Genomic DNA, 72,089 nt, shown 5'->3' on the forward strand with positions numbered 1-72,089 from the left:
AAATAAATTAATAATTTAACAAAGTTTGACTAAGTACTCTTTAAATTTAGTTATGAAAATAAGCAATGTCACATTTGAATTAATTTCTTTGATTTTATTTGTTAAGAATAAACTTTTGTTTTTATAAAATTTCCATTGCCGCCCGCTGTTTAGTACTGCCGAGCATGTTATTAGGTTCAAAATCGTGGCAAAACGCAAACTTGCTCTAAATCAGAAAACTTTTTTCAAAGCTTCCTTACACATAGCTTTATATATTTTTTTTTTGTATCAAATACTGTACAAGTGTAATAAGTTTTCAAATTAATTTTTGTTTTAGGTGTCAGTAATTATCATTAAGGCTAAAGATAGAATGTTTAACACAAAGAAACTACATAAAAAAGAGATATTTATTAATGTATTTGTTTAAACCAAAAAAAAAAAAAAACAGAACAATAGTTAATTGGTTTTAGAGTTTAAGAGCATTAGTTATAAAAAAACCATTGACCAAGAAGTGTTCTGATAATGTAAGATTTCTACTACTTTATAAATAAAACAACATATAATCTAATATCACAAGCAGTTTAAAACACTTTAAAAATAACATTAACTTACTTTATACGCTTTTGATTTTTATAAGTGTTTCTACTAAGTATATCAACTTTTTTAAAAAACAACTAATATTTGTGTCCTTTTAAATTAAAAATGAATTATAATTTTGTTGTTTGCCTAATATAATTTTTTTGTTTTAAATTGAATTATTTCACGCTGTATGAAAGGTTTTTTTAAAAACAATCCTATTTTAAGTGACACACTAGTAGTAATTTGAAAAACTCGTGAAAGCAAATATAGTTGTTTAAACAAGATCGTACAATATAGTTGAAAGGAACAGTTTGTAAATGTTGCAAATCAAACTAGTTATTGTACATAATTATTAAGCTAATATGTTTTATAACAGTCTAAGTATATATATCTTAAATGAACTTAAGTTAAGCCAAGAAATCGTTTTAAATTTGTTATGCAGAGTGTATTAAGCAAAACTTATTGTTTTAATTTGAATATGTCTTGTTTTAATTATGGCGTTTATTTTAAACAAATTTTCTAACTAGTATTTTTTAACTAGTACACTATTTTATTTGCTTAAAGAGCTCGCAATTTTTTGTCACCCTAACCTGGTTGTAAATAAAATATTTAATTTCCACATCTTTATTTAACTAGTATTGCAAAAATATAAAATAAAAATTAAGTTATACTGGCAATATATTTCAGTTTTTTACCTAATTTGCATCAAAAAACTAGACTAGAAATGTTTATTAATCCCCTTTTAAGATTCTTTGGTTTTTATTGGTAAAATAGTATGTAAAATATTTTTAATAGCTCTTAAAAACTGAGTTTATCTGATTAAAATGCTTATTGTTTTGTAATTAACACAACTAAGGTTAATTGAAAACAAAAATACTGGTTTGCAGATAATTTAAAACAAATAACTTGTTTTAGTTGAAAAATATCTGCACTTGTTAACCAAAACCGATAGTTATAAACTACTTTATATTTTGAATAATTGTAGTTAGTAACTGTTTTTTATTAATTGAAGAACATATTTTTTTATAAATAGGTATTTATCGCTTCAAATTTTTACAACTAATAAAATGTATTCAAGATATTAGTGTTAGGAAAAAACTAAAATTATAAACATTAACATACCGAGTGTACTACTAAATATACAATAATTTTGATTTTTTTGTTTACTTAAATATATTTTTTTTTAATAGTAAAACAATACATATTTCCTGATACAACAAACCCTCAATTTTCAGTAATATTTTTATTCCATCAAACTTAAAACTTTTACAATAAAAACACCTTAGTCTTGAAATCAAGTTTTACTTATTTTTGCTTACTTGAGTATAAAAGTAATTTTGAGTTCAGAAAGTAGAGTGCAAAAACTCTTAAAGTTCGTATTTAGTTAAAAAAGAATTAAGTGTATCGTAAAAACAAAAAGTTTAGTGATAGATTATCTAAAAGTTTGACGTAATAAGCGGTGAAAAAAAAAACACTGCATTATACTGCACATTAAACAAATACAAAAAAGTAAAAGCAAGATTTACAAGTTATTTTTGGTAAGAACGCGCGAAATAAATATAAAGCTACAAATACGTTATAAACTTGTGCAGTGGTAGATTTTCGGAATCATCATTACAAGCTCAATTAGTTTCAACTAAAAATGATGAAGGCACCCACCCTGAGTTTTGGCCGGTCTGAAAATTTTTATAATGCGTTTTCAATTGATTTTAACAAACTATATACATTAAAAGCAAATAAAGTTAAAACTTTAAAATTAGTTATATCTATATTTCCTGACAGAAAACAATCATATTATATTATTTAGAAATATATATTTCAAATAAAAAGTATTTAAAAAAAATTAGCAAAACTTAAGGTAGGTATAAACAAAAGTTGTATAAAGATTTCTGTTATGAAAACTATCTTGCTACAATACTTTAACATTAAGCAACAAATATTTCCAAGCCAAACAGTCTTAAATTTTACTTTAAACTTCGGAACATGTTAATTTTTTTTAAATTTAAAATTACCTTGACTTTGCAGAAACCGTCAGATCTTTCTGAACGAACAATTGAAACGACTTGTCCTTGTACAAGATGGATCTCCTTATCAGGATCGTTGTAAGGACTGTCTTCTCGGGGATTGTAATCATACAAAACTGTTGCTTTCTTCTTTTTTATCTTTTCCTAACAAAAAAAAAAGAAAAATAAAGTTTTTTGGTAATTAGTAAATACGAAATTAAAAGCGTCACTGCTGTGTTAGCTTTTAAAATGTCCTAACTAACAACTAAAAAATTATAAATTTAGCTTATACTTTTAATGTGAACAATAAAATTCATCTTACATTTTTGTCCGAAACGTTTCGATTGTCTTTGTTAGCTTTTCTTTTTACTTCAGCCGGTTTCGAAGTGCTTCCATTGGCACCGATACTGCAAACGTCAATCACCATGTCTTTGCTCAAGTCCACGTTTTGAACGATGGCCTTTGAAGTATTTTATAAAATTAACTCGTGTTTGTGTAAATATGACGTTAAAAAGTTTTTATATAATTTAATGTGTCTACAAAACAAAAAAATACAAACAAATATTAAATACAATAAAACACCTGTCCGACGTTGGCCCCGGAAACCTGAGAAAACCTGACGCCGTTCAGTCGAACCTCGTAACCGATTATCGACTGGCCGTTACTCCGAGACATCTGTTGTGAAATTATATAAAGTGAACGACTATTTAATTGAATTGATTATACTGTTTAGCATTATAAAATTAGTTTTCAGTACTTTTTCAGTAATTAGTTTTTGTATTTAAAAAATTGATTAAACTATTCAAGTTTAAATAATAGTTCTTGTGTTTTTTTTCGATATAATTTTTTTTGGACTTTTTAATCAAAGCAAGTGTTTTGATTTTACCGCAGTTTATTCAAAGCTTTATAAAACTGACCAAGTCCATGCGGGGAGGGAGCCACCTCAACTTCAGCGTTCCTCGCCCCATCGACCTTTCGATTACTAAGCAAGTTGGCGGTTCGGGTTTTCCCCTATTTTGAGAATCACTTCTCCTACTTTTCTTTTTCACTTCCACACTCGACGAGCGAGGCTTGGTTTTCGAGCCACGATTTTTTTTTCGATCACGTGACATGTCGGGAGAATTGCCGGGAAGGGGAGTGCTGGTGTGCATGTCACGTGACAGGCCGTTTCTCGTTACAGAAGACGAAGAGCTCCTCCTGGCGGTAAAAATATTAGAGCTTCCGCTGATGATGGTCGTTCTTCCCGCGCTGCGTGACCTCTTGGGCCTCTTTTCCGTAGTGACCAAGTTTTCCGTGATTGATCTGAAAATTATTAGTTTTTTAATGATTTATTTTAATAATCATTATTTTCTAAACTACTTGTTAAGTCCTTCATTTAGTTTTGATCGAACTTCTTCCAAAGATTTGTACAAGTCGACCACCTTCTCTTCCCCCGATTTCTTCTGAAAAAAAAGAAAGTTTGTTTTGTTCTTTGGCTTATTAAAATACAATTTTTGTTTCACCTGCTTGTCGGTTTTTTCCGGTTTTTCTCTGAGAAACTCCTTCATTCCATTGACGTGCTCCCCTGCTATTATGTGGGATGCAGGCACAAGTCCTATCTCGCCTCTAACTTCTGCCAGCTGGTACATCTTTAAATTAAATTTCAATAAATTTATTGAGTTCTGTAGTTGTTCTTTGGTTGTAATATGTAAAAGTTCATAGAAATGTAAATTACTTAAATGAAACAGTGTTGTATTATGTAATACATAACAGTAATTTGATCACAAGTATTTTGTTTTACTGTTTCTTTTTCAAAGATAAGCTTTAGTTTATCTAGTAATTTTATATGTTTGTGATCAATTCATATTGTCGTGACGTTCGTGACATTTAAAAAAAAAAGCTTTAAAAATTAAAAAAAGAACAGCTAACTTTTCCGTCTTCTTTTTTCTCCGGATTTCCGATTCCGACCAGAGTTTCCCCAGCTTTCAAAGGCAGATACGGGAGAAACTCGTAATCACTTCCGGTAGTGACGTCATGTTTCCGGTTTTGACGCGCAGGAGAAAAGTCTTGCTTAGCAACGAACATTTTGTGCTTGGTCGGGTGTTTATCGTTGATATGCAAAGCCGACTTGTTAAGAGCTTTCATCAAAGTCGGGCTCGGTCGTTTTGGCGAATAAAATCCTGTTGAGTTTTTATTTGACAGTATCATTCTAGTTTTATGCGTAAACTGCATTTGGTTAAATTAGTTTTGATAAGTGAATAAATATTAAGAAATAAATATTAGTTGAAATAATAGTTTTAATTAATTAAAAAAATATTTAAACTTTTTTAATATACCTCTCTATAATTTAACATGTTCTAGAATTTAATACAGAATTACGAGAAGATTATATTCAATTACGTATAATGTGACTTTAAGGTTTTGCATTTACAATTTACTTCAATATAAAGGTTTTTGGATATTTTAAGATAACATCGTTCTAATTTGTATCAAATTTTGAAACGCTAAACGCTCGATTAACTAATTTAAAACGCTGGATTAACTTATAATGAAGTTTTTACTAAAGCGTTTTTTATAGATTGAACTGTATTAAAATTCAAACTTTTTTATTTTTTGATTGAATTGTTTCAAGTATTTTTTAGTTTAATTACTACTTTTTAGTTTCCTTAAATGTGTTAATTAAAAGAACCACTTTTTAGGAATTAGTCCTAATATGAATAAAAACGTCACTGACCATTAGTAATGGCATCTGGAATACTAGAATCGCTGTCCTTTTCTTCTTTCATTATTTTTTCTCCTTTCTTCATTAGATATTCAGTTTTATTAGATGATGTCACACTGCCTTTTGATGACGTAAGTTTTTCTTTCTTCTTCAGTTTCAGCATCATTTTGGACAGCAGAACGTCTCTTTCGGCGCATTTTCTTTTCAGTTGCGAAACTTTTGCCTTGATGAATGAAATTAAAGAATATCAAAACATAAAAAAAAGTAATTTGTTAAGCAACAGTTGAGTTTTAAGAAGTTTACAACCTATTCAACAAAGAAATTATCTTCTGTAATTTATTTCTCTTTCGTTAGAAAAAAAGTACTTTAAGGTAGGTAATATTTCAATTATACCTGTTGGGGTGCAAGTTTACTTTCAGCCTGGTGTTTCTTCAGAACCAAGTTGGCAAACTGAAACAAAACAAACGTGTTGATACAGATACAAAGTAGTTCACTTTATATTAACTCACGTTGTTTGCTATATACTCAAAACTGTCGCTGATATCGCCAATTGCGTTGCTACCAGACGTAGTGTTCAAACTTTTATTGTTTTTACCATTGTTTGACGACTTCTTCTTTTTCATTTTAGCTGCCTATTAATTGTTAAAAAATCAAAACTCGTAAAAAAACTTGTTTTTTGTTGTACTCATAAAAATCTTAGTTAAAACAAACAAGATGGTTGAATTTAATTTAAAAATAGCTTTAATTACTTTTTTAGCTAGTTTATTGTCTCTTTTCTTAATGTCGTCCAAATGAGCTTTCAGCAGAGCGTTCCGGTCTTTTTCTTCTTCAAACTTTCTGCTGGTCGCTTCTGAGATGTCAGTTAAATTGTCGATGTCGTAGCTTTGTAGGCTGTTTTGTCGCTCCATGCGCTTGCTCTCCCGACTGCAAACAAATAAAAATAAAGCTTTTGTATGGTAGCTTGAAACAGATAAAACAAGTATGTACTAGTTTTTATTGATTCAGGTTTAAAACTCAGGTTTTTATGGCTTTATATGACGTTAAAAAAAAAATTAAAATCATAAACTACGTTTTTAGAACATATAAGTTTTAGTAAACTAAGTACACATAGTTGTACAAGCAACAAAACTTTTACCTCTTTCTCTTGTTGTCCCTCTTCAGTTCTTCCACCTCGTGTTCGAGGTCCAGCATCCTCCTCCCCATCTCCCTCTTGTCCCTGTCCGACTTGGTCACCTCGTCGAACCACTTCTTCGCTTCCGCCCTCGCCTTCGTCACCTCGCTTATCAGTGACGGTCGGTCGTCGGGAAGGAGCGACTGGTTCAGGAGGTCCTTCAGGTCCTCCAGAGACAAGTTCATTTTGTTTTCCTGGTTTTGCGGCTGCGCGATCACCGGTTTGATTACTTCGTTGCTGATCTCGTTCTTGTTTTCTACTTCACTTGATTTAGATGAGTCTGACGAGGATGAATGTTTCTTCGCTTTGTTTTTATTCTTCTTGTTATGATTTCTCAGTGGATTTTCAGTGTTATCTAATGTGTTGTTATTCAAAGGCTTTGCAGATCTTTTATTTGTTCTTTTGTCTTTGTTTACTGTGTCAGAATCATTTTTTTGTTCAAATGATGACGAAGACAATAACGGTCGAGTTTTGTTAATCGAAGAGTCAGAATTGTTTTGCGGTTCTTTTGTTCTTCTTTTTTTGCTGTTTTTTACAGGACCATTTTCTTTTTTTGGGTAAGATTTAGATTTTGCTGAGTTAGAACTAGAACGTGTTTGTTGGTCTGAATTTGAAGTGTTGGAATTTTTTCGAATGTTTTTGTGCTTTTTCGATTCTTTCACGTCTTCTTTTTCATCACTTGAGTCGCTTTCTGAGTTTTCAGAAGAACTTGAGGAGTGATTTTTCGAATTATCGTGAAGTTTTTTGTTTGTTGCACGATTTTTCTTAGGTTTAATTTTTGATGGCTTCTTTTCTTTTGAAAAGTCTTTTATTTTATTTTTATTATTCTCTGGATTCGTACTTTCGTCTTCTGAAAAACTCTTTGAAGAACTTTTATTCATACTAGATTCTTTTGATAATGCTTTTAATATTTTTTTTTGCTTTTTGTTAGTCGGTTTTGTTTTTATACTTTCGTCTAAACTACTGTTTAATGTGTCTTTCATTTTTGCTGGATCGTTTTTGCTTTTATTTGATTCTGCTGATAGCTTTTTGCCGAGCTGCCTCAAATGGCTCTTTAGCTTTTCAGCTGGATGATTGTCAACCTTTTGAAAGGTTGGACTTTTTTCAGTTTCACTTTGAGAAGTGTTCAGAGGTGTAGATGTTGGTTTTTCTCCGCTAAGTGATGCGCTTGAGTCGGAATAAAACTGAGTTGGAATGTCAACAACTTTGCTGGGTTTGACCGCATCTGATTTCGTGCTTTCATCGGAACTACTACTCTCACCGTAACTTTGACTTTTACATGCTTGTTTTGCTTCGCTGCTACTGTCTTCAGCGTCATTCTTATCAGAAGGTTCTTCTACTTCGCTTGAATTAGTAGATGATGGGAAAGACCTTTTCTGTATTTTACTTTTATTACTCTTGTTATTATTTCTTGGTACGTGTTTATTTTTTTGTTCTGTGTTGTTTTCATAAGGTTTCACAGGTAACTTATTTATTGTTTGGTCTTTATTTTCTGTGTTAGAGTCGGAGCTACTAGTTTCACTTTCACTGTAATTTTCAAACTCTTGTTTCGGTTCTACTTTTGGCAAACTTAATTCCTCCAATATTTTGTTAGGTATTTTTGAATGTGATGACTTACGGTCACTTTCTTCAAACGAGTTCTTTTGTCTTCTTACTTTTTGAATTTTAGGTGAAATATTTTTCTTTTCTTCATCAGCACTTGAACTAGTAGAAGTACTGGGGCTGTTCTTATTTATATCTTTCGTGTTAGACATTATTTGTTTTTTATCTTTTTTTGATTTTCGAGAGTTTGAAGCATTTTTTGGAGTTTTTAAGATTTTCTCTTCAATTTCCGGCATTAATTCCTTTTCTAAATTTAAGTCCGGTTCTAAATGTATTTTTTCTTCTAAACTAACTTCCTTTGATGTATAGCTGATATCTGAATCAACATCTTTAATGTCTTTCTTAATTTTAGGATTTTTAAGATTAAATACTGGACTTTCTGTAACAGATGTTTTTGAAGAACTACTGCTTTTACTACTTTTATTTTTTGCTATATTCAGTTCAAAGTTCGAATCACCAGAGTCGGAAGTAGAACTCGAGCTGTCGGATAAGGTAGCGTTTTGCATTTGAATATTTGGAATGTTTGAACTGTATACCGTTTCACCATCGAAAAACTTTTTAGAATTTTTAGCCGACCTTGGAGCCGGTTTTGGCCGCTCTAGTTTTTCGTCTTCACTAGAGTCGCTGGATGAAGTTTTGTTGTCAACACTCATCACGACCAAATTGCTTCCTCGCGAAACATTTTCGTCAATATTCAATTTATCGTCAGATTGATCAAGTTCGAATGGGTCTACTTTGTTTGGTATATGAGTCAAGTTGCTCGGTGAAACTTCAAGTTTCAGGTTTTTACTTGAACATTTAGAATCAGATGAGGAACTCGTGCATGATCTTTGTTTTCGAACACTGCTTTTACCTTTGTCATTGTTTGTTAATTTAGGTTTTACTTTTACAGCTACTTCATTATTTTTGATTGATTCTTTGACATCGCTGCAGCTTGGTGAACTTTCATCTGTCACTGGTTTACTTGTTTCTTTTACTCCAAATTTTTTCATGATCTTTTTGTCTTGCAACCGTTTTTCTTTGCCTTGCTTTAAAACATTAGCTTTTCTTTTTTCTGGACTTTCAAGGTTCTCGTCAAATGAGCTTGAAGACTTCTTTGAGGACTTGCTGCCTTGTGACCGTTGATCGTTTTTAAATTGATTCGAACCATCAGCTTCTGTTTTTTCAAGACTCTCATCAGAAGAGCTTGTAGAAGAACTCGAAGTGCTTCCGTCTCTGCTCCTCATGCCAAATTTTTCCGGAAAATTTAAAAGTTCAGCCTGGCTCCCGTACAAATCGCTCATCGTTTTGCTGGTCTGCCGCCTCGGCGACAAATCGAACCTCTTCCTTTTGTTCGCATTGAGTTTGTCACCGGCGCTTCTTTCCTTGTTCTTTGTTGACTTGCTGGCTCGCTCAGGAGAAAACTCGGAAGGCTTCGGCGCTTGATCGACGTTGTAAGCTTTCTTCGCTTGCTTCGGGCTCCTTTTGGATTTTCTCCCGCGAGCCTTCGATTTGTTATTTTCACCGGAACTTTCGGAACTCGAGGAGGAACTCGACTCGGAAGCTTTTTCTTTCTCGACCCAGTTCATTCTCCTGATCATGTCCTTTTCCTTCTGCGTCCTCCACTTGGACTGTGGCCTCTTCCCGGTTTCGGGGCTTTTTTCTTTTGGATGAGCAAACCTTTCTTCGGCTCGTCTTGTCAGAAGCGGGGATTTTTTTCTTGGCGGCGACGACGATGGGGTCAATAAATTCCCCATCTCGTCAACCGCCAATCTCGCCTCCTGAATGTTCCCGCGTAATTTACCCACTGTGACGTCATCGGTGGGCAGAGAGTCGTACTTGAAGCTGGATGTTCGCGATCGCCCCCTCGCGGAGGAACTTCTGACGGGAGAAAAGTGCGCCGCGTCGCTGAACGAAGCGACCAGACTCTCTGTCGCAGGTTTTGTGACAGGAGAAACGGGCGATGAATGTTTGTCACGTGACGCTGAAGACTGGGATGACGATGATGAGGATGAAGTTGAGGAGGATCGGGAGAAGCTTGGGAGAAAAGAAGTTGTTATAACAGGCTCAATGTTAGCCGAGTTGGCCAGAGCTTCTTTCAACTTTTCAATCCTCGACTTTAAATTTGCGTTTTCTCTCTAAAATAATAAGAAGTTTTTTGTATATAAGTAAATATAGATTGTTTAATTGTTTACTCTAAATCATATTTTTAGTTTAAAAACAAACTTTCAAGGATGCGATTTCGTCCTTTAAATTTCGTATGTCTCTGTCTTTCCGTTCAACTGCTTTCTTTATTTTTTCAATTTCGTTTTCGTGCTTATCAACCATGTTGTCTTTTTCCCTCAACAAGTTTTTGTTGATCTAAAAATTTAAAACTCTACTAAAGTTGTATAGAGCTCGTTTCTTTTTTATTTTTTAGGTTTATTCGTGAATATTTAATAGTAAAATAAAATTTAGAAAAAAATCGATAGAAAACCACTTTGTTTTACAAATGTAATAGTATCACCTTCACTTTTTCTCTATATTTGTTTACTGATTCTTCCATTTGTTCCTTTTCAGCTTCCAAATTTCTCAACTTCAAACTGTTGTTTCTTGCAACAACTTTTGTTTCTCTTGCATGTTGTTGTGTCAGGTCTTCGAGTTGTGCTTGCAGCTCGTTTATTTTCAAGTCACGATCTTAAAACATAAATTTAGAATAACATTTTTGTTTTATATATTAATTGCAAAATCGCAAATAGTTGAAACTGTTTTGAAATGTAATTTTACATTTGCATAGTTGTCTAAAATTTGAAACTAAAATTGTACTTTTTACAACTGTTATTTTTTTCAAATAACGTTTTTATTATTACAAACTTTTCATAGCAACTTCTTTCTGTTCCAGCTTCTTGCTCAGCAGTTCAGCTTCCTCTTCGAGCTCCAAAAGTCTCTGGTACTTTTGAGTCTTGGACTCTTTTTCATCTTCACTGCTGCTTTCCTCTTCCACGACTTTCGATCTCGTCTCCTTTATCTGCGTCTTCGCTTCGTCGAGAGCATCCTCCGTTTGCTTAAGTTTATCTGTCAGCTCTTGTATCTGTGCATCAAAATGCTTGACTAATAATTTTTTAGATAACTAGTTGAACATGAGACTAACTAAACATTAAATTTTTTAACAAATTTTCAATTAAGAAAATATTTGTTCAACAATTAGTTCAGAAAATAAATTTGTTCTAAAAGTTGCGTTTACAAAGAATTAGATATCATTGGTTTATTAATAAGGTTATGATCAAGATCAAATAGTTTTAGACATGCTTGCTACAATTTAAGCCATAATAAGTTGAAAATTTTATTAAGTTGTATTTCTTTAAAAACTACTAGTTATAAAGCACAAAGTTTTAGAAAGTTTATTTACACTGTCAATATCATATATGTAATAAAGCTTGTTGAAAACACATTTTAAAACTAATGTAATAATTGTATATACGTAATAATGCTTTTGTTTAAAAAAATTTAAAGTAAGTACTAAAAACATAAGTTTCAAATTCATAAGATTTTTTTTATATATGACAAACTAACAACTAATTTATACTATACAAAAACACTAACTAAAAAAATTTAATACTTGATTTTTTTTACATTGAAAAACCATAAAATATATAAATTAACTGTTGTTGGTTATATTAGCAAGAATGTGTTCAAACAATTGAATTTTTTTAGTACCGTCCTAATAACATTTATCTCATAATAATCACAAAAAATAATTATAATTTACATTTATAATTATATTTTATAGCAAAACAAGTTCTAGGTCTAAACTCTAAATAAGGAATAAAGCTAGTTTATAAAAAAACTCAATTAAATAATAGTGAAAAAATAAAAACAATAGTAAAATTCAATAGTAAAACTTTTATTAGTATAACCAAATGTTATAAACTAAGAAAAATTTTAAAGTTTAAATAAAAAATACTAAAAAGGTTTCAACAAAAATATATTTTTAACTCTCCGAGATTCTAACAAACTTGTTAAAAAGTCTTAAAGATATTGTATATAATAAATTTATTTATAAAATAAAATTAAAAAACACAATAATTGTTTTTTATTAAAAAATACTGCCGAATTAAATACTTTTTTAAATAAAAATATATCATTGTTCATCTTTTACAGTGTTTTGGTTCTATAATAAAATTTATACAAAACATTTTTTCTATTTCTTACTTTAAAATAATAATTCTAAGACATATTTATAAACGTTTATGAGTGCAATAACACATAAAAAACTTTAATAAGGATGAGATCGTAAATTAACTATAATCAAACAGTTAAGTTTTTGCTTCATGAAATTTATTACTACAAAAGCTATTAAAAAAAAACCAATTTTTACTTTAACCTTGCATCAAAAAAATAAACTCACTTGGTTTTCAAGATCAAAAATTTTAAACTTTAAAGTGTCAACTTCTTCAGAGTCTAAATTTTCTTTCAATGCTTTCAACTGTGCCTGGTAGTTCTTGATCTTTTTGTTTGCAAGCTCGATATCCTTATAAATTCAAATAAACTAGTCTAACATGTTTTATACGTTTAGTATATAAAACATACCAATAACTTTTTAGGTCTACAAAAAAATAGTTTTCAAACGTTTCAGCATTACTGTGCTATTAGATTTAAACTGAAGATTTTGTTTATATAAACTAGTTTTTTTTTATATCAAATAATTTTTTTTCGAATTTTTCAAACATCGCTGTTACTTAGTAAGAAAAAAACTATGCACCTAAGCTTTTTAGTTAACAAAAATCGTTTATATTTTATATTTTAAGCAAAATTTTATTTAAAAATAACTAATTTGAACAACTTTATCACCAAACTTATTCTCTAAAAAATCTAATTTGATTTGTAAGTTTAACTAATTTACTAATGTTTAGTTTTCTAGCACACGTTTATAAAATGAGAACTAATTTTTGTTTACTTTAAACTTTATGTAAAATTTCGTACCTGTTTCATTTCATTTCTCTCCCTATCACTGAATAGTTTGTTGTTTCTTTCCAACAAGGCCACCTGTCCCCTCAACACTCCGATTTCCCTCTCCAACGATTCTTTCTCATCTCCAGAGGAGCTGGAAGATGAAGAAGAAGAAGAGGAAGACATCCTCTCGGCCTAGTTTTAATAGTTTCTTTAAGTTATTAAGTATTGTAAAAACTAGCTTTCAAGTTTTTAAGTTAACAAAGTGCTATGTTTTTCTAATAAAATGTATTCTTAATAAAATGTATGTATGCTTAAGCATATAAAATATTAGGAAAATAGTCTTGAGTTAACAAAGCGGAGAAAAAAATAAATACATTTGTAAATGTTTCAAATCTAAGTTAGAAATATTAAATAAACCAACGCTTCACATTTTTAATTAAATAAATTTTGTCAAATGAAAACTATCTTTTCTAAGACAAAGTTCAATAAAGATAATAACTAATCGAGCTAGCTACAAAAGTTATTTTAAAGATCAAATCAAACAATACACGTTTTAACAACTACAAAATCAAGTTTTTAACTTAACTAAAACGAAAAAATTGACTAAATTTAAACGTCGTTTAGCTGTATCAGCAAAACGAAATCTATTAGTTGAACTACTGAAAATCGTAAGTCAGAAAGTTTTACTTTTAACCTCAAAAGGACGCTCGATGACAAAGAAACTTTTTACCTGCTGCTTTACATCGAGATTAGGGCTGACGCTTTCAAAGATGGAAATTTTCTCCGGCAGCTCCTCGATAATCTCCACCGGGTTTTCCGGCTTTGCGACCTTCATTGAGGGGTCTTCGTTGAAGAAAGAAGTCCTCCTCGGCGCTTCCTGCTTGCTGAGAGCTTCAAAGGTTTTTTTGATCGTCGTCACTTTTTCTTCGAAGGACGGCGAAGAGGCTCTTGAATCTGAAGAAATATCTGCTCGCCTTATTACTTGAATAAAACTGTACTTTATTAAAAAAAGTTAAGGTTTCTACTTTTTTAGTACTGTTAAATAAAGTTTTGAAACTAACTTTTAAATTTTTGTTTAATTAAGTTTTGACATTTTTATTGAAGTTTAACATACCATAAACTCAAACTTGAAAAAAGTATTTGATAAAAAGTAACGTAAACATTTGTTTACGTTTTTAAAGTTTAAGGAACTGTTAACAGAAAATTAAAAACATGGTTTTTAAAACTCACTATGAATATCTTCAGTAGTGTCGTCTCCTTGGTCGTTTTTGTACTTCTGTGCGTTACTTGCTGATATACGGGCATGGAAGTTCCTGAACTCGTCTTCATCGTTTGTGTCTTCTCTCGTTGGTTCTACATAGTGCACTGATTTCTGTTTTGTTGTGATATATTGTCACAATTAGAAAAATTTATCAAAACTAGTTTTTTTTTTTTCAACTAGAAATTTTTAGATATGTATGTTTTCACTTTACATTTTTCAAATTTAATTTAAGTATTTTTTACATAAATACGTTTTCAGAGATAAGCATACTATACTTGTGTCGTACACTTTAACTTAACTTAGAAATTAACAAATTTATATTTTTTTCCGTAAAAAATTATTTATTACTGTGTTTTAACTCAAAATACGTACTTAAACTTTTATTAAAATGTTAGTAGTAATTTTATGCTTGATTGACAGCTTCAAACGTTTTTTTTTATGTAACTTAAATTGAAAATTTACATTTTTGTTAATAAGAGGAATACTTTTGTATTCTTAAATTGGTATAACACCAAATTTAAAGTAAAATATTTCATTAGTGTATATTATATTAGATAAAACATTTATAATAATATCGTTAGTTTGATAAATAAGAGTTTCTTAGCATGTTACACATTTATTTGTTTGTTAAAGAAATATTGACACCATTGAAAGAAAAACATACTAATAATGAGTTAATAACAAAAATTACAAACAAAATTTTGTATGTAAGTGTTTAATTTCTTAAATCAAATTTTGTATAATAGTTTCGGAAACAACTTTTATGTACGTTCAAATGTATCTTAAAAGACAAATATTTACTTACACAATAACATTCACTCAATATGTAAAATTTACAAGTTTATTTATAAATACTCTACACTAAGTTTTTTAATGTATAAACAAAATAAGTATGTACTTTTTTTTTAGATTCTAAGCTATAATTACGTGGTTTTGTATTATCACATAAGGTATATATATAATCTATCGTAATCTATACCAAAACTTGAAATTTTGTAAACTTTGCTTCTCTTGTATGGAACATTTTATTTTGAAGTTTCTTTCAAAAATGATGTTTTTTTTCAAGTATCAAAAACATTTTAATTCAGCAAATATTGACCTTGCACTTTTGTTTTTGATTTTATCTTTACAAGTGTGAAATTTTTCTCACAAAACACAGAAGCAAGACAAAAGACTACATTGCAGGTAAAAATCTCAATTAAGTTCTGAACACACAGTCAATTCAGCAGCTTAAGCTTTTAAACCGTACGCGGATTTATCGTAGAATGAAAAGTAAACAATATTTCTGTAAACTTAACGTCGCATACCGCTTTTATGAGATGTGAACAAACATCACAAAGTCTTCAAGTCACCTTAACATTTTATTTATTTTATTTTTTACATTCTTAACTGTTTCATACGCCCTTTTTGTCACATTTCGTTGAAAACAAGCTTGTTGTTAAGTACAAGATAAATATAATTGAGGTTTACCAAAACTGTATAAAATTAAACTTAAAGTCTATCAAACACTGAAAAAATTTGGTTTAAAAATTTGAATGTAACATAAGTTTAAATTAAATTAAAAACTTTTTATAGTCTTGATTAATTTAGAGATAAAATCAAACTAAATGTTTTATAATAGTGCAAAATTATACTTAAAACTTAGAAAAGTCTCATTTTAGATATTTTCTTAAATCTCAAAATAACTTTTAAAAAACATATCAAAGTTAGCTTAATTTAGTTCCGTCGTGCATTTTCAGATATGTATAATTTTTTTTTAAATTAAAAACTATAAATCAACATAAATATATTTACCTTTTCAACATGCTGGCCTTTAGCTTTCCAAAAAGCGACTGCGTTTTGAAACATATTAGTTTCATTTTCTTCGTCTCCGCCACTCATTGTTAAAATAAACACAAACTAAAAGCTATCTCAACAAAAAAACACCGCAACTGTTTCTTATATCAACAATTTACCTAAGAACTTAACATGAGTATGTTCAAACTAAAACTGATTATTGTTTTTTTGTTTTTCACTAAACTAACTCTTTGTGCACCGTGTGTCGGTGTGTATCAAAATGTGATAATATCCTATTGGATTATGACGTCACAAGACTTGCCCGGACCGGCCAGATTAGCTTGTGTGTAGTAGTAATAAAGTTTTCTCACAAAATGTAAACTTTATTTGCGCAGAAGTTTTATTTTAGTGCCATGCTTTACTGTTGTTTGTTTATTGTAAATTTTTTAATTTCATTCTTAAGTAAAATGACTGATTCGTTCCTTAATTTTAACACTGATATAAGTTTATGCTACACTAAAAGTTTTAACTTAAAACCATATAACCATTTGAAAACGTTTAATACATGTTAAAAATAAAATTGTGATTACTTATTTGTGCAGTTACCATACAAATTTTTAAAGTATTTCCGTCTTTCCTTAAAACAAACGTTTTTTGTTGCAAATGCATGCACATTCTTCTCTTGCATTTTTTATCAGTACTATTTAATGTACTCACGTGTTACAGCATTTGTAAACATAAAAATCAAGTTGTTTATAAATTCCTTACACGACTATAATTTTTAAAGCATGTATACAACATTTTGTTATTTCATCTAAAAAGGTTATTATAAACAAAACAGGCTTTTTTATATAGCTTTGTAAACTTTGATCTTTAAACTAAAAAATACATACTTAAACAACATTTTTAATCAGTTATTTTTAGTAACAGTTATCAAGTTTGTCCTTTTTAAAATGTTAAATACACAAAGTTACTATATTTTTATCTGTTTTATATATATTTTAATTTTCAGTGAACCATCAGTTGAAAACAATAACAATATAAAGTTCTAGTTTTTATATCATTTTTATCTTTTATTCATTTTCTCTAAAACAAATCCAGTTCAATAAATAAAAGTTAAAAGAGAAACCACCAAAAGTACTTATAATCTGTATAACCAGTAAGTATCTTAGACTAAAAAAATGTTTACGTACCTCGCTATTACTACTACTGCTGCTACTGCTGCTGTTGCTATCATCTTTACCCAGCATTGATTGGCATTCCGACTTCAAGTCGTTGATTCTGCTCTGCAAACTGACGTTGTCTGCCTCAGCACTTTCTATTTGCTTGCGGATGTCCTCAGCGATGTCATACGCGTCCTCATGACTGAAAAAATGATTAATAAAGTTTTATAAATTAGCTTTTGTATAACCCTTAAAGTATTAAAGACTGAGTGATATTAAGAGCTTGTTTTGTTAATGTGTAGTTGTTAAGTTCTCAAAAATATGTTTTAAAACTTGCAGTTTATTGCAAATAAAATTTGATTAATACTTAAAGAGTAATAAATTTTTATGATTGATTTTGTGATACTAAGGTATTAAGGCCCTATTACTGCTACTATGCGTTTGCATTAAACAAACTAAACATTGTGAAGAGTTAAATAAAAAAAAATGCAAAACAAAGTTACTTTTTTATATTTTTACTCTCATTGCTACCAATAGATCTGAAACTGTTGGTTGAAATCGATTTTTGACGGTCTAGAGAAGATTTTTCTTCCTCATTGAGAGTGTACTAAAAAGTATTAAGTTTTAAAATTAATCGGAGAAGGTTAACTTTATATAAAAAAAAAAAGAATAAGAGTAGTTTTTAAAAAAAATTTCTACTTTTCTGATTCAAATTTTTTTAAGCTCATTGATATAATATAGTAAGTTGGATAACATAAATTTTCTATATCTTTGAAGACAAATATACATTTTCTTACAGTCTATTAGATATTTTCTGTTTAAAAAAAATAAATACGACTAATATACTTTAAAATTTATTTAGACTAACTTTTTTCTTTTTTGCAAAAAACTTTTTGATACCTTCTAAAGGCATTTTCACTAATAGTTTTATACAATTCTAAGTTTAAACTTAAAAAAACAAAAAACTTTAATAATTGTTTTAAATTAAACTAAAGTTAAAGTAAATAAAAAAAAGTTTAAAATTTTCCCAATGACTACAGTAAACTTTTTGTATTTTACTACTTGTTGTTGTCACTATCAGTTTTAGAAAACATGTTTTTCCCTAGAATATGTCATTCTAAACGACGTTTCCGAAAAAAAAATGTCAAAGAAAAGAAAACAAATATTTAAATACAGATTTATTTTCCCCCGATGCATTTAAAGTGACACACATTTAAAAAACTCAAGGAATTTTTACTGAAAATAAAACTGCATTGTGACAAATTTTACTACGGCGTCGTTTCTGTTGATACGTACACCCCAGTATTTTATTACCCATACATTGTTTATTTAAAAAAATTCTACTCCTAACATAAATGAACTTGAAAATATGTTAAGATTAGCTCATTAATAAAAACTTCAATCGTTACTTGTAAATGTAATAGACTCCCAACTGTTGTAGTTATAAGCCTAACAATGTGCATATAATTTAGCTCTAAAACTGTGTAGACTATTGTTTATACTAAACAGTATATTGTTATAATGTTTATAAGTTTGTTTTATGAAATGTAAATATTTTTATCTCAAGCTTAAATTGTAATGACTTGCTATAATTTTTTGTAACACTTTGAACTTGAAATATTTTTTAAATTTGATTTATTTATGTAGTTTTCTACAAGCTTTAAAATTAGTTTTTTAGTAAACTATGATTTTTTTTTATAACGCTAACAAGTAGTTTATAATTTTAAATTAGATCGTTTTCCAAAATACATAACTGTTTTGCAAAAACATTGACAACTACGTTGTTCTATTACTATAAAAATTTTGTCCAAACTTTGTTAACTAATAATATAACTTTAGATGTCATACAGCTTTTAATTTAATAAAAATAAGATATAAGTTTCAAATGATTTGTGTTGTATTTGACTTAAACATCTTTAGAAGTTTAAATTAAAACAGATACTACGTTTATGAAATATTAACTAAATTCACTTTACATTTAGACAAACAAATGCTTACTCTTTGTTGAATTACGTGCTTGTTTTTTTTTAAAGAACATTGATTTTAAACAAAAAAATAGTTTGATCATACATTTATAAACGTTAGAAAGTTAAAAATTCATTTGAGTTAAAGTTTGTGTATTTTTATTTCAATCAACTTTTTAACTTTAAAGTTTTTATGCTTAACTAGTTCTATGACTTGTTAATTTTCTATTATCTTAGCTACTTTTTTGGAGTATTCAATATTGTAAATTTTTTAACAAAAACACTAACTGATAAACTTTAATTTACGTATAATAATAATTTATTTAATTTCATTGAACATATTCTATATTTTTTATACTATAAAAGCTTTTCTTTTCAACTTATTACAAATTAGTAAAACTGCTATAAAATTATGCTTTTATTAAGCCATGTCCGTTATGTTGTTACAAATTTTATTTAGTTTTCATATTACACTTAAAAAAAAGCCAATAATCTGATCAGTTATAAATAAAGACTTGAACAAATTCTTGCTGTTTTGATCAGTAAGTAACAAAAATGCTTGTTTAACTTATTATTCTAATATTTTCTAAGTTTAAATTAATGTTTGGTTTTTATAAGTGGATAAAAAAGTAAATAACACATTTGACTTTAATAATATGTTTTCAGTTCAAATGAAAATTAAATAAAAACATAAACTAACATTGAAACTAACTTTGTAGGGTTTAATAGTAATGTTTTGTTTTAAAAAGTTGCTTTTATCTGGAACAGAATATGAATGAAGATTTTCCATTAAAAAAAGTTACATCTGTTCTAAACTTTAAAAGATTAAATAAATAACTCTTAAATGAAACATAAAAAACAAGTAAAACTAGTTTTAATTCAAAACTAATTTTCTAAAAATACAACACACTTTACTAAACACAAATCTAGTACTTCAGTCACAAAGTGCTTGAAAACATAACTGAACACTTAACAAGTAAGCTCAGAAACTAATTTACAAAAGTTAGAACAAACTGAAGATTAAGGAATTCTCATTATTTTGTGTTTTCACACCTTGGTTTTGTATTATTATACTTAAATTTGTATGTACATAACACGCCGTGCCTTGTTGATGGAACAATAGTATTTATTCAAAGTATACATAAAAATAGCCGATATAATTGGTTTAGTGTTTAAACTTATTGTTTTCATTTTTACCGGGTTATTATATCTTTTTTTTACATTTTTAACATCTCTTAGAAATTTTGTTATACGTTTTAACTATAGTTTAAGTAGTGTTAAATAAAAGAAAAATCGACTATTAGCTTAAATTAGTTAAAATCTTACTTTAGGCTTTATTTTTGATAAAGATTTTACAATCTTTTTTAAAGCATTCAAAGAGCTTCGATCGACATTGTTTTGTTCTTCTAATTCCTTTTCTTGTGTTCCAACGTTTTTGTTCTTTGTCATTGGTTTGTTAGAAGCTTGAAGCGAAACGTTAAGTCGGTACCAACCTTCATTAGATTCATACTGTGAGTGCTTGTCCTATAAACAGTTTAAATATTCATCAGAGCTAAAAATGTTTTAATGCGAAAACCAACCATGAAAGTTTTCTTTTCAGAGTTTTGAGTTTGAGTTGATACGTCTTGCGGTCGTAGCTTGCTTGGAATGTCTTTTCTGAATGAACTTGTGCCGAAAAAAGACATTTCTGCGTCGCATTCTTTCAATTCCTCCATCAATGAAGAGTTGTTTCTACCATCCAACGAGGCTCTTGAACTAGCAGATTTGTCACTGCAACAATAACACAGTTTTATTTTTGCTTAAAACGACAAGAACATTACGCAAAGCTGTTTTTAAGTTTTCGAGTAAAACCAACATTTTTGTAAGGCTTAGGATGTATTATAAGTGTGTTAAATAAATTTATTTTAATGGCTGAATATCTTGGTTCGTAGAGCACTTATGGTTGTTGTTACAAAAAAAGCATATAAAGTAAGCCATAAACACGTCCCTTATTCACTTTTTATGTATAACTTCATATGAAACTATTTTAAGAAAAAAAATTGGAACATAAAAAGATTGTTTAGCATAAAATCTAACAAGTACCGCTTTATTATATTTGAAATTAAAGCTAAAAAAAAATATATTTAGTTATTAAGTTAAAAAAACTAACATCGTTTAGTAGCGCTCTGTATTATGTTTTGCTTATTAAAAATACAAAAATAAGTACAAATTTATACATTTTATTTTTATAGTTTTTATTTTAACACTAAATTAACTTTTGTGAAACAAATAGTTAAGTATTTCACAGCTTAAAATGTCAAAAAACCAGTTTAAGTTAGTTCCTTATAAAAATAACGGTTTTATTTGTGTGCAAAAACAACTAAATATTTATTAATTACTAATTAGTAACAACAAATTGAATAATTTCAAAATAAAAGTTTCTCAGGAACCATTATTTATTTTAACAAACCTAAGTTAAGGTTTAACAAGCAGAGAAGTTGTAAATTATTACAAGCACAGATAAGCAAATGCTCTTTAAATTTTTTTATATCAAGCAAGTTTTAGTCTAATAATGAAAAAAATTAGCTATGTTTTTTTTTAACGTTTGTCTATGGATATATATTTTGAAAATGATACTTTAAAGCACAGTTGCAAGATATCAACACTAGCTTATCAACATTAGTTTTCTAGTACCTTTGATTACAGTATTTCTTAATAACCTTTATAAACTAATATGTGGTTTTTTATAATCTATGGTAAATTTTAACTAGTTTAGTAACAAAAAAAATAAGCACTATTTGAAATGTACTTTGGAAGATCAATAATAATATACGTTAATAGTAAATAAAGTTATAGAAAACTGGTTGTTTTACACTTAAGGTTATATGTCAATTATCTATTTTTAACTTATAATAAAAAAATATCTTAAACTAAAAACTAACCCTAGTAAAAAATAAGCAAAAAACTTTGATTTTAAATTAAAATTCTAAAACATTACAGAAACAGGTATACCACAGTTAAACAGTTGCAAAACTCATCACATACACACAATAACAGTTCATTAACAATTTATTACATACAAACATTATAATATAAGTTGTTGTTTTAAAAATATTTCCAAATAGTTGTTAAATAACTTTTTACAAACTAATTAAAACCTGTATGAGTCGTCAGTCTTGCTCGTTGCAAACAACAAGTCAATTCCCGAAAGAACGTCGCCTTCATTGATGCTCAACGCGTTCATCAGTTTAAACTTTTCATCCGCTAGCTGTCTCACCTTGCCTTCCTCCGCAGATAAACTCTTTCTAAGCAATTCAGTTTCTCCCAACAACTCGGTGTTTCGCTCCTGCGTGGAATTCAAAGCGCACTTGACGCTGTCTAATGAACTTTGCAGCTTGGCTTTGTTCAATAAGCTTTCCGATAATTTCTTCCGCATAGCGTCGCTGTCTTGTTCGAGCTTGTAAAGCTTGTCTTTCAACTGCTTACTTTCTTTTTCAAGCTGTAAAAAGTATTTCAATTTAAAATACTTGAATATGAATATTAGTAAGGTTTTAAAGAAAACCATAGCATAAAAAATATTATAACTTTATCTTTGATATATTAATGAAAAATCTTTAACCAGTTTTTTTTAAACTTTTTACAACTTTTATTCTTTTGTTTTAAACATTTACTTTAAGGAATTTAACTAATTACGAGAAGTATTAAGAATTACTTTAAAACAAGGTTGTATTGGATAAAAAGTAAAGCCTCACAAATAGAAATTTATAAATTTAATTATTCTGAACTTTTTACTACTCAAGTTTTTAATTTGTAAGCTTGACAAAACTTACAAATTTTCAAGTAATCTAATGTATAAAAAAACCACAAAAACTTAAACAAATGTGTACGTCAAGAAATTTATTACTTTAAGGTATATTTTACTAAACATTTTGAAAGCTATAATAAGTAGAAACAACTAAAAATAAGAATGTTTTAAAGAAATACGTAAAAAGTTGTATATGTGCTAAAAACTTGTTTGTTAAAGTTTTTGAAAAAACTTACTTTTTTTTTGAATTAACAAAATAAAAAAACTTATGTAGATAAAAATTTTAAATCCTTATGAACTTGTAGCCTATAAATGTATCAAGTTGTAAAATTATAAATAACCTTTTCTTTATTTTTTACAGAAATTGATAGTTCAGATTTTGTTTTTGTGCTTTCTTCTTCTAACTTGATGCATTTGTTTTCCAAAACTTCGATTTGCTCGTTAAGTTCACAATTGCTGATGTCAGCGAAATCAGTGGATCTTAATTTGTTGTAAAAATATACTGAAAGTCTTTGATTATAATAATAACTGAAAATAGTTTAATTGAAGTTTATCGTATTGGCTTAGATTTAGTTTGTAAGTATAGAAAGTAAAACTAAAAAATTGTTTAGAAATAACTTCGTATAGAGTTATTCGACTCATAATTTTTATTTTTAAAATCAAGTAGAATAAATTTTTTTTTTAATTTTTCTATAATGTTTTCTATAAAGTTTAAATTATAACTTAAAAAAAAATAAACAGCTTTGCTAAAAAAATATATGTAGAAGTCAATATTAAATTTATCTTACTTTTTAAGAGCTTCTTCCATTTCTTTTAATTCTTCTTCATGATCTTTTTGTCTATTAAACAATATTTCATCAGCTTTTTCCATGGTGTTTTTCAGCGCTTGTTCTCTGTCTTCTATTTCTTTCAACTTCTCTTTCAGACTGTTGACCTCATTTGTATCAGCTAACACTTTTTCTAGATAAAAGTTTCTAGATTTACAAACTTGTCTAACAAACAAATTTAAGAGCAATAATTTTAAATAAAATTTCTCAATTAAGGAATAATAAGTTATATGAGCATTTTTAATGATCTAAAAACAATTCAACCTCTTTCAACAGACTCCGCGAGAAGCTTTTCAGATTTTTCTAAACACTTTTTTTGTTCAATAAGTTCGTTTCTCTAAAATTATGTTTAGAAATTTATCGATAGTTCGTTTTGTAGTTTTATAATTTGTAAAAACTTACAAGATCATCAGTAATTTTTTCATTTGCTGATAGCTGAGCTTGAGTTTGTTCAATTAATATGCTTTGTTCCAATATTATCTTGTGTTTTGTATCTATGTCATCTTTTAAAACAATTATGTCTGTATTTTAAGTGAAAATAGTTAATTGGTAAAAAAGTTAAGAAAATTAAGTTTTTTGATTTTAGTAAAAAATATAGTTTAAACTAAAAATTTATAGAATTTAACCAAAAGCATTTAAAATAATTAGATAAACTGTTTGAACAATTTTATTATATTAATGCAGGTTGAAAACCAACATATATAACTGTAACTTTTAGTAATTAACAATAAAAAGTATTACAATAAAACGGTGATATGAATCTTTTTAATATACAAAAACAGATTAAAAAATAATTAATATCTATAAGTTTCTATTATCTTTAAAACATACTTTCTTCATTCTCTAAAATTTTCTTCTCGAAGTCTTTAACTGAAAGTTTGTAATTATTTAGTTCAGCCAATAAGTTATCAATTTCTTTTCCTTTTGCACCTAAGAGCTCTTTAGATCGTTTATCATTCTCTTCTAATGTCAACTTATATTCATTTATCTAAAGAAATAAAATTTTTAAGAAAAAGGACCCATTTGACTTGGTTATGCAACTTTTAAACTTCTAAACTACGAAATATACATATTAAAAAATAATACTATTAATTTACTTAACAACTTGTTATAAAAAACAAATTATTATATTTTTATCTTTTTTGCATAAAAAATAAATATGAGATTTTTGGTCTGTCAAAAGAAAACTTTTATGTAATTATAAAACCTAGTTAATAGATAAGTTAAAATTTGATTTACTTAAGAAGCAAACACAAGTTTAAACAGTTCAGATTTAAAGATTACTAAGAACTTAAACATGCGAACTTGCTTACACTTTTCTTTGTTGAAACTCACATAAAAGAAAAGTTTTAATTATCGAAAAACGGTTTAAAAGTTTATAAAACTTACTTCACTATTTTTTTTCACTTAGGTTATAAAAATATTATGCAGTTAAAAAAGAGTAATTTGTTACATAAACCGTCTCACAGATTTTTTGAAATGTTGTTCTACTTATTTTATTCGAAAAACTATTAAATCTTTATTAAATTATTCTGTTAAATTTTTTTGTTTTGTACGAAAAAGGTTAAAAGTTTTAGTTTAGCTTTATACTTTAAATTAAAACAAGCCTTATAAAAATCTAATTTAAGCTTTTTCATTGTTGTATAAATCATTTTTTCAAAAGTGTGCATAGAAATTTAATTGAAAAATATTTTTAATCGATCTGAGTTACAACTTATATTTGCTAAAATTCTAAGCTTAAAATATTTTTTAAAGTTAAGGTTATGATTGCATAAATTATTGTAACTAAGGATTAATAAAGATTTATTTTGTTTTTTTATTTTATTTGTTATATGACTTTTAAAGCTTGATAAACTTTTAATAGTCTTTCGAGCAAAGGGTTTTTTATTGTGAATGTGTAATGACAAAGTTATGAGAAAAAAGGTTTGAAAACAAGTTTATTACAAATGTTTTATGCATTAATAAAAAACTAATAAGTTTTGATAAGACAAGCTACAGAACAATATATTCTCTTTATGACGATTTAAAACGTAATTAAAACTTAACTCAGACAAAATTTTAAGTTTTATTTAGTCTTTTAAATATGTTCGATAAAAGTTTAACTACAACTAATCAAATTTTATATAAAGTGTTAAGGATACTCATACTAAAATAAAATATTATAAGTTCGGCTGTTTATTAAGAGCAAATAATATAAAAAAAACAACAGAGATGCAAAGTTTAAGTTTGATTTATTGTAGCATTAATAACCATAAAAACTAGTCAGTAACAAATTTATACCCAGCTGAATATGTTTCATGAAAGCTTTCTAATATGTAAGTTTAACACGATGGGATTAGCTTTATAAAGATTTTAATTTTCTTAATAAATATCTTACTTTTATTTTTGCACAATTTTTAGTTTCCACAAGCTTTAAATTAATTTTATCCAATTCGTTTTTTAACTCAGCTTCAAAATTTTTGCTTTTTAGTTCTTGTAGTTCGCATTCAATCTTTTTATTGATATTTTCCTTACTGCAAAACGTTGTATTTAAATGTAGTTAGGTCAGGGGCGTAGCGTGGGGAGGGACACTGGCGCATGCATGCCACCCAAAAAAAGAAAAATGTAAAAAAAAGAATGTAATATCTTTATCCTTTATAGTTTATTTTTTCTGCTTAATTTGCCTTTTTTCAACTATGTTTATCTAGTATTCAAAAAGTTAAAAGAAATTTTGAATACTAGTTAGTGGCAAGTTAGGAAAGTACATGTTTTACTCAATATACTGATTCGGTGCGTAATTGCAAATGCGCACCGATGTTGATGAAAAACTCCATAAGGAAAAATTTTATAAGTTCATTAAATTCATAAGAATTTATACTCAAAAAGTACGCAATTAATATAGCGCACCGCTGTTGTATAACCTATGGCAGATTATTTTTCTACAAAAAGTTTACAAAAATACGTCACGCTTAAAGAAAAATTAAACAATTTTACAATTTTTTTTTATGCTATATTGCAGGGGTCGGCAGGCAGTTGGTGGTCGCGGGCCAAATTTTAAGTGTACAAAGTCTTCGCGGGCCGCAGTTTTAGTTTTAGTGACATTTGAATAAACTTTTAGTTTTAGTCACACTCGAAAAAAGTTTTACTTTTATTCACCTTATCATTTTAAATGACTTTTAGCTATACATAGAATGCCTATTTAAATTAATATTTATTAGAATAAAATTTTCTATGTCTAATATACTTAAGTGTTAATAAACTATGTATTTTCACAAGCACTTAATAAGTTAAACTTAATACTTTTGTAATTTTACTTACAACCTAACTCTCCATAAAAAGCAAACTTTAAAGACAATTTATGGGTTAATTTTATATATTTGTTATATTATCAACCCTTTTTTCATATTTCTAAGAGTATTTACTTCAAAAAAAAGTTTTGCGTGTTAAATAGTTTACATTCATTTAAAAAATTTAGTTAACTTTATAAGATGAATACCTGTGTGTATTCCAGAAAGCTAGAACAAATTCTTTAACATAATTAATTCTTGAATACTAAAATAAAATATATTAATAGTAACTAGTCTTTCACATGGTTGCCACTTAAAAAGCAAAAATGTCTGAGTTGTATCAAACCAGTCTAAGTTTATTAAAATTTGAAAAAGCTAATAAATCGTTTTAATCAAGCTTAAATACTTAGTAAAAATGTCATCATCAAAAAAAGTACACTAAGTGTAAGAAAACAAGATAAAACTACAATTAGTAAACTACACTACAGTCATAAAAACTATTCTGGGAATTAAAAGATTTCTTTAAAGTGTTTGAAATAAAATTTTCACACACACCTGAGTTTTCCACAACTTTTAAAATAGCCTGTTTGTGTAGCAACTCAGTTAAAACAAAGTTCACAACATAAAGAAATAACGAAAGTTATTAACAGTAAATAAATTACATGCCAAAAAAAGTAAAAGTCAACTTGAATGGACAATTAAGTTTCTTAAATAATTTTAACAAAAGTATAAAACTTTATTGAGTCATTAGAGAAATATAAAAACTTATTTTTTATTTAGCATTAAAGCAATTCTTTATCTGCAATAAGAATATTGCATTTAAAAATATTAATTGTAAAATATAAGACGAGCTACAAAAATAAAAAAACGTTAGTTAGGACTTATTGCGAGAAACGATAAAAAAACAAATCACCAAAGTCAATTCCAACAAAGCACATGATTATCTTTAGTAACTACAGAATTATCAGAAAAAATTGTTAAGGCAAGTTATAAAGTAGCAAAATTTATTATTCAAAATGAGATACCGTTTATAATTGAAAACTTTTTTAAAGAATTTATGTTGGCAGTAGTGGAAAACTTTTGTTTATTTCTTCAACGACATCAAAATGTTATATTTAGGAAATGCATTCAGGTTATAAAGTCGCATAAATCAAATTAGGACTTTAATCAATATGTTAACTTGAGAGCACTGATAGAAAAACTATTGCTCATCTGAGAAATTTTATTAGAGATGTTTTTACTAACTTTGACATTTTAGTAGAATTTCTTGATTTAGTTCCAACACGAAGCACACCAATCGGTGAAATTTCACAATTAAAGGTGCAATGCACAAATACAAAGTTTTTAGAAGTACAATTCCTTCTTTTATTTTTAGTACAAAGTTTAATTAAAGTTTAAAAAGTGTCAAAAAAATATATCAATATTAAAAAACACTGTTAAGCTACTAAAATATAATTTTAATAAAGAAATGTTTATTTGCTAAATTTTTTGTGTCAAATAGAAATTTCATTACTTTACATGTAAAAGTTGTTTGAAATTCCAGGTTTTTACAAAAATTCTCAAATTCAATTTTTTTTCCTGAATTTTTAAGCATAGATTTTTAAGTTCAAAGCTTTTCCGGGATTCAATTTTTTTGGCAACTCTGATTGTTCACACTTAAATGTACACAATAATATAAATAATATTTTGAATTATATCAGCTGCAAGACTTAAAATTTAACATATATTATAACTCAAACTAACACTGTGGATTGAGCAAAACTTACATCATAAGTTTAATTTGCCACTCTTTCAAGCAAAAAAGCCAGCCTGAGTCAACAAAAACATTCCTGATATTTTTGTATACAAAAAACCATTCTAGCCAAAAAATTATAAAAAGACTTAATTGGCCTGAGATTTGAATTCTTCAAATAGTGATAGTCTGAGTGTGTGTCAATTTTTAGTTGTTTATTTGCTTAAATTTGAACTATTTGGATTAACAATGAACAAACTTGATAAATTTACCATCTTTAAACCTAAAAACAATTTATCAATTTATGTCATATATACTGTTTTAAATGTGTCTGTACAAATTTAGATATTACATGTAGAAACAACAATGTCAGAGAATTATGCATAAACTAAACTTAAATTAACTTAAGTATTAAATAAAAAGTGGTTTAAAATATGAACATCTTTTTAAGTTGGTGTGCATATAAATAAATTTAAGTGCAAAGAAAACTTCTAAATAATTAAAATTTGTAAAAACAAAAATTAAATAAACCTTATTTCTTATTACTATGTTATTTTAAATGCTTTTACACTAAAATATAACATTTACTAATAAAAATCTATAAAAGAAACTTTGTTTTAAAAAATGATGAAAAAGAATATCTAAGCTATAAAGAAATGACACTTTAGTTAATTACTGTGCATTACTTTTGTACAAAATGAAAAACATTTGCATTTATTTTATTAAATAAATAGGTATTATTTAACTAACTTATTAAATTCAAGCACTCTTTACACTCTTTTTTCAATTAATTACTTAACTAAAGCAGTATCTTCTTCTAATTATTTTTAAATGTTATACAGAGACTTAAAACCAAACTAATCAAATTATATCGAATTACCGAAAAAAATTTAACTTGAAATATATTTTTGCTCAGCGGGCCACATTTACATGCTCGCGGGCCACAAAATTTTCTCTCGCGGGCCGCATTCCATTCAAAAAAATAACGTGCTCGCGGGCCGCAGATCTACCCTTCGCGGGCCGCAATTGGCCCGCGGGCCGCAGTTTGCCGACCCCTGCTATATTGGTAAGACTACTGCTAGTTTTCTGAACTTTATTTTTGTAAACATACAAGATAAGCGTGTCGGCCTATGAGAAATAAACTTTGTTTGTGATTTTTTTTTAAACAAATACAATCAAATGAATTAAATTTAAAAAGTATACTTTTAACTATTTTACAAAGTTGTAATAAACTGTGATAACAGTTATAAAGTTGGTCTATTTTAACTTCTGTGTAACTTTATTAAAATTATGTGCAATGAGGTGTTGTTATCACTGTTGTATTGTATATTAAAGAGATTGATATTTTTTTCGTAAATAAAACAGATACTTTCGTTTTATTGAATATTAATTTTTAAAGATCTTAAGTTTACTATCAGTAATAAAAACAACTATTATTTAGTAACTTTACATTTTTGCAAGTATAAGTGATTCTAATGAAATTTATACTTTTATATAATTGTTTAATTTTGTGATATATAAACATTTTTTAAAACAGTTAGCGAACTTATTTTACTTAATGAATTTATTTTAATTATATTACTTATAAAAAGTTTTTTTTATAGCTAATTACAAAAGTTTTAATTTAGAGGATTCTTTGAGAAAAAAATTGCGCACCCCCTGACCAAAATACCACGCTACGCCACTGGTATAAGTATAATAAACATAAAAAAATGTTTACTATGTTAGTTATTGAAAAGTTTATTTGGAGGAAAAATTCTAAAATAAACAAAATTGTTGAAATATACTAACAACTACTTTCAAGGTCTTAGTTTATCAAAACCTACAATTTTCCCTGTGGCTTTTTAGCACAGCTAAACACATAAAATTAAAAAAAAAATACTTTAGAATATTTTGTTGAAAAAATAAAAACTTACTTTTCGAGCTCAACTTTAAACTCTTTCACTTTTTTTGAATGTTGTTCATTTTCTTTATCTAAATTTTGTTGCATTGACTTCAAATTATTTTCAAAGTTAACTTTGATTTGATTTAAAGCTTCAAGGCTGTTGTTTAATTCATGCTTTTCATTCTTAATTTCTTCTATTTCATTTTTCTTCGAAGTCAATTTCTTCTCTGGAATTTTTAATAAGGGATCGTAAACGTAAAACAGTAATTATCTTTTTACCTTAATTTTTTGCCCCATGATTGTTCAATTATATGTTTTTAAGAAACTTATACCTACCACAATTCAATTCCAACTAACCTAGACCTCCTATATTTTCTACCATCATTGAAACTTGGTCTTCTAATGATCCTCTTGCATTTTCACTTGCAGTGAGATCCAACTCAACCTGGCTCAGTTTTTCATTCAGTCGGTCGACTTGCTCTTGCTTTGCTGTTAAGTTAATAATTTTACATGCATTTTTCCGAACAAAGTAACAAAAAAAATACATTTTGTATAACTACTTTTATGAGTAAAGTCAGAAAGTCTGTAGGAAATTATAGGTAGAACATGAATAGGGAAATTTAATTTGTTTTGTTGAAACTTTTGATGTTATAATATTAGTTTTAAAACAAGTATATTTCACAAAAAACTTGTTAGTTCTTCATTTAATCTTTTGTCCGAAATTTTAGCATACTCAATTTTTTTTAGTATTTCTTTTTTCAATCTTCCAATTTCATCTTCTTTAATTGCATTTTTTTGGTCAAATGATTGCTCAATTTCTTTAATTATTGTGTCTTTTAATGATATTTTGTCAACCTGAAATATTTTAGGTAAGAAAACTTTGAAAAATTTACGGAAAAAACTGTTATAAAGTATTATTGATACTTTTAACACAGTTTAAGTATTTGAATATAAAAATATAATTTATTGAAAAATACGTGAACAGTAGCTGTACAATAAGATATACAAGACACACAGTTTCAATAAAACTAAATACATTTCGAGCAATGCTCATCAGTAGAGTACAAAGTTAACAAAAGATAAAATTTTACAAACTTATATAGTAACCAAGTAATTATAAAGTAATCAAATGATTAGTAAAAGACAAAAGCAATTAGTTATAATTAAAACCATTTGAGTTTATTGGCGTTATAACTTATCTACAGTAAAACTAAACATCAGTACAACGAAAGCAACTTTTATAAAGAAATATAGAAATAGATAATTAAAAACGTTGTGCTTACATAAAACAAGTTTTATGTTAATTTAATATTTAAAATAGAATAAAGTCAAGAGAAACTGCAACTTACTAAATCGTTGTTCAAAATTTCAGTATTTTCTAAATCATTTTGTACAGCTATAAGCTTATTTTTTAATCTTTCTGTTTCTTTTTGATTCTCCTCATACGAAACTTTTTTAGTGTTCAGATCTTCTTTTAGTTTTTCTACCTTCAACTCGTACATGTGTATTTTTGCCGCTTTTCTGTAAGTTAAAAATGTTTATCAAGTCAAAAACTGCTAGTAAAACTTTTGAATATCTTACTTTTTAAACTCTAAATTAAACTTTTCTTCAAGCTCGTTTAAATTTGTTTCTGTATTTTTTTCTTTGCCAGGCGCAAGATTTTTGTTTTTATTTAATGAAGACTGAAAATAGAAATTTCTAGAAGCGTCAGAGTTTTTAACTTTTAACAACTCAATAGTCTTCAACAAATTGTTGTTTTCCCGTTCTAAACTTTTCAAATTTTTCAGAATAACAGCGCTTTTATCTACTGGACTTTCATACGACTTTAAAACTATTTTGTTGTTTAGTTCTTTTATTTCATCTTTTAAAATTTTATTCTTCAAGACAATTTCAACGTTCGACTTTTTCAACTCTTTCACTTCTTGCTTCAAACGTTCATTGTTCGAGTTCTTGAAACCAGCTGTTCTGTGCTGGTCGAGAGTTTCTCGGAACGATTTCTTTTCCAAATTGTTCTTGTCCAGAAAACACAGCAGGATTTCCCGCTCGTTTTCCGTGTTTTCAAGCTGCGTTTTCAGCTCTTCGTTGCTGCTTGTCAAATTTTCTAGTTTACTTTTCAACACTGCCACCTCGTGTAGGCATTTTTCAAGTTTTCTCGAAGCCAAACTTATCTGTTCTTCGTAGTTTTCTATCATTTTTTCATCGCACGCAAACTGCTTTTCTTTTGAATTATTCAGTGTTTCTATTTCTTCTAAACTTTGCTTGTACTGCAAAAAATAGTCTGAATAAATTTATTAGTTAAAGCTAAACTTCAATTATACTTATTGTTAGAAGAAAGTTTGTTAATAGTATCAAATAACTTAAAAATAATTGTAAGATTTAAACAAATTTTGTGAAAATTCAAATATACTTTTTTTACAAAGTATTGAGGAAGCTTTTTGTAAGACGTAAGCAATTTTTAAAAGCTTAAAATACTTTTTTAGTTTGAATTACAACAAAAATTAATTTTATAGAAAATAACTATAAAAAGTTTAAGTTATCAAAGTAAAAAAGTTGTCGACATTTATTTAAACAAGTTATGGAAAAACCGTATAACCTAAAAACTAAACAATTGAAAAGCTTAAAACTTATACCTATAAAATCGTAAAAATTAAAACTAACTAATATAAAAATTACCTGTTTCTCTAAAAACCTAACATCTTTTGCTAGCTCATTTTTTTCCAAATTTACTTTTTGTATCGTGTTCTGATATCTTTTTGAAATAGTCTACAAAAAAAAACCTTAAATTGTCTAAAAAAACAGTTTTTAAATAAGTTAATTTTAATATAGTTTGTAAGCTAGCAACCAATCTAAAATGAAGTTTAAATATAAGTAAGATAAAATAAGTACTACCTAATAATACACGACGCTAAGTAGACTAATTTAGAATGGAAAGTAAAGCTTTGCGGTCGACAGGTATTATTCTTAAATAAACATTGAATATTACTTTGCTACTGTATAAATAAATACATATTGTCTTCTTCATTGTAATATTGGTTTATCAAAACAAATTTAATAAAGTGTTTTGTTATTAAATTAATGAATTAAGACAGTTGAAGTTTAGGAATTAAGTTACAAAATTTTGGATACTAACAAATTTTTAGCTTAAATATCGTTTACATTTAGGCCTATAGAAAAGTTTGATAAGTTTTAATAAGTTTTAGTATAATTGTTTGTATAATTTTATGTTGTTAGTATAACTTAATGATAAAACGAAACAATAGTATTTTAAGCTATAAATTTTAAGCTATAAACTGTTCAATTAAAGTTTAGAAATAAGTTCGTTTTTAATAAATAAATGTTATTTTAAAACTGTTAAAAAATAACTAAAAGTATAGAAACAAAGTGTACATGCAAATTAATTATTATATTATTTCATGATTATTTAAACAAGTTTATAAACTCAAAAATTGATAAATATAAAACAGATAAAAACAAACTAAAAACTTGTTAAACCTATGAATACAAACCTTGAGTTTTTCGAGGGCAACAACAGCGAGTGATTCGTCTTCACCGTCAATTTTCGATTCTGTTTCGCTGAACTCACGCGGAGTGATTTGCACTTGCTCGTCTACCATTAGCTGGAAGTTCGCTTTTGAAAATTTCTCGAAACTTTTTTATAAAGTCAAGCAAAAAGGTGGCTAGTATCTATTACTTTATCTTCATGCTAAATTTTTAAAAATTTACAGTGCAATTTCACACGCTTATTTTGTTTTGCATGCACTTAGTTGTGAACTATTCAATGAAAACCTGTGCATGCAATTAATGATCAATTTTGTTTGTTAGCAATCGAGTGGCATGCTACTTCAATCAGCGAGCGCATGTACAAAAACTTGCGGATGAATCTCTCCACTCTCATCAGCCTACCTCTCACTCGCATGCACCTGCGTACCTGCGCCGCGTTCAAGGTGTTTCCCCTCTTGCAAGACTCCACGTCGTCGTCGAGCATCTGTAGCAGCCGCGAGTTTTCTGCGCGCAACAGCTCCACCATGTGGTCTTCTTCACGTTTGATTGTGACGTAGGCGCCTTTTTCCACGTCATAGCCGCTTTCGAGGACAGTGTTGCCAGTCGCTCCGATAGAGTTTGATCTGTTTGAGACCAGAGTTTGGGAGTCAGAGTTCGTTCCACTTCGATGGTTTTTGAACTGCTCTAAAATTTCAAACGCTTCTTTTATGAGGTCATAGGCTGCTGACAAGAGGTCTTCTGAAGTAGCATGAGATGATATTTGAAACTTTTCAAGTCGATCACAATAAAAGTTTATTTTTTTTATCATGCCTGGATTGTTTTTCACATCGTCGGAGTCGTTTATTAATGTTCTGTAAACACATTTTATTTGTTAGTTTCCAATAAATTATTTTAAAAATAGATGTAACTAACTTGACTTTGCTCCTTAAAAGATTTGTCAACTTTTGTTTTTCTAGTTCAGTACTCTTTTTAACTGTATTTCCAGCTATTGAAGAGTTTAAGTTGGTTGGTAATCTAAAATAATTTTATTTAATGTGAAAAACGTGTAACTGATTTCAAAAAAACTTAAGAAAATATTAAGTTAAATAACTTTATAAAATACTTAAAATCTAAACAAGCCAATATCAAAGGTTATAAATATACATATCAAACGAAAAAAAAAGTTACAGTAAAAGTTCATTAAACAAGTGTTGAAAATATAGGTTTTGTACTGTTTTTTATACCTATGTTATATATGTTACAAGCCCTTACTTATTTAATAAAGTTTAAGCAAAATTAATAGTGTTGCTTCATAGAATTATAACAAATCTTAACTTTAGTGCTATTGAATTCTTTATTTTTACTATAGAAACAAATGCATTCTACAAAATAAACAGTTTGTTTATGTTTATTTTGAAACCTAACACCTTAAAACCTTCAACTTATTTTCTCCAAAATAACCTTGAAAAACTCGAAGCTTTTAAAAACTCGTTTTCTTTCTGCAAAGTTCTGATGGCACGATTGAGCTCTTCAATTCTGCCATTCGCCACAATGTTGAACTTTTCCTTGTCGTCCAGTTCATCGTTTTTGAACGAGGTCAGCTGGTTTTTAAGTTGGCTTATCAAGCTATTTTTCTGGTGCAGATCAATATCAAATGTTGAGATCTTCAGTGCAGACACGTTGAGATCATCCTTTAACTTTTTGTTTTGAACACTCAGCTCGTGCAACGCATCAGCCGACTTCATTTGTGACTCTTTGAGGTGATCTTCGGCTTCCATTAGTTGCGCTCTGACTTCGGCTAGTTGCTTTTCGAATTTATCCTTCTCCACCTCGACTATTTGTTGGATCTCGTCAGCTTTTTGTTCTTGCATCGATTTCAAAATTTCCTTGGTGGTCAGCAGCGTCTCATGCTCGTCAGCCAAAGACATTTTGAGTTCGAAAATTTCCGACTTGTACTTTTTTATTACTTCGTTTCCATTGGCGCTTTGATTCTTCTTCCCGTCTCCAAGCTCGAAATTTTCTATTTGAGCTTTTAACTTTTGTTCCTTCAAATTGAACTCAAGCCTTTCGTTATCAACTGCCTTTTGGAAACTTTTCAATTCAGCTTCGATTTTAGAACAGCTTTGGCACGGCTTCTCAACAACTTGACTTTTAACTTCTGCTATTTGTCTTTCCAAAAACAACTTGCTTTCTTCTAGCGACATGATCTGGTCCACAAACTTTTGAATCTGATTAGCGCTACCGTCCAAAGAGTCGTTAGCAGATTTTAATTCATTCTTCAGCTCAACATTTTCTTTCTTCAGCACAGAAGTTTCGTTTTCGTATTTTGATATATCAAGTCTTAGTTTTCTATATATATTTATTTTTTAAACCTAACTTTTTTAATTGGTAAATTTCAAAAGGTGAGCCTACTGTTTGCATTTCTAATGGTATTACCTGCTTATGTTTTCCCTTTTAGTATAACATTTATATTATTTTAGCTGTTTTAATTATTTCTCATGTTATTAAGTTATAATTATTTGTATATTGTTATTTATATAAAGCATTTTAACTTAATTTAAATTCCCTACTATAACGTTATCTATAAGATTTGCTGATTGTATTCAATAAATAAAAACATGATTGAAGTTTTTGACTTATGTTTGTAAATATTTTTAAAAACAGTGAACGAAAATAAAATTATTTTGATTGTAAAAAAATATCAATTCGAACTAAACAACTGTCAACTTACAGTATAACATTTTCATCTTCGTTTAGTTTACTGATTTGGTGTTTAGATTTTTCTACCGCGTCTTGATACAAAATGCTATTCTCTTTGAACTTTTTAACGGATTTCACAAGGTCCATGTCGTCTTTGATGCTAGCTCTACAGTGACTGAAAAAATCTTCACTTGAAGCTTGTTTGAACTTTGCTACGTTGTCGACTACTTTTGAAACGATCGAGTTCAAAGTACTCTCACAATTATAATCAGATGCTGAAATAAACTCGTTGCTGTTTAAAAGCTTTTCAAGGTTTTCACGAAAACTTGCATGCAGTTCGTTTCTTATTTTACTCATGCTTATTTCATGATTCAACTTTTCATTTGAAGCTTTTACAGCTCGTAATTCGTTTGCCAGGTTGTTTGTGTCTCGCATCAGATTGATGTTGTTGTTTTCGTATTGTATTCTTGCTGTTTCCTACATTATACACTATTATTAGAAAAACCAAGTCTCAAATTATTCGTGATAAAAGTAATCTAATTTATCAAAAAAATTTTTTTTTTTCAAAAACGCTGATAAAAAATAATTTAATATAAAACTAAAAATTCTGAACACTTTTAAAATTAAAAACTCTTTGTAAAGTGTAAAACAATATAACAAAAAAGCGTAATAAAAAGATACTTAAAATTAATATTTTGACTAAAAAGCTATAAGTGGAAAACTTTTTACTCATACTATTAGCAAAGCAAAGCCAAACTTTAATATTTACGAGTTTACCGTAGTATAAAACAAAGAAAATTTATCATACAAAATAAAATCACTTTGACCTGAAATGTACTCTTTAATCTATTATTTTAAACTTCTGTTTTTTAACTCACTATTTCGCTTTTCAAACTTTCAACTTTATCTTTTTGTTCCATCAACCGCATCTGAAGTTGCTCCTTTTCTTTTTGAACCTGATTCAAAGACTGGCTCACAATATCAACCGAGTCCGCTTTCAAGCTATTTTCGTTGAGGTCGGTTTTCAAACTGTCTACTTGATCCTATAAAAAGTTAAAAAAATTATATTTATTTTTATGATGTTACAGGCAAAACTCTACTTGGAGCTGTTCAATTTGCTGGATCAGTTTCTCCTGCATGCTAGAGTGCAGTTCTCTCTCCATCTTCAGTTCTTCTATTTTCTCTTCGGCTGCCGCCTTCTCTTCAGTTATCATGCTGAATAAAAAAGTTTTCTAATTTTTAATTTTGCATTTGGATTATAATGCTTTAGTATAAAACCTTTTGCTTCATAAGGACTTTGTAATAATATTTGTAATCATCAACTTGTAAAGTATAAAAAAGACTTTTTCAGTTAAACTGCGCTTGAAATTTATCAATTTTGTTTTTGTATTGAAAAACTTTATGTTTTTTAAACTGAAATTTTTTCAACTTATTTATATGTTAGATATAGAGTAGTCAACCTCAGTTGCGAGTTTAGGTCATCGTATCTGCAGCTTTCCGAAGTCATTTCACTTTCCAAGTGTGAACATCTTTCAGCAAGGCATTCCTTCACATCTTCCAATGCTAGACGGCTGCAATAGTTATTATACTTCAGTTATAGTTATATTAAGCAAGGAAAAAAAAACTTGGGCTATATTTCAGTTTCGAGTTGTTTATAGGGGTAGAAAAAAAACAGTTAAGGTTAAAGAAATCTACGAAGACAGTATGCTTTTGTAGCTTTAAACTTACAAACTTTAAGAATACTTGTATGACTTTAACTATAGTATGAAAGTAGTAGCAATACTAAACATTATTATTAATATTAAAGATAAAATAGAATATTATTAGTACACAAAACTACTTTTATCAATATTCTTATAATGATTGAAACAGATCAGTTAAAAGTTGTGAAAATTAAATTAAACTTATTGAACACGTTGTAACTGTTAGAAACCAACTTTATTTTAAATTTGAGTCGTGTTTTTCCTAACCTATTTTTTTAAACAGTTTAAAACACGTAATATTTTAATTTGTTTTAATAGTTGACCTAATTTAATATTATAAACCTAAACTAACCTTTCACCTACTGAATAACATTCTTCCTTCAGTCTTTCATTTTCAAGCATTATTTCTTTTAAACTACTGCCACACTCTGATAATTGTTGATTTTTATATTCAATTTGAGAGTTCTGAGTTAAAAAAAGTTTTTTAAACGACAGTTTTTACAAAATAAAAGATTAAATCGTTTTATAAACGAGTAATTGGCAAGTTACAGCCCGCGGATCAAATATCGCGACTAGTTAAATAGAAATCAATGGCTCGAAAGTTAATAAGTTAAAACAGCTAATGCGAAACAAACAAAGTTTAAAAAGCATGTTCATAAAACGTAAACATGGTTATACAATGGTACTAATTGTATCATTACATCCTTAAAACTTTGATAAAAGCTTTATTTTTTTTAAACATGTTTACTAAAACTACGACGGGCACCGAAAGACTTTGTATATTAAATTCATTACTTCATGTTGTAGATCAGCATTCTTTTGTGTAAGCTCTGCTAGTTTCGTTACAATTTCTAATGATTCATTTTCAGCTTTTTCTAAATTTTTACGCAGTTTTTGATTTTCAAATTTCAACTCTGTTAGACTTGCTTTTTCTTCATCTAATTTTTCTGTAATAGAAATTTTCTTCTACTATTTAGCTTAAAAATTTGCTTTATCTAGTTTGGAAACTTTTTTCTAAAAACTTGGAGTTATATCAGCTTTTCAAGCATAATGTTTTGTTTTAATTTTTTAGAAGTGACATATTTACAGCTTACTTTTACAGTTTTGTTTTAAAGCTATTTTTTAAGTAAGTTTTAGCCGGCTTCATTAAGCACATGCACTGTATTTAAACTTAAGTTAAATGATGAGTAAATTTAAAATTACATAAGTAATATTTACAAGTCAAAACGGTAAAAGATAGTTATTTATTATATAAAAGTTAAAAACTTTGTGACTTTCTTTCTTTACAATTGCGATGTAGCCAGTATACACAGAAGTAAATGTATTATACTGCAAAGACTTAGAACTATGTGAAGGTTAAATAAAACAAAATTTAGCTCTAGCCCAAAATAGCTTCTACTGTATAACTTACCCAAACAGTCCTGGAGCTTTTTACATTGTTCAGAGAGGTTATCATTTTGCTGTTTGGAAAATTCAAGATCTGCCTTCGTTTTTTCTAATTGTTCTTCAACGTTGAGTAATTGGCATTTTAATATCGCTTCTGACTGCTCTAGTTCAGCTAATCGTCTTTGCTTGGAATTTTTATTTGTCGTTTAAGTATAAAATTAATAAAAAAAAGTTACATATTTTGTCATACTTAAAATTCGTAAAGTTATAAATTTATGTTTACCATTATTACTTAAATTAAAAACTTTCATGTTATAATATACAATTAACACTTGCAGTAAAGTTTATCTATTTATTCGAAATTATCAAACAGAGGTAAACTAAAGTTAACAAGTAAAGCTACGGTTTTTAACTTGAATTTTTGTTCCAGTTAATTAAAGTTTGCTTTAAAAAATATTCCAATTAGCAGTTGAAAAAACCCTTTTTTTACTTGGTTTTAAACACTTTTGGTCTAAAATAGAGAATAAAAGCAAGTACATAGTAGTTTATTAAAAGTATGAGTTGCTTTTAATTTTATAAAAACAAGTTTTATTTAAGCATTCAAAACTATGTGATTGATTACTTACATTTTCTGCAACATTCACTCCAGCTGCACTTGCAGATGATTTATTTCCAAAAAACGGCATGATGAATTTTGAACAACCGTAAAAATTCAGTCACCAGCCTCAAAACTACAATATAAACCTCAAAACTACATAATTACATCTGCAACAAACACTTTGAACTTAAATACAAACACTTAGACTTTAACCGGTTTTCAAATCTTGTAAAATTCCTTTGCTTACTGTAAAAGGCTGTAACAACAAAAGTTAGGCAGACAAAATCATTCGAACGTTTTGAATGAATAGCAAAGCTGTTCACAATGAAATGTTGAATAAAATGAAAAATAATAACTTAATCAGCTCTTTGTGTTGTATGTAGTTTTGTTTTATGAACACACTACTACATTGGTTTCAAAATTAAAAAAGTTAAAATAAAAACAAATTACATTTACAAAATAGTTACTGTCGAAGCTTTAAACTAAGAAAAAACAAACACTTTTTAAACTATAAAATTGCCCCATTTAACGTAGATGTAACGAAACTTTTTAGTTTAAATTTTACGTTTTTCAAGTGTTTGTAATATTTATAAGTATTTATTACGTACTTGTATCAAGTACTTGTATAGTACTAGTGAACAAAAATGCTCACAAAATCTGTACAACTTATTTTCTATATATGCTTTCAACTAATGCAAAATTAAGTACGAGTTTATATACTTTAATTTTTTGCACAAATAAAATCAGCTACTCAAATATTTGAATAAAAGATATAAACTTATAAATGAACAAAACAAACAATCTTGCTGTATTTATTCAACTTTTTCAGAAGCATTTTTCAAGTGTTTGAACTGATAAAATACTCACTTTACTTTTGATAAAGTATTGTAGCTTTCCAAGAAACAAAGCTTTGAGGATTACTTTACCAACTTTAACCAAATCTTATTTTATATTTAAGTTTGTAATCAAATCGTTCTTATAAAAAAACTGCTGTTTTAATTTTCCAACCTTTTACACTAACTTATAAGTGTTTTATTTCTTTTATTTACCTTTTAAAATTTATATAAGAAAAAAGAAAACAGTATAAACTATGTAAGCGATTTTATGAAAAACGGGGGTAACGTTTAAATAGCCAAGCTACAATACATATAAATTCAAGACCAAAGATTACTAATTAATATATTACATAACTGAAGCTTCAGATATTTGTTGAGCTCAAAAGTGTAAGTCACCCTAAGCATAGCACACTCATGGTTTGTATACGTTCATTTTTACACATAAAAACTAAAAGCTTTCAAATATTGAAACGTAGATAGCATTTAAATATTGTGACTACAAGAATTTTTGCTTGTGACTACAAGAATTTTTTTTTTAAATGATGACTTAAAAAACTGTTTTTAAATTTTAAAACTTTTAAAAGGCATATGTTCAGTTTTAACTTTAGTTGTACAATCTTGTAACTTTCATAATTAATATTCATATAAAGCTTGTTTACTTTGACTATTTAAAACTAGAATAAACTAATGAAATAATACAGTTAGTCATTTAAGATTAAAAAGAATGGAAATTGACATGTTTGTGCTAAAAAATCTGAGTTTTTGTAATAAGTTTTTTATAATTTTTTAAAAACTTTTGTTACGTTTTTACAAAGTATCTTCTTTAAAGTATAAAAAAGTACTAGTAGAGTGTTTTTACATTTCTTGTCATTTAATAAAAAAATTTTTAAACAATTATACTTAACATTAGTAACAAAATGATTAAATAGAGATTTAACTTTTTTTTAAGTTAAATTATGGGTATTATTAATTTGTTGTTGGTAAGTTTTAAGATATTGAGCTCATAATTCAAATCATTTAAATTTCTAAATAGGAAACCAACAGTTTTAATAGTTAGTAAAATTTAGTGAGCCTTTAAATTATGCTTTTAGACTAACCTTTTGTAATTAAAAGGAACTTTTAGCATTAAATGTATTTAATAAGTGTGTCTATTACATATCTAACTCATAAAACTTAATAATAAAAGACTATTCACTGTAGTTTTTAGCCGGTTTTAGCCTGAGCTTTTTCTATCAAAGGTTAAACAAACAAATATATGTAGGTGTTGACATTAAAATACTACTAATTATATTTATTCCAGTTTTTATTGTACCAACATTTACATATTTGCTTTCAATAGTTTGATGTGTTTATTTAAAAAACGTTATGAACTAAATCTAATACTATGACAAGCTCCAATACTCAAATTTCATAAACTTGAATAACATTTTTACGGTTTCACTATTTGTTACCAATGTACACAGCTTTACATGTAATTTTAGATAGTTTGGTTATTTAGTTGTATAGATTTTTTTTCTTTTCTAAAACTTGACACAGTCTGTAGAATACTAACTACTACAACCTGAAAAATAGCGTACTTTATTTATGGCTCATTGAAATTTCTCCGATCTTGTTACATGTGTAAGTTTGAAAGTTTTACATCCACTGTAGTGTAAACTTAAGCAATTGATCTACTATGCTGTGAAAAGTTTTCAATATGTTAAAAAAGTAGCTAAGCTTTTAGAATAGTAGAAAAACAACATGAAAACAGAAATTAGAAAAACTAGTTGTGACAGCTAAGTTTCAAATAAGTTAACATTTAACTAACGTCATGCTACAAACCTATTATCTTATAAATTCTTTTAAACTTAATATTTAAAAGCTTATACAAACCACAACAACGGAATGATAAGTTACAAACACAATGTTTAAGAATAAGTTATAGAAGTTTTTGTTATATAGCTTAAATACAAACATGAACATTTTAAACTGAGGTTTTCTATCAAAAAGCTACTAGATATGGCCGGATATGATTAAAAAGAAATACCGATATTTTATTAGTTTGAGAGACCATGAGTTGTTTATTTTCGTTAAGAGAAACTGAAAATACTAACATTACCAAGTTGATTGAAAAAATCCTCTGTAAAATGTAAATCGCAAAAAAATAACTTAAAAAAATATCCTTTTACAGACATTTAATCTGCACCATGTTGTTTTAACTAAACCATGTTATGGTAAAATGAGCTACCAACGCAGCAATCAACTAATCATGTAAACTTAGTTACAAACGCACAATCATCACTCAACTGATTAATAGATCTCGTACTGTAAACTTTTGCCCTTCCATTGAGCTTAAACTTTCAAATCATGTTAATTAGAATACAGCATGAAACCTGAAAGTTGATGTATATAGAAAAGACTTGGTGTCTTGCTTCACTATTTTTTTAGTTATAACACAAGTAGAAATATTACCATTTCAATAAATGATGAATTGAAAACGTTTTTATCAAAATACAAGTCGTGTCAAAGCATCTCAAAACTTGTATAAATGTTAAAGAAATTTAGATAAAATAATGTTTAAAGAAAGATAAATAATTAAGTTTATCACCAAAACTTATACTTGTAATCTTTAAGTGCTACTAGTTTTATATTCGTTTAGTTAGTTAAAAAAAATCTTTTTATTTCTTTATACGTTACAAAATAACGAGACTGTACTGAGTATTTTTGAAATACATGAAAAAATTTAAAACAATGCATTTAAAAACAAAATACCTAGTAAGTATTATCAGTTGTACATCGGCGGTTTCGTACTTTAATTAAGTTTTTATGATGATAAATGTAATGAAAATCTTCTAATTTAAGAAATAAAAAACAAAAATACGTGCCTAAAGATCATGAAGCCTTGAAACAATTAATTGCCATGACAACTCACTTTTTTTAGTTAAGTTATATCGATGAATCGTACAAATAACTTTATCAAATCGATTTTGAACCGATAACAAGGCAGCATTTAGATCAGGGTTCGTTTTATAAGTAGCGGTCAAACTTTCCTAGAATAAGTCTTCCAAGAAACACAGTTATTTCCAAGTACTTGTAGCGATCAAATCAACATAAAAATGTAATTTTATACCAAAAATGTGATAAAAAAAGCAACAGTAATGACTAATGAGGAATTATTAGATTAAAACCTTAGTTGTAAGCTTTAACCACAAAAAACTTTCTTTTATATATTTTTTAAACAAAGTATGTTTTGAGCTAAAAAGTACCTCGTGGGCCGAAGTTTGCCGACCTCTGCTTTTGCCATTTATTAACAGTTTTTTTTAAGAAGATTAGGTTAAAGGTTACACTTTTTAAAAGTTTTATATATTACACAAATGTTAAGAAAGCGGGTAAGTTTCACAAATTCTGTATTTTAACATCATTTTCTTTTTTTTATCCTTTATAAAACAATATTTTAATCAAACAAAAATAATCAACGACGACGAATAATTAAAACTTTGATTATTGAACTACTTTAAATAACAAATCTAATCAGTATAAACAACTTTTGTTGAAGTAAATTATGTTTCTAATCTAAATAAGTTACCCATCTCAAATTTTAATTCAAACCTGACATTATAATATTATCTGATATAATGAATTTCGGACATTTAGTAGTTAATGCTAAGCAACTTGTTTAAGCTGCACATTTTACTTCAATTATTGTGATTATCAAATATTTACTATATTTGCATACTACCTGGGAACCGATCAAAATTGCACAAAGACAGAATTGCACAAGTTCACTAAATTGCATGAAGATACTTTTGCACGGAGCACAAAGTTGCACAAAGGAACAAAACTGCACGAATACAATTTTGCACCAAGGGTCAGTTTTACACTAGTCATAGTGTTAGGTTAAAGGTTAGGGGTAATAGTGATAGATAAGAAATATGCAAACAAAAATAAACTAAAAAAAATAAATTAAAAAAAAGATATTTAAAAAAAAAGTTACCTACTGAGGGTAAGGGTTAAGAGTAACAGTATAGTAATAAAAAAAATAATTCAATCCGTGCAAAATATCTACGTGCAAAATTATCTTCTCGTGCAAAAGTATCTTTGTGCAAATTTATCTCCTCGTACAAAAGTATCTTCGTGCAATTTTGTGCACTCGTGCAATTTTGTACGCTCGTAAAAATTTGACAGCTACCCTTACTACCTATACTAAAAATATTTGATTACCATGTTAATACAATATAATCAAAAGTTACTTTTTTTAATTTAGTAGTGCAAGCTAAAAAAAATAAAATATTGTTTTCAAAACATAGCTCTTAAATATATTTTGATTATTTACAACAACTTCTTATTCTATTGAAAAATTCACCTTAATATAGTTTTATTTTTTAGTCTAACTAAGTGCCTTTTTTAAAAACTGGGAATATCATGAGGTGATAAATTTTAATAGATAACATAGATTTTTACAAACGATTTATGATCCTAAATAGCATATATCAGGTTATGAAATGGTGAGAGGGATTCCATTCATCTATGACCTATGTAGTTGTTAAATGAGAAAAGATACAAACAAAAAAATGTATTTTACGTGAAAATAGTAGTCCTAAGCACTTTTTTTTTCTTCATTTTACTTAAACAACATGGACTTTTTATGTTTACGTTTTACCTCAGGGTCAAATATTAAATAGCAAGCTACAATTAGTAAAATAGCAAGCTAAAAGTAAAAATTTTAGGACTGTCAAAAACTTTAAAGTTGCCCTTTTTGAGTATATATAACTTAAAAGATTAAACATAATTAGAACGAATACAACTTAGTTTAGTTAAGTTAACTATGACAAGGAAACTTTTTTAAGAGTAAGAAAAGCTACCCCACAAAAGTTTACTTTAAAACGGTTCATATGTTTCTTTAAAATTAAACACCATGATGTTAATACTTCAAAAATACAAAGACTCTAAAACAGTTAAAAACAAATATGTTAATACCGCCTTGTAAAACATTGTAATTATAACAAAGTAATTTATTTTTATTTTTAAATAAGTTAAGGACTTGTTAATTTTTTTACTTTTTACAATATTTAATATATGTTAAAACAGCTTTCCAACACGGTACTAATATAAATATATATTTACCAACTTTTAATCCCTCGAAAGAGAAGCAAAAATTGGGTTATTGTTTTAAACTGAGAGCTAAGTTTTGTAAATTTAATTTTAATTCCTACAAAACAATCAAACTAAATACATACTTTAAAAATTTTATATACTTAATATTAGGAAAACTAAATAGTAATAAAATTAAGAAAATAAAAACAAAGCGTGTAACAAATTGAAAACGAAAATTTGAAGTTTAACATAAAAGTTGCTAAATTAGTACAACTAAAAGTTCTTTCAGCAGTAATCATACTTTAAATTTTTATTTGTATAACCTAAGTTAATTATGTACAAAACAAATACTTTTAACTAGAATTAAAATATTTACATAGCAGTTGACATTTTCTTTACTCCAATCAACTCAGTAACGACAGTTTTTCTGCTCAGTAGTTCACTAGACCTGACAGTCTTATTTCTTTCTTCAAATCCACTTTTACGAAACTTGCTCAACACACGCTTCTTCAGCTTTCTCAGAGACTTTTTGAAGTCACTGTCTCGTCTCTGATATATGAAATAGTTCCAAAAAGAATTGTAGAAGAGCACCTCGGTACTTATGTGGACAACAGACCAATAAATAGCATACTTCTTCCTACTGAAGTTTCTCAGGTCTGTTTTATCTGTGGAAGGGTCTAGTAACCTCCAAATGATTGATATTAGACCTGGTAACAAACTTAACGTAAACACTGAAATCATAATCAACAATGTCTTGACAATCTTAACTTCACTACGAGCAGAGCTTCTTATATTATGGTCTTTCATGCGTCTGTTAGTTAAACATTTTTAGCTTTAGTAATAGTAATAAAAATAAAAACAAAAGTTGTATTTAATATAGGTTAATAAAAATACATTGGAAAAGTATTTTGTTTTCTAATATAAACCTAAATTAAAACATCGAAATTTAAAAACAAAATATTTACAATATTGTTTTAAAATTCTAATCACTTATGATAACAAAGCTTCCTTATTTTTTAAGTTAATAAAACCAACTTGAATTATATAGTTTTTACATACAAAACATTTGAAACAAACGAAATACCTGTTGTGAAAGTAGAGAACCAATATAACAATAAAAGTATTGGTGAACATCACAACGATCACAATTGTATTTCCGATCAGCTGATGAAGCTTTTTAGCATTGTCACAAACTATCGATACGAAATAAGGAGTAGTGATGATAGAAGATGAAGAGTTGAAAAATGCAGTGTTGTTGCAGACAGCTGCTATCCACACAACGACACATACTCCTATCGTGACGTAACAATTGTCATGCTTGACGTAGCGCTTCGGAAAAATAGTAGCAAACACTCGATCAAAACTCGCAGCAACTAGAGTGAAGACTGAAACTAGAAATGATACCCAGCTCACAAAACCAACAACAAACTCTAAGATACTTGGTTCAGATTGTGAAGCACCAATATCGTTTGCAAAATAAATGTTTTTGTTGTTTGTTGTGGCTACTTCGTTAAACCTTTCTGTTGCAAAGTATATAGAAGGAACAAAAGCAAAGACCCCTATCATAAGATCAGCTACAGCTAAGTTGATTCTGTATATGTGCTGCGGAGTTTTCATTTTGGCGTTTTTTACAAATATGTACAAGGCAGTTGAATTAACTGTAATTATTGCAAGAGCAGATATAAAATGAAAAAAGTGTAAGAAGTAAGCGCTTCCAGAGCATCTGTAATTAAAATCGCTATTATAACATACATGATACTAATATAAGGTTAAAAAACAATAACTAACGTTAATTTACATAATAATTAAGGAAGCTTTTTCTTCAGATATACAGTTTTTAATAATAAGTTTTAATAAATCAAAGTTAATATAGTGCTTTATTAAAATATATAGTTAAAGAAGTTATTATGATAAAACTAACAAAGACGATGCACACAAAGAAGTAGAAAGCTGATCCATATTATCTAGATCTGCTCCACACCAAATGTGCTCACAAAACGGAAAGTAAAGTTCTTTGACTTCTGCAAATTTTCCGATACTGCTGCCATTGTTATTCATCAGAACTTTGTCGTACAATGCTGCTTGATAGCAAGGTTTGTGCAATTCTTCTTTACTGAGTTTCCCAAGAGTCAAAACCGCAGTGCTCCAATTTCGTTTCGCGCCAATTTCTTCACTACACTTATCAACTAATGCGTTTTTGTCGCAGTGGAGATCATAAACAAGCTCTGTGAACTTGTTGAGTTGAAAACGTCTTTCCTTACATTCAATCCTTACCAATTTGGAACAGTTGAAGTTATTTAGTACTTCAATGTAAGTTGTAAGGTAGCTGTTTGATTTTTTTAAGTTGGATTCAAACAAGCGGTTTGCTGATTCGCATGTAAAGTTGGTTTCTGTAAAATATAAGCTTGTATTTATTTTCGATGATTTATTGTTAAATCAGGTTAAACTGTTTTTTTTTTAAATACCTTAGTGAATATTTTCAAACGTTTCTATCAACTATAAAGTTGTCAAGGACTTAAATATATTGATTTATTGAAAAAAAATAAAACAATCGCTGATTAGTTGTAATAAATTATTTTTTAGTCAAATAGAAGTTTCATACTTACTTACAATTTTTTAAACTTTAAATTAGTAGCAGTATTTTGTAGTAAAATTTATAATAGCATTATAAAAAGTTAATACATATTCTATAAAGAAATACTTAAGTAATCAACCAATTACAAGTTTTAATGTATACAACCAAAAAGTAACTTAACTTTAAAAAATATATTTGTATTAAACGACTAAAAACAAGTAAATGATTCTAAAACTTTTTATGGTTAACATTGAAAATTAAAATGTCACTATATATACTTTATTATATGTGTTTTTTTTTCAACACTATTTCATATTAATTATAACCTTACCATACATTAACGTACTTATTTGAAATACAATTGGTTAACAATTTAAAAGTATAGTTTTTAAAACAAACTTAAAAAAAAATATTTGCATGTAAAATACCTAAGTTCAGTATTAAGTCGTAAACTACTTTCAATCTTACTTTTTCTTTAAGTAACAATTTTCTATAGTTTTACTATATAGTTAAATTTTTAAACATACTTTATTAAAGCTTTGATAAAAATTTAATTATAAAATTTAAAAAAAGACTTCAAACTGTTACTTACCTTTAGTTAAAGTTAATTGATTTGCATGACATAAGCTGAAGTTAATTATAAAAATATTCAGTAGAACAAAATTCATACTAGGTAATAAAACTATAATTATCTAAACTTAAGTTGTTTATTTTATATTTTTTTTTGTCTAGTAATGTTTTTTATAAAGTTTAAACCTTTTATGCATTTCATTAAAAATGTGTTGGTTGTTTAATTTATTAATAATGATAAATTAGTTCTAAACTTTAACTACTAAAAATCTTGCAAGTAGGTAGGAGTCAAACATAACAACGTTTCTATTAAAAGATTAAAAAAAGTTTCATATTGAACTTACAATAAAGTTTTATAAAAGCAAACTTTATTGTAAAAAAATTTTTCAAAAAAATTCAATTACAACTAAGTTCTAAGTATAAAAACACTTTAATGAACTGGCTTTTGAAGTGAAAACGTGATATTATTTAGCAGTACTTATATATTCAAATAGTAAAAACACTATAATTTTTATCTATAAATCATTTTAGTCAAAATTAAAAAAAAGAATTTAAAAAAAGTTAAATCAAATGTAAATTATAACTTAACGCAATCTGTAGATCAATTTATAAAAAGAATAGCAAAATATTATCTTTATGCATAATTATCTTAAAAGATTTTAACTAACTTTAAAAAAAATAATTAGCTTTTTTCAAAAACTTAAAAACTTTCTTTAACTTTTTTTTGCTCACTAAAATTTATATATAATACTGTTTTTAGTTTCCTCATTTTAACTACTTTATTAGTTAATCATCTTTTTTTTAGTAATAATATTAATTAAGCGTTACAAAAAAAACAAAAGTAAAATTAATTTAAATTTTCACTAAGTTTACATAAAAAGATAACATAATGATGTCTCAAGTATGACAAAAAACAGTAAATTTCTTTGTTTTTACTACATAATAAGTTTAATTAACTTTTTTGATATCATATTGTTTTGAATAGTATCAAAAAAAAAACGTTTTTGTAAAAAAATATAATGTACAAACTTTTTATGCAAACACTAACATTTTTTATCAACTTTTACGTGTAGGTTTCAGTTTTTTTTTGTAAAACTAAACTACAAGACTAATCTTTTTTTGTAATAAAGTAGAATTATTTATGTACAGTAAGTACTTTTAACGATAAAGTATGTACTTTAATTGAAAATCTAAAACTGTAAAAGATGAATAAACCTAAATTAGTGATGTTAAAGCTAAGCAGAGTTATATTTATGTTATAAAAAACTGAGTGCACTCACGATATAACTTCACATTGCAGTTGTTTAACTTTTTATAACATTTGACTAGCTACTTGTTTCATATCCAGTAAGAAACAACAAACTTATAGTTTTAATAGTAAATCAACACACATTATTAAACCTTTATCCAAAATAAAAGTTTCATAAACAAAACGGTTTTGGTTTTATAAGACTTTGATGAGTTCTTTTACAAAATCAAAACCTTTATATAAAATATTTTATCATTAGCCATAGCTCTTTATAAATATAAAATGAAATTAATATTGAACAAATATTAAAAATTAAAATATGTTTTCCACGATTTAATACTCATACTGGTTTTATGACATCTTTTTTTTTCAAAAAAAAGTTGTGTCATATTTTAATCTATTTTTAGTGGTCAATTTAAAAAAACTTATAGATGCTTGTTGAGACAGGTATTCTGGTATGATAATGAGTACTTTAGTTTTATGATGTTCTTATCAGTTATTTACTGAAGGCTTAGTTAAGTTTTAATGTTTAAACAGATTTACTAGTGATACCAGAGTCTACTTAAACTTCATCTAAAACATGGGTTGACAGGCAGTTGGTCCTCGGTTTTAAGTTTCTAAATGTTCAAGGGCCGTAGTTTTAATTTTTTCACCTTTTATGTTAAAACGGCTTTATTTTTATTTAAAGCTACTCATAAAAGGTTTATTTAAATTACATTATTTTTATGTTCTTAAATTAGTAATGACTAAAATACTTATTACCTAGTAGACTTTCTATAACTATTTAAAATGTTTTTTAAAATTGAAAAAGAACTTTTTTACGATCTAACTCTGTAAAAATAATAACACGCCAAGTACAAGCCGATTTAGACTATGCGTTTTAGGTTAAAAACATCTATGTACAAGATACACAACAATAAAAAAAAGAGCAAAAAAGTGATGCAACAAAACAATATGTAAACGCGAATAAATTTTAAGTTTTATTTATTTGTTTACTTCGGTTTTATGAAGTTTTGTTTTTCCCTTATTTTCAGCTCGCTTTTTGATATGGTATTTTTCAAATGACTGTCGATGATGACATCTACAAAAAACTTAAAAACAGTTATGGGGCACTTTGTACGTATTTTATATAATAAACTACAATTATTTAGTTGTCATTTTCATCTAGTTTAAACTTGTTAATTTAAACTTATTAATTAGTTCTTTAAAAATTAAGCTTTGTTTAATTTTTGTGTATTTTTATACATATTTTTTATTTTAAATTATTGAAAATATATGTTTTTTTTTGTATGTTCTGTTTAAGTGGCTTAAATTTTGATTCCCGAGTCGAAAATTACACATAAAACAATATAGTAAAAATGCATAAATCTTTTTATTCAAAACTTTTATCAATGTTTTTGTGAAACGGCTAACAATTTTTTTTTTTAATTCTTGATTCAAAAAACTGTTTTGTTATGGAACAAGTTCAGAACAGTTAAAACGTTTACAACATATTAGAATATTAAATTATAATTATAACTGCGGCTATGTTTAACAGTACTTTACATATAAAATGAGTATTTGCTTAGTTTTCTTATACTAGCTTCTATTTTTACGGGCAAATTTTAGAGTAATTTGTGAGAAAATTTATAGACACGAGTTCCTAATAGTTTAATGTTTAAATTTTGTACTAATTTTTAAAACTAAGTATTCTTTTTATACGTAAGATGTGTAAGTAGAAAAAATGTTATCAGTATAACATTATCCAACTATCGTCTCAGTGGTTTAAGTTTAATACTTTATAGAACAGCAACAAAACAAATTAGTACTTTAACAAAAAACACAGGCAACTAATAACAATAAAAAATTAAGATAATTTATAAAACGTAGTTCAAAACACGAGAATAGTAGATTCTTTCTAACTGTTATAATCAAGCAGAACTATCCAATCTTCAAATGAAATAATTTTGTGACAAGCATTAATTTTTGCTCATCTTTTGAGTGTCTGAAAATATACACATTTGACTTTATTATTTTAAATATATTTTCCATATTTTGAGATTACTTTGCTTAAGCCATTTTGTAATTTAGAATTAATTTACAGTTAATTTTGTAGTGTTTATATAACAAATCGATTGGAATAAATTAAAACTAATAAAACGAACTTCAAAACAATTAAGTTCTTAAGAACAAACTGTAGGCCCTTATAAATTAAAATCATATCACAAACTTGAGTTAGCCGGACTTTTTTCTTTGACATTTGCAACCGCTTAAAGAACTTTCAACTTCGAGTGATTCCACTGACTCACACAATTGACAAATTGTGCAAAAAGCTCCAAACCTCAAACGAAAAGTGGAATCTTTCTGGATGCAATACTCAGACAAAGGTTTTCCTTCTTGCAATAGTTTTGCACCAAACATCAAACGTTGGCTGTCTAGAGGGATACCTTTTTTCTTATTCCAAATTTTCACGTAGATTTGCATTGTTATATAGTGAATATAGTTTTAATTATAAATCATTTAACTCTGTTGTTAGTGCTTAATACAAATTACTAAAAACATTTAATTTATTTATAACCATTTTGATAAATAATCAACAGTTCAATTAGTTAATTTAAAATTACAATAACAGTTATTGTATTCAACATTAAATATTGAAAAGTGAGATCTTGCCATTTACTATTAGAAACTATTATTAGTTCCTAAACAAAAAACTTGAGGATAATTACATAATAGATGTTACTGTTTTTTATAAAATGTTTATAACTTATGAGTTTGATAATTTTTCTTAAAATTAAAAAAACTACTCTATGATGTACAGATTAAATTAAAAAGTATATATTAAAAGTGTGTATACAAGGTCTAAACTTTTTAATTTAATTTATGATACAACAAGACTTAAAAATTGTTTTTATATTAAAATATAGATAGTACAGTTTTTATATACATTTCAGTTTTCATACTCTTAAAATAAACCTAAAAAAGCAGTTATTGGATGCTAATTTTAAAATGTTTTGTTCACACAGACTCCGAACAGAAGTTTTATTTATTTTGACGGCATTTAAGACTCTTATAACAGTAAATACATCGTTAATGTCTTATGTAATCTACACGTTTTTTTAGTGAATAGTTCAAAGAATATTTTATTTCAAGTAAAACGATAAACTTCAAACTATAAATATTTTAAAGCTTACTAAGCCTATAAAATACTTTTTGTCTTGAAAACTATTATAAAAAAGTTAATAGTTTTTGAAATTTATCAAAAAGTTTTTAGAAATTTATTCTTAAATTTAGCTTTAGTAAGCATTTGTGCTGACTGAATAGTTATTTCATTGCAATTCAACTTTAATATCATTATATAAATTTTTAGGGTAAAAGTATTGATACAAGGTCGGCTTGAATTTTCTTCTAACAGGAACAAATGTTTTTATTATTGTAGGTTTTGCCTACCGACTAGAAACGTTACTAACCACTAACCGCTTTTACTTTTTACAAGATTTTAGTTTTTTTTTATTAGTTAATAGTAACTTGTAGCAAAACTATACTAAGTAGCTGGTATTTTTCTAAAAAATAATTTGTAATTTCTACAAGATATTTTGATTTATTAAAAAACAGTTTTCTGATCTTAGTACCATAAATATCTAATACACAATTAAGGCTAGCACAAAATTAAACTTTAAAATAAGAAAAAACAACAAAAAACATCGGCGAAAGTCTGCAGAACAGAAGTCCGGAGTTTCGTTTGCCGTGAGCCATGATCGAATTGGCATAATAATAATAATAATAATAATAATAATAATAATAATAATAATAATAATAATAATAATAATAATAATAATAATAATAATAATAATAAGGCCCGCTATCAGCCGAGATCGGCTATGCGTGTTGTGCACAGAGAAAATATAAAAAATAAAATAAAAATAAAAAAATTACATGTTTAAAAAAAAAAATACATACACAGTGATGCAATAAACAAAACACACAAAAATACAATTAAATTCATTCTGCTTCTTATTTCTTCATCTTCTTCTTCGTTTTTCTAAAATATTCCTTTTCTCTTTCTTGCAGTTTTTTGTGTATAGTTGATCTCCATTTGGCACGGTCATTTGCAAGCAACTCCCAATCATCAGTTCAAATGTTCAAGCTTTTTAGGTCGCGCTTGCATACATCCTTAAAACGTAATTTTGGACGTCCTCGGTTTCGTTTGCCAACGACCAACTCGCCATACAATAGAAACTTTGGGATCCGCTCAGTATTCATTCTCAGGATATGATCGAGCCAGCGAAGCCTGCGCTGACTGAGGGTAAAGTACATAGTGGTAAGACCAGTACGTCTCAATACTTCCTCATTGGTGATCTTTTGCTGCCATGTAATTCCAAGGATGCGACGAAGGCATCGTAGGTGGAAGGTATTGATTTTCTTCTCCTGTACGCTAGGTAACGTCCATGTCTCGCTACCGTAAAGCAGAATACTGCAGACACAGGAACGGTAAACGTTAGCCTTTGTTCGAATGCTTAGCTTTTGGTTATCCCAAACTCTTGCAGTCAAGCGAGCGAAAGTGCCTGATGCTTTGCCAATGCGACTATTTGGACGAAATTGCGACGAATTGGCATGATCAACCCTTTTCTTTAAAATAGAGGAAATATTCTATTTATTTTCTAACATGAATTTTCAGTTTACTGAGTGAAAAATGTACTCTACCACGCTTAGTGATGTCATTAGCTTTTTACACACAAAAAAGTTCTTCTTATGCAAATAAATTTTGTAATAGTAAGTAATGAATAACTTAGGTTACACTACAAAGTTGAAAGAAATATAAAAGGCACTTAGAGGTGTTTTCTTACTGTAAATGGAGTAAACAAAAGTTATAAAAGAGTATTGTGTAAAGTTAAACTAATGTATTTATCATTTGTTACTTCTCCTATTAAGTATTCATTTCACAAACAAAAAACTTTTTTTTAAAGTCACTTTATAAACTCTGGTACTAATATAAATGGACCAACATACTTTTTTTTGTTTATTTCTTATCTAACACTATAGTATAGTACAGGCGCCGTCAACCTGCAAAACTAAAACAAAAAGTTGCGGCGCATAATATACTTTTTAGCAAATGATATTTATAAGTAATGTTTTTAATAACTAGGCTGAATTTTGTTACAATTATGCTCCTAATTTGGTAACTAGTAAAAATTAAGTGTTAAGTATTATAGTTATTTTATCGCATAAAAGATTTAAAAAGTCTAGTTTTTAGTTCACTACATGCTGTAATGGCTTAAGGATAATTTATCTTTAAAATTTCGGCCCGCTCACAAAATTTTCTAGAAAACTTTTTTAATGTTTAACATTAAACTACTAGTTTAATATCATATGTACGGTATAATTATGCATAGTGGTCTTCAATTTTGTACGCACTTTGAATAGAAACAAAAGAACAAATTAAAAAGTGTGTCCACTCGAAGGGCTTGGTAGCACCATATATTTACTGACTACACCAATTATTTTAAATAAAACTTAATACTACTTAATAACTACAGAAACTTTAACCTTAAATATCACTAAAGTAGTACTAAAAATCACTAATAAATTATACACAACTATGAAATTACTAAATGGCCTAACTTTAATAAATACAGAAAACATAAACATCAAATATCACTAAAATAATACTAAAAATCACTAATAAATTATACACAACTATAAAATTACTAAATGGCCCAACTTTAATAAATACAGAAAACTTAAACCTTAAATATCACTAAAATAGTACTAAAAATCACTAATAAATTAGATACAACTATAAACATACTAAATTTATTACCAAAAAAAAATTACTATGAGGTTGCAAAGAATAAAATAATAAGATTTAAGGAGAGAACAGATAAGAACTAACAGTTGCTTTTTTAGTAAATATTCCTTCTTGCAGATAGAGATAGTTTTAACTTTGCAAAATACAATCACTCATAGTTTCTAACTCAAAACTCTACTGAAAACTTATTTTAACGCTCATAGTGTTTTATGATTATTTTGTCCTTTTGGGAAAAGTAGCCTAACGTTACAAGTGCGTACCTTAAATGTAGTTAAATAATATACCTAAATGGAAGTTTGCATTATGAACACAAAGTTTTTGGATTGAAAGTTCCTACTAAGTAGAAAGATTACTGTAGTATATATGTTTAAAACTATATTTTTGCAAGCAATAAACTGTAGTTTTTGTGGTTATAATTTTAAATGCTAATTTGATTAAAAGGAGTTTTTTGTAACATGGAGAGATGGATGTAAAAAAGTTGTTTTTAATCAAAAAAAAATATTAATCAATAATTCATTCTGACTTAATCAAAGTTGTAATTAATTACTATAGTTTAAATTTGCCTTATGATAAACATCTAATAAGATGTGATAGAGACAGAATGTTTTTACTAAAACACTACGTGCACTAAAACATTTTTTGCAACCAACATTTATATAGAACACTTTCTACAATGTCTGTTAAAGATTAAAGTAACTTTTCTATAGACCGTATATAATAAAAAAATCTATAATATCTATTTAACTTTAAAAATAATTTAAAAGTATGTTGATAGTTTAAAAAAATTAATACATAAAACTTTTAGAGCTATTTAGAACGGGTTTACTACTTACAGCCAGCGACTTAATTAAGTGAAATAAATTAGTTCATAAACTATTAAAATATTTTTGTAAATTACAACATTCATGTAATTTGACTTTTATTGAGCCATTGAATTAAGCTTGTAGTGAGTTAAACAACTACAATTTGTGAGTGGAAATAAATTACTTAAGTTTTGATTTTTGCAGAAGTTTGCATGTTAAAACCGACCCTAATGGACCCCATTTTCCCATCTGGATCGCCGGCTACAGTTGTTATAAATGATATTTCAAAAACAGCAGCAAAAAAAAATATTGTTTTTTTATCAAAATGTGTAAATCAGGGGCGTGTTTTGACTGGTTTCCTGTTTCCTGTGAACCCCCTGAAAAAACAGAGAAAAGAAAAAAGATTTTTAGATTATCACTAAAAACGTTGTTTATTGACTCTGTTTTGGTTATTTGATAAACTTTGAATAATGAATGTTAAATTTGTAACACTGCAAGATTAAAAAGTTTCCTTAACAAAAAATGCTCGTTTTTGCCCAGCTGAAATATATTTTAAATAAAATTTTAATTGTGACGTCATAATAGGTAAAAGCTTTAAAGTAGCTTTTTTTTTCAAGGAAACTTTTTACTAAGATGCTCTTAGTTCCCATTATAAATTGTTAGTATTATAAATAAAATTTGTTTAAGATCTGTTTTTGAATTAGTAAGCACAATTTTACTTAAAAAATGTCTAATATTATCATTAAAGTTTTATTTTACTTAGTTTATTGTATATAATAATGTTGTGTGAAGCTTTTGTGTTATGTTGTTGAATAATAATGTTGTGTTTGTACTTACACATTTATATTATTTGTTAATGTGTCAACCAACTGGGTTAAAACCTTGAAAAGTTCAATTTAGAGAGTTTTCAAAATCATCTTTAGACAACTACACCACTTAGCAATTTATTCTTTTATTATTTAATGGCATTTTAGTATTTTTATTTAAGTTGTTTTACTTTTGTATATTTGTTGGCCACAAAGTTGATTCTTGATTTTTTGAAATTTTCAACTCAGAGTGATTTCAAAACCATCATTGGAATCCCTGCATTATCAGGCAAAAATTTAAATAAAATTGAAAGATATTTTAATTTAATTGTATAAGTCTAAATATTTTTTTAGTGAAATTTAAATTTTTATAAGTTAAATTACTTGAAATTTTTTTTTTTATTATGAATAGATACATATATAAATGTAAAGAGTTTAAAATTTAAAAGAAAAAATTGTAAGAACTCCATCTATACTAACATTTAATTCAAAATTGAAATTCTCTTTAGAAAAATTTATTCTACTTTTAATTATTTTATAATATTGTTTCCTTATAAAAAAAAGTTGATTATTTATAGAGTAAGTTAGTTATTTCTGTAATATCTTTGTCTTAAATAACAGATTTGAATTTTGATAAACAAATTTTAAGTTCTTAACTTTTTTTCTGGTTATTTTAGTATTAATTTATCAAAATTTAATACAGTATAGTAAATTTAAAAATCTAATACTTTTCAATTACTACTTATATATTTTTATTTATTTCTAAGCAGAAAAAAAAAAATTTTAAACACAGAGTTTTTCGGCTAGATATTGCGTACTAAAATGGCAGTGCATACCTAAGAAATGCGTACTTAAGCGGTAAATTAAGAACAAAAAAAATTGTGAACCCTCTTTGAAAAAAGTATAGTTACGCCCCTGGTGTAAACACCTTACTTCATGTATGATTAATAGTTTGTTTTTTAAGTGTTTTGTTGCTCAGTTTGTTGGTTTAAAGTTCTAAAACTTAGCAATTTTATAAAATTGCAATTTAATCTTTTATATGTAAAACTTAAATGTTAAAAATAAGTTACCAGTTCTGAAGGTTTGAAAATATGTAAAGATATTCGTAAGACAAAAAAATTTTTGATGTAAAATTGAAAAAGATCATCAAATCTCTAGTAACAAAACATTTTTTATGGAATAAGAGCACGAATATTAGATAAATTATTATTTAAACTTTTTAATGGTAACAAAATTGAATAAAACTTTAAATTACAATTAAAAGTTTTTCACAAAATAAAATACTGTCACTTATAAAATATGTTAATAAAAAGAATTACTTTCTGTTACTACATCTTTCATATAAAATAATAATTAAGTTAATTCAAACAAGTCTAATAACAGTTTTAAAAACACCAAAATAACTTTAAGTTAACACACTTTTTGGTTTTTATAGACAAAATACATGAAACAGACAAATTTAGAGTTAGCAAACTTTTCACAATTGTTCTAGGGGTCATTTTATATAAAATTACTAATTTATTTGATATAGTTAACTTTAATTATAAAAAACTGAAAAGAAAATAAATTGAAATGAAACAAATATTTTAAAACATACACAAAACTAATAAATTATGTCAATTCTTTATTTTCGTTTATGATGACTTAAACTTTTACCGACTCGTTTCCAAAAACTTTGTTTTGTAGATTTCTTGTGGTAACATTCTGAATCTGATAATTCTTCTTCAATGATAGAGGCTCTCGGACTAGGCTAGAATTTTTAAACTAAAATGTTGTCCAAACTACATTTAATCAGTTAATTTCATAACCTATATTTAGAAATGATTTTCAAAATAACCTCATAAATCGTACCAATGACTTTATAGTCCAAATATTCTTTTGATTTTACTTCATTATTAGTATAACCAGTCTTTTTAATAATCTGATTTTAATAAGTTCAAAAATTAGTTTTTAACATCTACTGTATTTTTTTAACCAACAAAACTTAAACTTAAAACCTAAATTTACAATAATCAAATTAACTATTAATTTTATCAAATTATTTTACCAAACTAACTTCAGTATCTAACTCTATAACTTCGTAACCATCGTATCTATCAATAAAGTTTTCATTTTTTTGTTTTGTCTCTTTTAAATTAAATGTGTGAGCTGTTGAAATATAATTTTTTTTTAAGTTTCAAAGCACAGTTTACTTAAAGTTAAATATTAAGATTGTTAATCTTCATTTAGATACTAAATAGATTAAAAAGTTTAAAACAAATTACTTGATTAATAAAACATAGCGCTAATTCTAACTTTCTGTTTAAATAAAAAAATCTTAAAATATTTTGCATTTTATTACAGAATTTATTTAATTGGCGGTAGCAGACTATTTGTTAAACTAAAATTAAAGGTTAATACTCTTTATAAATTTATAATACTATTTATAATATAAGACTGACAAGTAAAACTCACTATCAAATTTTTTTTGAAGTTGTTCAGGTTTAATAAAAGGTATAAGTCTTCCATCCACTTCAATCATTTCTATTGTTGATTGATAACTGCTGCTGCTAAAGCCTGAATTTCTCTTTGACATGCTGATATCAAGATGATCGTAATCGTTTGCGTCGTCATTACCTTTTTAAGGGTTTAGATTTGAAAATAAAATCAAATACTTTTCTTTAAAAAATTTACATTTTATTTTAAAGTTAAGTATAACCGTAATACATGTTTGGTTGGTAAGATTGTTTTTTATTCTTTGCAAAAAAAAAAACCAAGTAGTGAACAAACATTTGTGATTTATTTAAATTTTCTTTAACAAAATTATTAATTTACGAATTCTGACATGAAATTATGTTTCAATCAATAACTAAATTAACGAGATCTTGAGCTACAATTGAATTCTGAAAATTAAAATTAAGATTTATTGAGATATGAAGGCTTAGCATAAGCTTACAAACTAAGTTTAAACGCATAACAAAAACTAATAAAAACTGGTAAAAAGCTTTAGGTTTTACTATAAATAAAACTTTTATAGAATTTTTTGAACACAGTCATATTAAACAGAAAGTCTTCTAGATAAAATAATAACGAAACATTTATTCTACTGAATAAATTTGTAAATGCTTACTAATCTTTAAAAAAATTGTTAACTTAAAGCAACAATTCTAAAATTTATTTATTTGTAGATAAAAACAGTTTTTAACTAACTTTGATTTTTTTTGTAAGCTATTAATGCTTCACTTAATAACCTTAATATAAGGTATTTTTGACTTTAAAGTGTATCCCTTTATTTGTAAACTTGTATGAAATATTTATTCTTTATTTAAAATATTTTATATCAAGTTTTATATAAGTATGTAACTTAACTTTAATATAAAATGATGACCATGAAAAAATGTTTTATTTAAATTTTTTCTTCAAATAGATATAATAGTGTAAATTTCAAACTATAAATTACACTACAAACATAAACAGTAATTATAGCTAAAATCAAATAAAAATTTTACGAAGTCTGAGTTTAGAGTAAGTATGTTCATTTTCAGTGAGCTCAATTAATTTTCCATTGTAGTTTAAACATTCATCAATATCTTTTTCGATTGGTTGATATATTTTATTCTCTGTTTTTAAGTTATACAGTTATGCTTGGAAAAAAAAGCTGTTTAAATAAATTATACAACAAACATAAACAGTAATTATAGCTAAAATCAAATAAAAAACTTACGAAGTCTGAGTTTAGAGTAAGTATGTTCATTTTCAGTGAGCTCAATTAACTTTCCATTGTAGTTTAAACATTCATCAATATCTTTTTCGATTGGTTGATATATTTTATTCTCTGTTTTTAAGTTATACAGTTATGCTTGGAAAAAAAAGCTGTTTAAATAAATTATACAACAAACATAAACAGTAATTATAGCTAAAATCAAATAAAAATTATACGAAGTCTGAGTTTAGAGTAAATATGATTTAATTATAATGCAAAATCAATTGATTTAGAAAGTTTGTATAAACTGCTGAAAACAATAAGCCTGGATGAAAACAAATATTCTTTTAATATCAAAGTTTAAGTACTTTAATCTGTATAACTTTCAAAGCAACAAAAACTTAAACTATTTTGACAACTTTTTTCAATACAAGCTATAAATTTTTTAAAGTAATAATGATATCTAACTATTGTATAACGAAAATGTTCTATAAAACAGTACGATAAGTTGCAAAGATATATAAAGCTGTTTTAGGTTTTTATACATTTTTATTTATAATTGTTTGTTATGTAACTAATTGTTTTTTAGTTTGTGTTAACGCTGTGAACCTTTTTGTTTTTAAAAAAAAAAAATATAACTGTTATTGATACAGCTTGTTACACTTTTTTATTAATTAGCATATGTACATATATCGGAAACAATTAACAAAAATGAAAGTGAACTTTTTACAGATCAAAATACAGTACGTTAACTTCTTTTGTTATATACTTATGTTTTAATTCAACAGCAAAAATCATTTTAAGATAAAGTCTAAAAATTTAAACTTTGCACTTTTTTATTTATTCGTTATAACACACGCATAAAAGTAAATCGTTTATAAGCTTAAATTTTTTAAATTAAAATGAAAAAATAATTTGTTGCTGAAAAGTTTGGAAAGTTGCAAACTTAGCGATTAAAAAAAAGTTATGAGATCAACAGTTATTTCACACTTAAAAAAATATATAAAACAAGTTACATTCTTCAACAAACTGACCTTTTAAGCTTTTTGAAAATATATAATTACTCGGATTTTGAGTTGATTTACTCTGATGCAAAAATTTATTATCTGACACTGAAGTATTTATCGTTATACCACTTTTTTGAACTTTGTTTTTTTGTACTGGGTCTATAAAATAATTTTTGTTAATTAACTAGTATTCAGGGGTTTATAAACTGTTAATATACTTAGTTGATATAAATTTTTTGAGTATATTTTTATGCGGCAGAGCTACTAAAATATAATTTTATTAATCTATTTTGTAAATTCATTTTCATTTTTGTTATGTTACATTTTCCTTTAATGATATTATTTTTTCTGAGAAAGTATTATCTCGAACTACTTCGTTGAAATGGCATTTTAAAAACTTACCGGTGTGAGCGAACATCTTTTAGTATAACCTAATTTAAAATAAATTGAAATTAATTTGTTATAGAAACTTTAAAATCTATAAAAACTGAAGTAGTTTAAATAGAAATATAATTATATTTATAGTTATAATTTAGAGTATTAAGTTTTATAAATAAAACAATCTCTTACCTTGTTTACATTCAAAAAGTTCTCTTAAATTTTTAGTATTTCCCTCTAAGAATTTGTATCTATTGCTTAAATTATACTTCGTGGATTTATTATTCATGATGTTTTATATTAGACGTTTTTCGTATCTAAATCAAGACATATGTTAAGTCAAAAAGCTTTTAAACGTATACTTTATAATTTGTGTTAATCGTATCACAAATTGTATAATATATTTAATTATGGATATACGTTTTTACTGTTAGCGTATTGTTCGAAATGATAATAAGATAAAAATGTAAAAAACTATTGTATTACTGTTAACTTACTAAAAATTAAAATAAAGTTTCAAGTTTTCAACTAAATTCTTAAATAAGTTTATACACTTAAAAAACTTATTCAAGACAAAACTTTAGTACAAACAGACATCATAACCATAACACTTTTTTGTAGGTTTTGTAACTAATATTTTTTTCTTTCTATTTAAAACACTTTTTTAGATGTTCAAAGCCAATCTCAACATATAGTGAAACTTACGAAAACATATACAAAATAAACAACTTTTTGTTTACTGAAACTTTAAGCATTTTTGCTATTAACATTTAAAAATTTAATTATTTTTTTATTGTCAATTACTTTAGTAGCGTCTAACCTCATTTTTTATAAAAAGTAAATAATAAAATGTTTTCAAAGCTGTTTACTGTACGTAAAGTTAACTATAGTAAAACTTAATTAAAACTTGAATAAAGCTCAATAAAGTATAATAAATACTTTAAAAAACTTTTTAACTTTAGAAATAAAAAACAAAAAGCTTAACTCCTAATTGTACAAACTAAAAAACAAAACATTTAATTAGGTTAGCAGAATTTTTAATTTGAATAATTCAATTCACTTACAAAAGTATCACTTGAAGAATTATCTTTGTTACACTTTTAACAGTTTATCTAAAATCAAATAATAACTGAATATGGCAATTTTTTATTTAAAAAAAAAACAGTAAATATTAAGATTCATGCTTCGATTAAACTTAATTAACTAATTAAGTCCTACTTGTGAAATGAACATGAATGCTTTGAGTTGTAAGGGTAGTTGATAAAGGTAATGTTTCAACAATTAAGTGAAGCTTAACAAATTCTTAATTAATAATTTAAACCGTCTCAATTATCTTAAATTTTAATTAAAATTGCAACAGTCAAAAAACTAGTAACCATGAAACTATTTTTTTAATTTTTTCTTCAATTTTTTATTCACTTTTTCCAAACAAGTTAACAAATTTAAATTAAAAAACTTATATAGTAGCTAGGCACCATAAACTAAAATTATCTTATATTTTATCAAAGAACTTTATAAAGGTAAAATATTTTATTAGAACAACAATTATAAAAATGTATAACTGAAATGGTTTTGATAAAAAAATTTTGTACAAATGATTTTTAGAATTCTAATAATAATAAATATATATTATAGATTTTTTATAATAGCCAACTTTTTATATACAACATTCTTATTTTTTTTTCTATATCTAAATTTTTAACTTGTAAACCTACTTTCTTTTTGTATAAGTATGTGTTTAATAAACATTATGTTAGACATAACACATTTCAGTCAAAGTGTATCCAAAACAGATCACCTTAAAGTGTTACATTATCACAAAATAAGATTAATAATCGGTAGTTATACAAAATATTGCCATCAGATTAGAAGGTACTTCACAACATCTAAACAAAATATAAACTTTTACTGTATAAACAACTATTCTTACCTCATAGAGTGTTACCATGTAGCAATAAGTTATAGTAAAATTTCTTTTAGAAGAAATCTCTTTAATTATATATTTCTCAATTTTTTATCATTATTTGGCATACGTATCTATTTATGTTGGTGACAACTCAAACTCTTACAATTTTTTAAAGTACATAGCAAAAATCTGTTGCAAAACTCTGTTTTGAATATTTTTTCAAATTTTCTTGATATCATATTTAAGTTTTCAAAATATATTATATTAGTTAAAATCAACATAAGCAGCAAATAATACTTAACAAACGAACGTACCATAGTTAAAACCTGCGACGATCTTAAGCATTAAAAAATATATAGCAGGATTATCAATAACTAAAAAGCATTTTGTAGCTAATTTTATTAAGCTTAATGAGCTAGATTTTAATTTTTTAACCTATGTTACATAGATAGCTAGTATCTGTAGGTTTGTTTCGTCTGTATGTAAAAAAAACTTTAAATGGTTTTGTATGAGAACTTGTAAAGGTTTAATTTTTAACTCGCTAAATGAGATCGTTTATTTTAATTCCCATAACTTGTAAACATTTTTTATTAAGATAGAACCTTTCAATAACGGCTAAACCATCAAAAATATTTTTCAAATTTTCTGAAACAAATTAGGGTTTTAGCTGTATACTAATGTTTTTAAGATATCTAGAAATAAAATTTATATTTTCATAACTTTGCTTATAACTTACCAATTTTGTTTTGAACATAATGAACATACAGCTTTAAATAAAACTGTTTTGTTAAAAAAATGCAGCAGGAAACTAAAACGTAACAGCAAGTATGATATATAAATGTAAAAACCATTATAAACCTTAATAAGTAGTTTTAAAATACTTCAAGTAAAATGAAAGTAGTTTGTGTTTTTCTAATAGTAAAATGCGTCCATCATTACATTCAACTACAACTGATTTAACTAGTTTAAAGACATTAAAATTGATATAATATTGTAACTTGTTTTAAATTAGACAATTTAAAGTTCTCGACTTAAATGTCTTGAAGGAGATTTTTATTCAATGTTTATTTTAACAGTTTATTACTATCAAAACAATGTTTCCCTCCTATACTTGCATATAGGAGAACATCAGTTGTTGTAAACAAATCTGAAAAAATTTTTGAACAAAAAAGATGGAAGTAAAACAAAATTAAAAATTAATGGTTTAACAACAAAAATAATTATTACTAAAGTTTAGTATCTTTAAGTTTTATTTTTGTTGTTAAGCCGTTAGTTTTTTATTTTGTTTAACTTCCATTTATTTTGTTCAAAAGTTTTTTTCAGATTTGTTTACAACAACTGAGGATCTCCTATATGCAAGTATAGGAGTGAAACATTGTTTTGTTAGTAATAAACTGTTAAAATAATTATTGGTTAAAATTAATATGCATAAAACTCATCTTGAAAATGACTTTTTGCCTTAAAATTAAATGGTTTTGATAACGCAGGGTAATTATTTTACATTATATTTTTAACCATACAATTTCGACAGATACATACAAGTATAGGCAATAACAATTGAAAACATATAAAAAAATATTTTTTTTGTAAATTTTATCACCACACCTAAGAGTTATAAACAGAGTTATTCAAACTAGAATATTAAAAACTTATTAAGCAGTAAAAGCTATATTAAACGGTTTGAGATGAAATATAAGTACTTAAGTGCGCAAATCCTATTGTAATGACAACTTTTACATACTTAAATGGTGAAAGCTATTCTGCTAAGTATGAAAAGTTACATCATTTTTTATTGTATCATTTTTTGAAACTAGTTTGAAAATAAAACTTTAGTTTAAAATTTTACAAGTTTGTCCGATGACTTAGTTTGTTTCATAATATTTAAAAGTTTCAGTGATTCTAAGCTTATTCTTAATATTTAGATTGTTTTTGAGCAATATTTTCTATCAAATTTTTTTAAGTAAATAAACTAACTAATAATCGGCGACTGTTTATAAAACTTTTACTGTTTTACTGTTAGCTACTTGAATATTTTCAAACAGTTAACTTAAACACGTAGACAGTTTCAGTTACTTCTGCTGTCAAAAATGACAATATTTGTTTTGTTTGCATTCATCACAACAAAAACCACTTTACAATTTTCTTAAAATGTTTGAGATGTTGCTGATACGATTTTTTTCTCGGTGCACGTTCGTTTGTAAAACACGCTTTTGCACTGATAAAAAAAAATTGGTTGTGTCAAACATTGTATAATATGTAAGTTTGAAGTTTTTTTTAACCAGTATTAGTAATATATACAAATTTAAAATATAATTTAGTTTATTTTATGGTAAAAGTATTAAAAACAATGTAATGGTTGTAAAATTGAAAAACTAATGTATCTCTAACGGGTTTTAGTTGAAACTAGTTGCACTATACTTATATTAAGACTATATAGTTTTAAACCTTTTTCGCTTGTTTTTTTTAAGTAACATATTAGTAGTTTTTACTTCTAATATAAATAAAAAAATATAGAGTTAGAACGATTGAACAGTTAGAAATAGTTAGTAGATATAAATGTTTAGTATTACTATTTATGTAACAGTTGTTTTAGGACTACTACTTAATTTTTTCTAAATGTTGTCATCCAGAAGAACTCGAGTTATCCGGCCTCCAAGCTCTTCAGATTCCGAAAGTTCATCTGAAAATTCTTCAAACGATCAAATTGATGAACTCAGGTCAGATATGTTTTTACTTTGTTTATAATTTCGTTTTCTAGTAGCTTTTAAAAAGTATATATAAAAGTTTAATTTTTAAACTATTTTGTATATTTAGTGTATGTTAAAATAAAATTATTCGATCTTGTACTTTTTGTGTATTCAAAAAGCTGTTTTGATATTTTGAAATGTTTTTTTTTGAAAAAAGACAAGACAAATAATAACAAGTTTAGCTAGTTTTCTATTTAAACGTTGCCTGAACATAAACAAAAAAAAACTGTTTATATTTGTATTATTTTTTCTCTAATAATGTGTTTATTAGACCTTTTTCTTTAGCTTAGCTGTTTAAAAAATTAAATTTGTGGTTCTTAAAGGTAAAACAATCAATGTGTTGGAACTAACATAAGTAACTAATAGGTAGGAGAAAACGTTAAAATCATATTTACAAAGTTTAAGTGATAATGGTTTTAACCGAAGTAAGTTTTAAAAGAAGTTAGTAAACTCTAACATTTTTAAATTATTACATAACTCTTTCTCGACGTATTTAATTTTTCTACTACTTATTTTTATAATAAGTTAAAATGTAAAGTTTACTCCTACAATTAGTAAAAACTTTTTTGCTTAATACTAAAAAATTATGAAAAATGGACTAATAATAATTAATTAGATATAAGGATCAAAGTGAAAAATAGTTCAGGAAAAATGTTATTTGCACGGAATAATGTTTGCTGCACAGAAATGTAGAAGATTATATAAAATTTTTAATGTATTGCTTAGAGTTTTTTAAAAACTATAAAATGTAGTGCTTTAGGATATACATACAACTTTATAAAAATAGTACTTTTTCGTATTTAAAAAAATTGTATAGAATTTTTTTAACACCAAAGAGTTGTATTTATTTACTGAAATTTTGTTTAAACCTTTTTTAAAGCTTTTGCTGACTTAAAAATATAACAAAATAAAAAGGAACAATAATGCAAAACTAACACAACCGAAACTAATAAACTTAATAAAAAATAAGTTTTGGTTAACACGTTTTTTATGGTGACATTCATATACCTTACAAAATGTGTGAGACTTATAAAAAAACTATACTTTTTAATAGTTTTACTTTTGCAATTTAAAATCAGGACAAGCCACACGATGTCACGTGGGAGCCGTCGCGGCATTTCATTGGCTGACGATGTTTCCGATAAAGTCCATTTTGGCACGTCTCTGTACAACGATGAGGAGGAAACTTCTAAGGTGAGGAGGTCGACTGTTCAGTCTCAAATGGGAAACAGCAGAATGAGTTTGAAATTTATCACTTTTATTTTATTCAATCTGTTTATTCTATAGTTTTTTTTTTTACAAATTTTTGAGATTTCGATAAAGTTTTTATTACATGATAAAATCGTAGTATAATAAATATAAAAGTATAACTAATTAACAAGCTTAACTTATCTATAAGTCACTTTTACCTTCATAGGGCTAACTTGTACAAATTGTTATTACAGTATTTTACTACTCTTTAAAAGATATTTCTTTTAATATTCGTAAGCAAGTAGAAATAATAATAAAAAAATCAAGAATTATTTTACTTGATACTTAATACAAGAAAACTATAGGCAATAAGTTTATGACTGTTCTAGGAAAGTTATTGTAACACAAAAAGCACTAACTAAACATCTTTTAGATATTAAAACTTTTACTAGTTTTTTTTTTGTAATTACAAGAGAATCACATTCTTTAAAAAACTTAAAACTTTCAATACTAAATAAAATTAAAATATAACTTAAACTAAAACAAAACAAAAAAATGTTAAAAATATATGCCAAACGTTTATTTAAAAAGTTTATTTTTGATCACATTTTTACAGGTGGATCATCTAGGAGGTCGGGATTCCACCTGGGAACCGCGCTGATGCCTGCAAACTGGTTGCTGAAGATGAGGAACAGGTTGAGGGGTAGGAACAGGAGAAGACCCTCATCTGTGGAAAGAGAAAACACACTGCTGATGAAGACACTGAGAGATGTGAGATGATTTTATTAAATATTATTTTTTTTTATATGTTTAGTTTTACGTTGGTTTTAAATTAGTTAGAATAATCGTTGCATAGTTTTTTTTCTATGCAATATTAAACTTTTTTAGTAAGTTATAATTTAGCACAACAAACTTTCAAAAGCAATTATTGTTAGCTAGTTTATTTTAGTCATAAAAAGTATTACTTGTTTAAATACTAACAACAAAACTTATCAATGTGTTCTTTTTCAATAGGTTATAAGTTAAGCATTATAGTAACCAATTCTAACACTTTTACTATTTATAAGAGGTCTAGGTAATGTTTTATGATTTATTAGTGTAATTTAAAGCATTTTCAGCTTTAATTAGTCGTCATAAAAGAATATATTTATTATCAATTTTGGAAAAATATAAAATCTTACTTAAAACATTGAAAAACTATCAATAAAAATATACAATCAAGATTTAAACAAACAACTGTCTAAAAGTTTATGATAAGTTATTTGTTGTTGTTTTGTACTTAATTTATTTATTGTGTTTCTTTTATACGTGTTATATACAACTTCAGCTGAAAAGAATAAATTTATATAGAGCGTTATAAATCTAGTTTTTTTAAAGTTTTATATCAAGTTTTTTATACAGTATAATGATTAAACAAAGTATTAACTGTTTATAGTTATAAATAGTTTTTATACGAAATTAACGAAGGAAAATTAGTCAAACTTAAAAAAACATAAAGTTTTTAGCATCTGTAATTTTTTTATGTTTGACATTTAAAGTTTTATCACAATAAAGATTGACCCGGATGAAGACCAAGAAAATGACCAAGTTAATAATGAGTTTCGTGAATTTATCGGTGCTGATGGCAGCTCTAAGTTAGTTTGTTTTTACAAAAAAAAAACTTTTTGTAAGACAAATGCGCGAATGGTAAATGGTAAGCAGAAATTTTAGTTGTCTAAAAATGTTATATATATCAAATATGTGTTTATAAGAAATTGCAAATTGTAGTTTTATACAACAAAAAGTTCTTAAAGCACTTAGAACTATTTTGTTTATAAGTTAACGACTGAACAATTTAAAAATACCAACGACGACTCACACGTCTTAAGCTTCAGTCTTAAGTATTTCTTAAGTCGTTTACTTAATAAACAATTTTAGTTATAGCTTAATTTCAGCTTTATAAAAGTCATTTAATTTAAATCGCAAGAAAGAGAAAACTAGATCAAAGTTTTTGAGCAAACAAGTTTGTATTTTTCAAACTACTCAAGCGTGTACAAGAAAGTCAATGTTTACTCATTACGTCACAATTCGGTCGCTATGACAACGGGCGCTCTCGACTGGTTTGTGACAATGCTGCTGGTTTTATTTGAAGATAAAAACTGCAGAAAATGAGTTTTTTGTGTAAAGTTTTCGTATGTAACTTTCAAATTATATTTGTTTGTATTTATTAGAAAAAAGTTGCTGCAAAAGACATTACAGATAAACTATTAATTATTTTGTGCTTTTTACATATTTTGTTTACAATTTAGACAATATATTTACCAAAGTAAAAGTGATGCATTTTCTTTTAACAAATGCATGTAAACAAATTTTTTGAACAAATTTTCAAAAAGTATAACTAATAAGCATTTGAAGTAAGCAATCTTTTTTATCTAGTTCTACACCTTTTGATTGTAAAGTATTATTAAAAGCAGTATTATTTAAATTTGAAAACTTGTAGAATAAAATTTATTGGTGCAAACTATTTAATATTCTACTATTTATACTCAGCTAGTTTTAGATTAAATGAAAAACATAAGTTTTACTTTCACTCCTTGTAAGTTTAAAAAAGATTTTTATGATTTAGTTAACCATAAAAATTACATAATAAAATTACAATACATTTTCCTTAGGCTATAACATCTACATATATTTATATATTTTGTAATTATTTCTATAAATTGACATGTTAACTTCATTATTAAATATTGTTCTAAAATATTACAATACTTTAACCTTTTTTGACATGTTTTATGGTAAATTTACGATTGCTTCTAATAAAATGTTAGTATCAAAAGAAAAAAAGTTACAGTTTTTAGATAAGGCTTATTTTAGTTTAGTACAAAAAAGTACTCACCATATCTTAACTTATAAGTACTGTTGGCAAAAATTACCATTATAACTCAACGCAATTTGAAAACTGTTTTATTACAATACTTCATAGCTTATTGAAAATTATAGTTAAAAATGGAAAAATAAAATAAATCAA

The 72,089-nt window shown here is 26.6% G+C and overlaps 3 protein-coding genes across 7 annotated transcripts in view; 2 read left to right on the forward strand and 1 right to left on the reverse strand.

Moving 5' to 3' along the window:
• Nucleotides 1-1,877: 1,877 nt before the first annotated feature.
• LOC145844722 (uncharacterized) lies at nucleotides 1,878-40,639 on the reverse strand. 5 transcript variants are annotated; one of them, XM_082952142.1, is made up of 43 exons: nucleotides 40,500-40,639; nucleotides 39,899-40,058; nucleotides 39,283-39,434; nucleotides 38,840-38,952; nucleotides 38,245-38,355; nucleotides 37,885-37,999; nucleotides 37,663-37,827; nucleotides 36,816-37,261; nucleotides 31,954-32,125; nucleotides 31,294-31,459; nucleotides 30,962-31,093; nucleotides 30,636-30,831; nucleotides 26,099-26,234; nucleotides 24,553-24,709; nucleotides 24,124-24,242; nucleotides 23,986-24,058; nucleotides 23,683-23,854; nucleotides 23,236-23,374; nucleotides 22,248-22,588; nucleotides 20,691-20,880; nucleotides 20,437-20,634; nucleotides 17,650-17,753; nucleotides 17,177-17,348; nucleotides 14,177-14,318; nucleotides 13,677-13,912; nucleotides 12,977-13,138; nucleotides 12,402-12,524; nucleotides 10,868-11,084; nucleotides 10,521-10,690; nucleotides 10,241-10,375; nucleotides 6,398-10,152; nucleotides 6,012-6,186; nucleotides 5,772-5,894; nucleotides 5,656-5,712; nucleotides 5,275-5,485; nucleotides 4,470-4,720; nucleotides 4,064-4,189; nucleotides 3,921-4,003; nucleotides 3,479-3,863; nucleotides 3,144-3,236; nucleotides 2,884-3,021; nucleotides 2,571-2,726; nucleotides 1,878-2,234 (listed from the first exon to the last, which is right to left on the reverse strand). In XM_082952142.1, the coding sequence occupies exons 1-43, from the start codon at nucleotides 40,557-40,559 to the stop codon at nucleotides 2,181-2,183; spliced, it is 10,581 nt and encodes a 3,526-aa protein (XP_082808268.1). In that variant the 5' UTR covers nucleotides 40,560-40,639; the 3' UTR covers nucleotides 1,878-2,180. The 5 variants fall into 5 exon arrangements, with proteins under 5 accessions (XP_082808268.1, XP_082808267.1, XP_082808266.1 ...); XM_082952141.1 differs by lacking the exons at nucleotides 36,816-37,261; nucleotides 37,663-37,827; nucleotides 37,885-37,999; ... (3 more) ...; nucleotides 39,899-40,058; nucleotides 40,500-40,639 and adding exons at nucleotides 32,186-32,868; nucleotides 33,278-33,367; nucleotides 34,111-34,221; ... (1 more) ...; nucleotides 35,018-35,119; nucleotides 35,546-36,372 and having other exon boundaries at nucleotides 24,124-24,224; XM_082952140.1 differs by lacking the exons at nucleotides 36,816-37,261; nucleotides 37,663-37,827; nucleotides 37,885-37,999; ... (3 more) ...; nucleotides 39,899-40,058; nucleotides 40,500-40,639 and adding exons at nucleotides 32,186-32,868; nucleotides 33,278-33,367; nucleotides 34,111-34,221; ... (1 more) ...; nucleotides 35,018-35,119; nucleotides 35,546-36,372 and having other exon boundaries at nucleotides 13,677-13,900.
• A 27,087-nt stretch (nucleotides 40,640-67,726) lies between these two features.
• LOC145844735 (uncharacterized) lies at nucleotides 67,727-71,233 on the forward strand. The gene is made up of 5 exons (XM_082952156.1): nucleotides 67,727-67,861; nucleotides 68,971-69,131; nucleotides 69,699-69,853; nucleotides 70,637-70,716; nucleotides 71,110-71,233. The coding sequence occupies exons 1-5, from the start codon at nucleotides 67,761-67,763 to the stop codon at nucleotides 71,231-71,233; spliced, it is 621 nt and encodes a 206-aa protein (XP_082808282.1). The 5' UTR covers nucleotides 67,727-67,760.
• An 809-nt stretch (nucleotides 71,234-72,042) lies between these two features.
• Nucleotides 72,043-72,089, forward strand: part of LOC145843918 (cilia- and flagella-associated protein 337-like) — an 11,169-nt gene continuing 11,122 nt past the window's right edge. The window contains exon 1 of the mRNA XM_082951192.1: nucleotides 72,043-72,089. This exon is cut by the window's right edge and continues 50 nt beyond it. The gene's annotated coding sequence lies outside the window, so the exon portion shown is untranslated.

This window comes from Thalia democratica, chromosome 9 (genome assembly GCF_965202585.1).
Source record: "Thalia democratica chromosome 9, ktThaDemo2.hap1.1, whole genome shotgun sequence".
NCBI classification, from domain to species: domain Eukaryota; kingdom Metazoa; phylum Chordata; class Thaliacea; order Salpida; family Salpidae; genus Thalia; species Thalia democratica.

Excerpts from the sequence above, each read along its gene's own strand:
- LOC145844722 (XM_082952138.1), bottom strand. The coding sequence starts at position 36,288 with ATGTCGCTAGAAGAAAGCAAGTTGTTTTTGGAAAGACAAATAGCAGAA. Across the intron at positions 24,710-26,098 it reads AAAATTGTGCAAAAATAAAA|ATAAATGAATATAAGTTGAC; the intron begins GTAAGATATTTA and ends TTATTTCTTTAG. Across the intron at positions 10,376-10,520 it reads AATATAGAGAAAAAGTGAAG|ATCAACAAAAACTTGTTGAG; the intron begins GTGATACTATTA and ends TTAAATTTTTAG.
- LOC145844735 (XM_082952156.1), top strand. The coding sequence starts at position 67,761 with ATGTTGTCATCCAGAAGAACTCGAGTTATCCGGCCTCCAAGCTCTTCA. Across the intron at positions 67,862-68,970 it reads GATCAAATTGATGAACTCAG|GACAAGCCACACGATGTCAC; the intron begins GTCAGATATGTT and ends ATTTAAAATCAG. Across the intron at positions 70,717-71,109 it reads GGTGCTGATGGCAGCTCTAA|CGTGTACAAGAAAGTCAATG; the intron begins GTTAGTTTGTTT and ends AAACTACTCAAG.